The following is a 64,366-nucleotide window of genomic DNA, read 5'->3' as shown; positions in this document are numbered from 1 at the left end:
GATGACTATCATATGGTGGCTTTATGAGTAGTGAGCCTCTAACTAATCACAACACTATAATGCTAACAAGTACAGCCTGTCTTGGTGGCCACGCCGGACTGTTTACTTTGGTAGCAAAATTCTCACACTACTCCCACCCAGTAAAGCTAAACTAATTGATCAACTACCAGTAGATCGAGCATAGCATCCCATGAAGCAACACTAAACACAAGAAAGTTATCTACTCATTAGTTAATTGTCATGTGTCAGCTATGCATGTCGATGGACTATACGCCGGGCTTAGTTCATTAGCTTCATCCAACACAACTGTCTGCTTGTGCAAAGCATCCCCATGGAGCAAAAGTACTTGGCTTCAGATCTCGAGCTGGTGCCGCCGTGGTCTCTAAAGTAAACTAGCCACGCCCAATGGAGCAACACCATAATAGTAGTACTACTTGGCTTCAGAACTCATGGTGGTGGCAGACAAGTGCTGTCGTGGTCGCATTCCCGGGCAACGCTGTCCCGATCCACTGATGCGACACAGGCAGAATCTAGCCAGCAATCTTGCGCAGATCTAGTGAAAGTTTACTTGTGCTTGCGAAATAACTAATCGCTGCCAAAAGGGCAAAAAACGATACTCTCTCCCACAAAAGCTTCAGATCTCAGGCTGGTGGTATCGTGGTCTTCATTGTGCGACAAGAGTTTCGAGTCTCCCCTGGCTACTTTACTGTTTCTTCCTCTCTGCTTTTCATGGTTGGTTGGTGTAGTAGGCATTAGGCAGGACTTATCTCCAGGGAAAGAAGGAACAGACGACGAGCCCTTCTAAAGGAAAACAAACATTAACCCAGAGCTGAACCAATGGTTCAAATTTTTTGTTTGTGGGAAGCTGCTCTTCCTCTGAAATGGCTTACTACCCAAGAAACAAAACTTATTCTCACAACTAAATAAGCATCTCTTGTTACTAATATACTAATCTCTGTAACTCTTTTCTACTGGGATAAAAGAGATAAGCCAAAGAAAGCAGGCACCTTTGCCATTTGGAGTTCTTTTCTCAAGAAAAAAAGGTCATTTGATCTTGTATCATCTGTTAATTTCAGCAGATCAGCCTCTCCTTTTGCATACTGCGGTAATTCAAACTTTCAAAATATAAATCCAGGCGGTTTTTTATTTTAGTTTATATCTCGAAAAGATAAGAGCGGGAGAAGAAAAACAATGGTGGGTGTAGAGTAGACTATTTCCTCTGTTCTACAGTAGGTTCAAACAAAATGTGTTAGCAAAGTACTACTCCCTCCGTACACAAACATAAGATGTTCTAACTTTTTTTCTGAATCGGATGTTTATAGACACGTTTTGTGTGTTTGTGCATTAATTTCAGTCCGTATATAGTCCATATTGAAATATCCAAAACATCTTATATTTGTTAATCGAGGGGTACTATTTAACTGCAATAATGGTAGCTATTTGTAATAGGATTGTCTGAAACAGTGGGCTGTAAACGATGTAGCTTATCCACTGTGCTGATGTATCGCTGTATTTCAGTGGGTAATTCCACATGGCTCTAATCCTAGAATACCCATATATGCAATCGATTTTAGTTTATTCAAACAGCAAAAGTAATCCATTGATATTGTTTTGAGAAATGAAACAATTCTTCGATAAATAATTCCATCATGATGAATAATTGATATGACAAACAAAACAAAACAAAACAAAACGGGCGGCGTTAATAGATGGTGTACCCCGTACCCCCTCGCGTCGCCTCCCCTCGGGCGACGCTAGGGGCCCCCGAAGCCCTAGCCGCCAGAGCGGTTCCCTCCTTCCTCGGCCGCCACTGCCGCCGGCAAGGGCCGCAGTGGCGGCGGGCCCTGCGCCTTAGAGCCAGGGCGGGCGGTGCCGCGGAGCCCCAGCGAGGCGGAGGGGCCGTCGCGCGCGGGGAAGACGGGGGTGGCGGTCAGGGCGGCGGACCTGATGTGCACTAGTAGAAAACGGGCCTTTGGCCTGGATCATTTAGTCCCGGCCTGCCTCTGGGCCGGGACTAAAGGCCCGGCCACGTCGCCCCAATTCTCACATCCTCCCTCGAGGCTTTAGTCCCGGCCCGTAAGGAGCTTTTAGTCCCGGTTCGTGTCCCAAACCGGGACTAAAGGGCTACGCGGTGGGCAGCCCGCATGTGCGCCACCTTTAGTCCCGGTTTGTGTCTCAAACCGGGACTAAAGTCCTCTGCCTATATATAGCACAGCCCCCCTCTCCCCTCTTCGTTGCATTTTTCTTGGATGGAGGATTGTGGGTGGGTGCTTGCTCTCCACTTTTTTTGATGCACTAGAGGTGTTTGTTGAAATGTGTGTTAGAGCGATGCCGCTTCAGTTCACCGAAAACAACTACGATATGAGATGCCCGAGCCACGCTTAAACCTCTTCCTCTTTATTTCTACTTATTCTAAAAGGTTAGCAACTATATTTCCTCGTTTAGACCGTGCGGTACTAATTTTTAGGATCGTGATTGTATTTGATATACTGTCGTATAACGCAGATGAGCCATCCATGGATGTACGGTGATCGACGCACAGCCGCTTACAGAGAAGGCGTGCATTCTTTTCGAAATGCAGCCGATGCGAACAAGCATGGTGGTGGCTATATGTTTTGTCCATGTGTTGAATGTCGGAATGAGAAGGATTACACTTCCTCAAGAGTCATTCAGAGCCACCTGCTTCGGTCCGGTTTTATGTCGGGCTATAATGTTTGGACCAAGCACGGAGAAAGAGGGGTTATGATGGAAGACGACGATGAAGAAGAAGAGAACGATGATGACAACTACCGATCTATGTTCCCTGAGTATGCTGATACCGCAATGGAAGACAATGAAGAAGAAGATCAGGATGAAGAACGGGAACCAGATGAGCCCGCTGATGATCTTGGCCGGGTCATTTCTGATGCACGGCGAGGTTGCGACACAGAAAAGGAGAGGTTGCAGTTCGAGCAGATGTTACAGGACCACAACAAATTGTTGTACCCAACTTGTGAAGATGGCCAGAAGAAGCTGGGTAGCACACTGGAATTGCTGAAGTGGAAGGCAGAGACCGGTGTGACTGACTCGTCATTCGAAAAGTTGCTGGTACTGATGAAGAAGATGCTTCCAAGAAAGAACGAATTGCCCGCCAGCACGTACGAAGCAAAAAAGCTTGTCTGCCCTCTAGGATTAGACGTGCAGAAGATACGTGCATGCCCTAATGACTGCATCCTCTACTGCAGTGAGAAGTACGAGAATATGGATAAATGCCCGGTATGCACTGCATTGCGGTATAAGATCAGAAAAGATGACCCTGGTGATATTGAGGGCGAGCCACCCAGGAAGAGGGTTCCTGCCAAGGTGATGTGGTATGCTCCTATAATACCACGGTTGAAACGTCTGTTCAAAAATAAAGATCATGCGAAGTTGTTGCGATGGCACATGGAAGATCGTATGAAAGACGATAAGTTGAGGCACACCGCTGATGGTCGGCAGTGGAGAAAAATCGAGAGAGAGTTCCCGAGATTTGCAGCTGACGCAAGAAACTTATGGTCAGGTCTGAGTACAGATGGCATGAATCCTTTTGGGGAGCAGAGTTGCAGTCACAGCACCTAGCCCGTTACTCTATGTATCTACAACCTTCCTCCTTGGTTGTGCATGAAGCGGAAGTTCATTATGATGCCAGTGCTTATACAAGGTCCAAAGCAACCCGGCAACGATATTGATGTGTACCTAAGGCCATTAGTTGATGAACTTTTACAACTGTGGGCCGAACCAGGTGTACGTGTGTGGGACGAGCACAAACAAGAGGAATTTGACCTTCGAGCGTTGCTTTTTGTAACCATCAATGATTGGCCTGCTCTTAGTAACATTTCAGGACAGTCAAACAAGGGATACAATGCATGCACGCATTGTTTGGATCAGACAGAAAGTATATATCTCGACAACTGTAGGAAGAATGTGTATCTGTACAATCGTCGTTTTCTTCCGCCCAAGCATCCCTTAAAGAAAAAAAGGCAAGCATTTCAATGGCAAGGCAGAACCCCGGGGGAAGCCTGTCATCCGTACTGGTGTTGAAGTATTTAATATGGTCAAAGATTTAAAAGTAATCTTTGGAAAGGGTCCTGGCAGCCAACCTGTTCCTAACGGCCCTGATAAGCGCGTACCCATGTGGAAGAAGAAATCTATATTTTGGGAGCTACCCTACTGGGAAGTCCATGAGGTCCGCTCGGCAATCGACGTGATGCACCTGACGAAGAATCTCTGCGTGAATATTCTATGCTTCCTGGGCTTGTATGGGAAGTCAAAAGATACACCAGAAGCACGGGAGGACCAGGAACGTCATAAAGGAAGAAATGGCATGCATCCAGGACAGTTTCAAGGGCGTGCTAGCTACGCTCTTACTAAGGAAGAGAAGGAAATCTTCTTTGAAGTCCTGTTCAGTATCAAGGTCCCGACTGGCTTCTCGTCGAATATAAAGGGAATCGTAAATATGAAAGACAAAAAATTCCAAAACCTAAAGTCTCATGACTGCCACGTGCTTATGACGCAATTGCTTCCGGTTGCATTGAGGGGAATTCTACCGGAAAATGTTCAATGGTACTTAAGTGAATCAAAGATGATCTCCCAACAAATATGCGTTACTTGCATCAATGGTACTTAAGTGAATCAAAGAATGGGAGAACGATGATCGTGCTGAGTGTCCAACAGGAGTACTATGGCCGCCCTGAACAAATCCATATCGACTTTGATGAACTCTTCTAGATGTACAATGGCGACGCCCTCGACAAATCGCTTATGAGTTGCTATTGTCTGTAAGTTTTTCAATTCATTGTCTACATATAACTTGTTTAGTTATTTCAATTCATTGTCTATATATAACTTGTACTCTATTATGCAGAATGAAGATTCTGTATTTTAAAAGTAAGAGCATCCTAAATATTGGGTTTATTGACCCAAATAAAATACATATAGCGACACTAACTAATTATCCCAAGGAGACGGAGGAAAACCTTCTAAGGTTTCTAATAGATCAAAATTTCTGTGACCACATACTGTTTTCATACAACTTCAGGTGAGGATCTTTACTCTGTTGTGTCCATTCACTTATAAGTGTAATTGATAAGTTACTGACACTTATATATATACATGTGCAGCTTCCATTGGATTTCGTTGGACATTCAAATTGATAAGGGAAGAGTTGATGCCTTCGACCCATTATCGAGACCCTTGAAACAGTTCCAAAGCCTGCAGGACATGCTCCAAGGGTAATTTTAATCATTCTTGCGCTCTATCGGACTCTTTAGATGATTTTCTGATATATCAATTAATGAAAAACTTAGCAAATCATTATCCTTGTCGGGCAGGGTTTGGAAGCGGTTCAAGTGCGTGACTCCCGGTAACTTTCATGAGAAGCTGACCTTTAGAGCGGCTCAGGTAAGTAGTAGTATGATATACTTCTATTAATTTTCAATACATTTATGATGCTAGATTATTATTTTGATTATATATATTCTATTCTCCTAAAGTGCGACCAGCAGCCACGGGGAACGCATCTATGCGGATACTATGTTTGCGAGACCATTCGCACGTTTACCTCTGAGCACAAGGATCACAGATTCGACGTAAGCAATGAACATTCACACCTCTATTTTTACCCGTCATTCTTTGTTATCATGATTGATATTCATATTCATCTCCTCTTCTTATATAGCACACGGCCATGACGACGAAGGTCCTATCAGAGCAACGCGCGATTGCTGTTGCAGAGGAGCTTGCGACCTTTCTGAGGACGGAAGCTATAGATGACAAAGGACGATTTAGTGTAGCTAGGGGCCATTACTGATGTTCGTCCATGTAATCGAATAGACGGGCTCTAGTCCCGATAATTCAGATCTCCATATAATTGTATATATATATGCTCGCTTGTAAGATAAGTTAATCTTATATATATATGCATAATTATTTCTATTTAAATTATATGAAAACTAATTCCCGAACACCAAACGAGGCATCACGTTAATCTCCCGAACACCTAACCCTAAAACCCTAAAACCCAAAAATAATTTCATTCAAAAAAAAACCAAAAATAAGCAAAATCTGAAAATCTTTAGTCCCGGTCCGTGTAACGAACCGGGACTAAAGGGCCTGTCCCTGGGGCGCTACGAGGCGCCCACGTGGAGCACCTTTAGTCCCGGCGTGTAAGAGGGCCGGGACGAAAAGGTTAGGCCTTTAGTCCCACCCCTTTAGTCCCGGTTGGTGAACCGGGACTAAAGCCCCTTACGGGCCGGGGCTATAGGCCCTGTCCCCACTAGTGGTGCGGCGGCGTTCGTGGCCCCATGGCCGGCCGTGGTCAGGTTGGATGGCGGCGGAGGCGCTCCATCCGGCGAGGGCAGCGGCTGCACGCAAGGGCGGTCATCGAGGACTGTGGATCTGGCGTTTCCTGCCCAGATCCGTCACGGCTTGGACTTCTTCGGCCGGTGGCGCGAGGAGGATCGGTGTGGGGCGGCGAGGCCCCTGCCGGCATGCCGACAGCGGTCTTCGTCTAATGACGTGCCTCCCTTGGTTCCATCCAGCCACGAGATCGGGGGGTCGCGACTTCCGGTGAAAACCGCGCCGACCTCGGTCATGGCGGACGATGGCGGCGTCTAGGACGTCGTTACCAGCACATGGCATCGTTGTTGCAGGTCGTGGCACCACACTCGTGATTCTCCGAGGGAAACCTTAGATCTGGATCTACCGGTCAGACGATGATGGCATCTTCGATGTCATTTCCCTCCCGAGGGCATCGTTTTGAAGTACGTGCTGGGTGGACGGGACAAGAGGAGGAGCGGTGTTTGGTCTACCGTGAGCCATACGGTGTAGCCCGGCGGCATGGCGCTGCGGTGGTTCGTCGACAGGCACGTGTAGGCGGACACGTGCAGGATGGTGGCGCTGTCTGGCACCGTGGTGGCGTCGACGGCAGACCTCGCAAGGAGGATGCGTTTGTTCTAGCTCTGGAGAGGGTACGGTGGTAGATGGTGGAGGCAGCCTTTGCGCCGGACCAGTTTGGGATCCAGTCTCAGTGGTGGCTGGGCTGGAGCATCAAACTATAGATGTTAGGATTTGGTGCGATATCTGTTTGGTATTTGGTCCGGATATTCAGCACACCTTCATCAGGGAATAGGAGTAGCAACATGTGTTGTCTAGATGGTGGCTTCAGGCTGACTGATGTATTACTTTGTATGGTCTCTGTGAATAATTAATAAAATGGCTGTATGCATCGTCTAGATGCAGAGGCCGGGGGTATATCCTCCTTTTCTAAAAAAATAGATGGTGTACCTTCCACTGCTCTACTAATGGGGTCGGAGATGTTGAAGATGGTATTCCACTCCTTTGTCTCTGCAATTCATAATCGAACAACACAAAACTGCACTACTTTGTGATAGAACTAGAACATGTTGATACTTGAGTAATATGTGAGTAACTTTTTCGTAGCGATGACAGTGAAGGAAGTTTGACCATCCACAATGACCACACATCGAATATTTCATGATGGCGGTACTAGACCTTGTAAATCTATTTAAAGGAACAACTGTTAGAATATAAACTGTATAGGGATAGGAAACTACTTTAAACTGGTTTCCTCTTATCTCTCTACCTCTCTCTCTTATCTCTTGTAACCTCCTAGAGAATCAACTTGTATGTCAAGATATCTATCCTATAAATATAATGCGGCCCAAGACAAAGGGTTCTACGCTTCCTCATATGGTCATCAGAGCCACTTTCTCTCGTACGTCTAGCCTTCGAGAGTAAAACCGATCTATTGATCGCGAGAGAGAGGGGAACAAGATCGAGCCGAGAGATACACCATGACAGTCACCACGCCATCCACCGCCTCATCTTCATCCTCCACCTTTGCTCCATCTTCCATGTCCAGCAGCTCGATCTCCCTCGGTCCACCTCCAACAGAGAAGCTCACGAGGACAAATTTCCTCCTCTGGAAGGCGGTCGTGCTACCCCAGATTAAGGGAGCACAGATGGACCACTTCCTCGACGCCGCAAGTCCGGCGCCTCCTGCCACCATCACCATCACCAACAATGGGAAGAACGAGCAGGTTGTCAACCATGCCAGACCAATCTGGTATGCTCAGCAGCAACAGGTACAAGGATACCTTATGGGATCTCTATCTCGAGAGGTCCTCGCCCAAGTCGCCATGCTCCAGACGCTGGCCGAAGTATGGGCTGCTATTCATGCCATGTTTGCCGCACAAACGCAAGCCCAGAAGATCAATACGAGGATGGCGCTCACAAATCAGCAGAAAGGTAATCTAACCATGGCAGAGTATCTTGGAAAAATTAAAACCCTCAAAGATGAAGTTCCCTGCGCTGGTGCCCCTCTCGGAGACGCCGAGATCATCTCCCACGTCATCGTCATCGCGGGTCTCGACATCGACTACAACCCTGTGATCTCGGCGTTGGCTGCAAGGATTGAACCTCTTACTATCCAGGAATTGTACAGCCAGCTCCTAAGCTTCGACGCCCGCCTCATCATGCTTCAAGGCGGCAATCTGCGCCAATCTTCTGTCAACGCCGCTTCTCGCGGACGTGGCCGTGGGCGTGGACACCAGGGGCGCGGACGTGGCGGCGGAGGACGCAACAGCAACCAGGGCCAGGCTCGCCCTGGTGGTGGTGACCGCGGCAGCACCGATCGCGGCGGCGGCGGCAGCTACAACAATGACGGCTACAACGGCGGTGGCTACAACAACAACAACCGTCGGCCGCGCTGTCAGCTGTGCAAGAAACCGGGCCACGAAGTCATTGACTGTTGGCACCGGTACGATGAAGACTACGTGCCTGATGCACGACAGGCTACTGCGGCCATGCGGGAGCACGGCGGACCCGATGGTGACACGGTCTGGTATGCCGATTCTGGCGCCACATATCATGTCACCAACGAGCTAGAGAAGCTTGCCCTCCGAGAGAGGTACCACGGCAGTGATCAAATTCACACCGCGAGCGGTGGAGGTATGGACATTCTTCACATTGGTCAATCATCTATTAATTCCCCTAGTCTTAAACGTGATCTTGTCCTTAAGGATGTCCTTCATGTTCCACAAGCCGATAAAAACCTTGCTTCCATGTCTCGTTTAACCTCCGACAACAATGTTTTCTTTGAAACTCACCCTACCTATTTTTTCATAAAGGACCGGGCAACGAGGGAGCTCATCCATCGCGTTAGATGCATTAGAGGACTATACCCCATCACATCTAGAGTCTTTGATCGCAAGAGTCATCGCCGAGTCTATTCTGCCATCAAGCCCTCCTTAGCCAAATGGCACCAAAGACTAGGACATCCCTCTTCAAATATAGTCAAGCAAGTAGTCAATAAAGGCAATTTATCATTGTCAAATAGTTCCGAAAGTGAGTCAGTTTGTGAGGCTTGCCAATGTGCAAAAAGCCATCAACTTCCTTATCCTGTGTCAAATAGTGTGTCTCATGCTCCTTTAGAGCTCATTTTTAATGATGTATGGGGTCATGCAAGAGATTCCTTTGGTAGAAAGAAATACTATGTCAGCTTTATTGATGATTACAGCAAATTTACATGGATATATTTGCTTAAGTTCAAATCTGAAGTTTTTTCAGTTTTTCAAGAATTCCAAAACTTGTTGAAAGACAGTTTGATAGAAAAATCCTTGCAGTCCAAAGTGACTGGGGAGGGGAGTATGAGAAACTCAACTCCTTCTTTCGTAGCATTAGCATCATTCATCATGTCTCTTGCCCTCATGCTCATCAACAAAATGGCTCAACAGAACGAAAACATCGTCATATTGTGGAAGTAGGGTTGTCTCTCTTAGCCCATGCATCAATGCCCCTCAAATATTGGGATGAGACTTTTATCACAGCTACATACCTTATCAATCGATTACCCAGTCAAGTCATTGGCAACACCACTCCTTTGGAACGATTGTTTCATCAAAAACCAGATTATACCTCTCTAATTTTTTTGGGTGTGCTTGTTACCCTAATTTGCGTCCCTACAATCGCCATAAACTTGAGTTTCGGTCCACACAATGTGTGTTTCTTGGCTATAGTAATCTTCATAAAGGGTACAAATGCCTAGAGATATCATCTGGCAGAATCTATATTTCTCGGGATGTCATTTTTTATGAAACATTATTTCCTTTCTCCAAACTTCATCCCCATGCGGGAGCCCTATTGCGTGACGAAATATCTCTTCTCTTCGATCCTATGACATCTTCTGGTCACGGGGGTGAACTAATTAATGATGATCATGTGCAAAATTCCATCGAACAGATTGATTTTGGTGTTGATTGTGCAGCTACAGGACGTAATTTTATGTGTGAAGAAACAGCCAAAAACGGATCTGGCGCGCGATCCCAGGACGATTCCCCTGGCGCTGGCCTCGACGCGTGATCCCAGGCTGATCTCCCTGGCGCTGGTCTCCCTGTCGCCCCTGCTACGCGTTTCGAGGCTGATTCGAGCGCCAGCCTGCCGGACACGCGATCCCAGGAGGATTGCACTGCTGCTCCCGCGACATCCCACAACACGCCTACAACTGTCGCGCCATCTGCGCCAGGTGAAGGCGTGGTCGGATCTCCTGTGCATGACAGCGACAGTGCCACTACAGGATTGGGATCCTCTGTGGTCAGACCTGCTGCAACGCCTGTTCCTTCTCGCCATACACGATCTCAGTCCGGTATTGTTCGAGAAAAGAAGTACACGGATGGCACGGTCAGGTATGATAAACTTAGACATGCTTTCCTTGCAAATACTGGTGAACCAACGAATTTGCATGATGCTCTTGCACATAAGGATTGTAAGAAGGCTATGGATGTTGAATATGATGCACTCATTCAAAATAAAACTTGGCGATTAGTTCCACCAAAGAAGGATGCAAATGTGATTGACTGCAAATGGGTATATAAAATTAAGAAAAGAGTTGATGGTAGTATTGACAGATAAAAGGCCAGACTAGTGGCAAAAGGTTTTAAACAGAGATTTGGTATGGACTATGAGGATACCTTTAGTCCTGTTATTAAATCAGCTACTATTCGACTTGTGTTGTCTATTGCTATTTCCAGAGGTTGGAGCCTAAGACAGCTAGACGTCTAGAACGCGTTTCTTCATGGTGTTCTTGAGGAAGAAGTGTTCATGCGGCAACCACCAGGTTATGAAAATAAAAACACACCATAGTATATCTGTAAGTTGGATAAAGCTTCGTATGGGTTAAAACAGGCCCCAAGAGCCTGGTACTCAAGGCTAAGTACACAGTTGCAAAAGCTTGGGTTTTCATCATCAAAGACAGATACTTCATTATTCTTTTATAACAAGAACAATGTTACTATATTTGTCCTTGTCTATGTTGATGACATAATTGTTGCCAGTTCAAGTTCAGATGCCACAACTTGCTTGCTCAAGGACCTAAAACTGGAATTTGCTCTTAAGGATTTAGGGGATCTACATTACTTTCTTGGAATTGAGGTCAAGAAGGTAAAGGATGATATAATTCTTACACAAGGAAAATATACAACTGCTATCCTCAGAAGGTAGGTATGGAAAAGTGTAAGCCAGTCAGTACACCTATCTCTACTTCAGAAAAAACTTACTGTTGAAAGTGGAGAGGCACTTGGGCCAAATGATGTAACAAAATATAGAAGCATTGTAGGTGCATTACAGTACTTGACTCTCACACGTCCTGACATTTCATACTCTGTTAACAAGGTATGCCAATATTTGCATGCTCCTACTACTTCTCATTGGACATCAGTAAAGAGGATTTTGAGGTATCTCAAGTTTACAGAAGGGCTTGGTCTTCGGATTGTTAAGTCTTCATCTATGCTTGTATCAGCATACTCTGATGCAGATTGGGCAGGATGTGCAGATGATAGAAGGTCAACTGGTGGTTTTGTTGTGTTTCTGGGAACAAATCTTGTGTCATGGAGTGCAAGAAAACAGGCAACAGTCTCAAGTTCAAGCACTGAGGCTGAGTATAAAGCTTTGGCTAATGCAACAGCTGAAGTAATGTGGATTCAAACACTATTACATGAACTTGGAATAAAGGTTCCACAAGCTGCTAGGTTATGGTGTGATAATCTTGGTGCAACCTATCTTTCAGCAAATCATGTTTTTCATGCACGAACAAAACATATTGAAGTTAATTTTCATTTTGTCAGAGAAAGAGTAACTAGGAGATTACTTGATATAAGGTTCATTCCAACAGGTGATCAACTTGCTGACGGATTTGCAAAGCCTCTCACAATGACAAGGTTATTAGATGACTTCAAGTACAATCTTAACCTTAGCAGATAGAAGTTTAGATTGAGGGGGAGTGTTAGAATATAAACTGTATAGGAATAGGAAACTATTTTAAACTGGTTTCCTCTTATCTCTCTACCTCTCTCTCTTATCTCTTGTAACCTCCTAGAGAATCAACTTGTATGTCAAGATATCTATCCTATAAATATAATGCGGCCCGAGACAAAGGGTTCTACGCTTCCTCATTACAACAACATTAAACATTGTCATGAGAAACAACATGATGGCGTTCCATACGCAAACCCTATCATCAGTGGATAAAAATATCAGTGCCAATCATTGTATCGTTACTAAATTGCTCCTTTAGAACAGGTAGTGTAGGTGCTAACCTGACAATAGATTGCATTGAACATGGTAATAGAAAAAGCTGAAAAATTAGGGGAGATGTACAATTTCATAAGCATTGGCATCCTAAGGCAAAGCAAACCTCAACCCAAAACTGAACAAATGGTGCAAATTTTGTTTGTAGGAGCTGCTCTTCCTCTGAGATGGCTTACTAGCAAAGAAACAAAGCTTATTCTCACTACCAAACAGACATAGTATATTAACGAATGTAAATCTTCTTGCCTAGTGGGTAACAAAGATAAGCCAAAGAAAGCGGTCACCTTGCAATGATGTGGATTTTTTTCAATAGTAAAACACAAAGGATCCTGTATCATCTTAGGACTAAGGACTAGTTACATATTCTAATCATGGTACGTGCTTGTCTACCTGCTTGATTCGAATCATTATTACTTTATGTTACATTACAATTTTACTTTACATTGGCAATCAGGAGATGCCAGCCATGTTTTTATTTCACATCACATTACTTTACCGGAAATGCTACACCCACGTAAAGCTACGTGAGTTTACGTGCTGATTAGGATCGACGCTGACCTGGCCGCGCATACCGCTCCGAGCGAGAAACAGAAATAATTGCGGACATAAAAATTACTTGCGGTGAAAAAACAACCGCAACCCCCAGGCGATAGATGCCAGGCACAGATCAACCCGACGGCCGCGCGACGCGGCGAGTTTCCCATCGATCCGCAGCGCGACGCGGCGAGTTTCCCATCGATCGGCAGCGCGACGCGGCAAGTTCCTCTGTTACGGCCGGACGCGAAGATATCTTCCGCGGCGCGACAACGGGCTACTCTGAGGCTGAGAGGCAGCCTCCTGCTAGTTGGATGGCTCCTCCGATGTGGGGAGGTGATCTCCTCATCGTTGACAGCGTCACTGCCGGCTCCTTGGCGACGATGCGCCTCCTCGTATGGACGCTGGCGGCGCCTTGGTGAAGTCCCATGGAGCCAAGCCCGATGTACTGACTCGTCGTGTGGTGGCCGACAACGCTGGTCAACTTGCTGCCGAACGTCCAGTCGGTCAACCTCTTTGGTCTCAGGCCATGGCTGGGCCAGATCGACGAGCTACATAAGTTTGTTGCTTAAAAATTGTACCGTGCTGCTTTGGTCTGAATTTTGTTCTGCTTTGCATCCTGTTGGTAGCTTGGCTGGGCCACATCAAAGCTCTGGACTTTGTTCAGCTTTACACAGAGATGATTAGAGACCCAAAGTGCAGTTTCAGAGATCAAAATATTCAGAGATATGAAAAGAAGGGCTGACGTGAATCTCCAGTGTGCTTATACTTGATAAACTACCAGCAATGTGCACACACACATATCTATGAAAATTTGCAATCGTATAAATAATTTTGTACTCCCTCCGTTTCTAAATATAAGACCTTTTAGAGATTATACTATGAACTACATACGGATGTACATAGACATATTTTAGAGTATAGATTCACTCATTTTGCTTTTTATGTAGCCTCCTAGTGGAATCTCTAAAATGTCTTATATTTTGGAACGGAGGGAGTAGTACATTAGGGAAAACAAGATGACAAAACATATACTCCATCAAATATTACATTAAAGTTGCCAAGTGCATAGAAAAATACTGCATCAAACATCTTCAAATTACATAAATCATGTCTAAATCTGATCCGTCGTATTGTTGAGCCCTCCAATTCCATTGAAGCGTAATTCTGCAGGACTAGACAGTACAGTCGATCCTTGCTGAACCTGAAACATCATACTTGTATATTCTCCTAGAATTGGAGGCATAACCATTGATGATGAACCTTCATATGGTATTGCAGCTGCTGGGGTTGGATTTATGTTGCCAGTGGCTATGCCAAAGTCAAATGATCCCTGTGCCAAATAAAGCCATTATATTAATGGATTACAAAGTTTTTAATGCAAATCAAAATTTGACAAAATAAAATACCTGAACTGTGCTACTACAAGCTATGCCATCCAAATAAACTGCTTCCTGACTCTGTTTCAGATTGCAAATCTGTTAGCTATACAAAAATAGTATTATTGTAGAACGGAGAACAAGAATCAAATACCGCATGTTCCATAAGATCTTGTTCTAGAATATTAGCGTCTGATTGTTTCCTTTTATTATTGGACCTTTTCTTGTTTAAATTCATGGAGTGAGCCTGAAATAAATGCAACATTAGTGAGTTTTTACAAGAAGAAAAAAGTAGTTTGTGATCACACGTAATATAGGCTACAATACCTTTTGTTCAGCTTTCTTCTTCTCCTGTTCTTCTTTTTTCATTTTCTTTTGTTCAGCTTTCTTCTTCTCTTGTTCTGCTTTTTTCTTGTCTCTTTGTTCAGCTTTCTTCTTCTTTTCGTTTGCTTGACGAATAAGCTTATCAACCTTTGATTCTTTCCTCAATGAAGGAGGACGTCCAGCACATCTAACAGCTATTGGACTTAGTATAGTTTTACTTGTCTTCGCACTAGAAGGTGCATCTTCCTGTGTACCAACCTGTTCCTTATCATTTTCAGAAATTGAGCTGCTAGAGTACTCAACTTTGAGGGTGCGAAGTTTTTCAATCAAAGAATTGCATGAATTATCTGACATGGCCCCTAGCTGTTAGATGTTGGAGTATCTTCATTTGATAATAAAGCACACCCTAGCAACACTGATTGGCCATGATGATTCACTCCGACAAAACAAGCAAAAGGCATATCATATTTGTTCACCAAGTATGTTGTGTCAAAAGTAATGACATCATGAAAAGATCCATACACTGCTCTGCTTCTTGCATCAGCCCAAAAAACATTCCGAAGTCGGGATTCATCATCAACATCCATGACACTAAAAAAGTTTGGATTGTCGGATTGCATTTTGATAAAATAGTCACGAACCGCTTCAGCATCACCACTACCAAGTTTTAACCTTCTTGTTTTCTCTAGAAAATTGCGACAAGTTTTCTCACCAAAAGTTAGGTTCTCATGACCATCTGCTGCCACAACAAAAGAATTGAAATTCTTATTTACTCTTATTCCAGCGCGGTCATTCAGCTCAAGCTTGCGCTTGACATGGAAATTTAACTTCTTATTGCATCTAAATAACCGAGATTTATGTGGACTCAATGCATGATTGTGATCCAAAATCGCCTTTGAAAGATGAAGCTTCCCATCAGGACCACGTGTAACATAAATTTTAGCTTCACATCCTATCCCGGCTGTTGGGTTTGGCTTCAACATATTTCTTGAGTTCGACTGAGTCTTACCATACCGAGAGCAACAAAGTGTAAGGTACTTTACTTGTCCATTATCATCACTATGTGAGCTTCTTCTCGTCACACCAAAGCCTTTTGCTTTAGCATATTTGATATAGTACTCTCGCACCTCATTCTCAGTATCGAAGGTCATCCCCAATTCAGGGTCTCCAAGTAACGAATCTGGTTGATCTTCAATATGGTCATGTTCAATTTCCATGCTGCTTTGATTTTGTTGCTTAATGCCGTCGTCATCACTTGAAATAGACATGTCACTTGATTCTTGAACACCAACTATTCCATCATCCATTCCTATGATCATGAAAAAAGTCAATCTTCTACGAAATCAAAACTAAATTTGTAACAGAGTGACCTAAATGATGGCATCTTAACCATGAACTTGTGACCTTCATGTTGAACATAACAAGATGATTAAATCGATAACAGTACACATATTTGACCAAAGCAGTGTATCGGATTCGGATCAAGTGACCTCGCAGGGATTTTTAACTCCTGCACGAACTGCCCACCGGCGTGCAACCGGAGTACTAGATTACCACCACGACCGTAGCATTACCAGCATCTGCATACGCGAATGGTCAAACTAATCACAAAATTAGCAGATCTCCTCACCAGTCCTGGAAATAATCTCTCACAGGTTGCATTACAGATCTCCTTCTGGGTGTGAAGTGAAAACAGGTTCATCATACTACACAAGCAAAATGAGGTAAACTCCATCAATCCTGGGAGGAATCTCCATTAAAGATTGGATTCGAGAAGCAGAAGCACCCATCACCAGCTCAGCAAGCATCAGGAATTCAGGATACATACACATGAGTAGCTATGAAAATCAGCAAGGGTACTAGATTACCACCACAACCTTAGCATTACTAGTAGTGTCTATCTAACACCAATGGTCAAACAATAACAGCACATATATTTAACCATGAACAATACTCCTGACTTAAACGCGGAATAGAGAATACAGCGAACAACAGCAGTAGCAGCAGTTACAGACTGAACCTTGTATCCTCCCCGTCGTCAGCTAGGCCAGGCACACCACGCAGGCCACCAACGATGCAAGCATTGTGATCGGCAACGCGTGGAAATTTCGTTCAGCAGTACAGATGATTAAAAGTTGGAGGCGGCGATCTTACAATCTGGAAAAACGGATCTGTCTGTGCCTTTCTGTTTTTCCCTTGCGTAAGTAGCGGCAGGTTACTCGCCACGTCGCGCAGCCGTCAGGCCGATCTGTGCCTGGCATGCAATTATTTCTGTTTCTCGCTCGGAGCACGGCCAGGTCTAGCGTCGATCCTAATCAGCACGTAAACTCACGTAGCTCTACGTGGGTGTAGCATTATTCTTACTTTACCTACTGACCTTATTAAACTAATCGCAGACAACAAGGCATCACGTCTGGTGGCAAATTCAAAGGACGCGTGCTTACTTTACTTTACTGTTTCCCCATCTCTCTCTACTAAATAATCATTAGATCAATTCTCCCTAGTAAACTAATCGCTGCCATTAAAGCACCCCACAAAAAAGCAATACTCTCCTTCAGATGGCATTGAACAAAACAACCTAAGATCTTGCGTGTTGTGTGACTGATCTTGATAAGCACTAGTGGTAGTGGTAGCAAGTACAAATAACGAATATAAAAGGATGCCCAGAGTTTCGAGTCTCCACCGGCTGCTTACTTTACTGTTCTCCCTCTCTTTTTGGTGGCTGGCTGCAGGAAAAGAAAGAAGGAAAAAACAAGGGGTGTTGGTGAAGATGGGGAAGACAGCATGAAACTTAACTTAACAATGGAAACAAGGAATAAGCAGGGAAGATAATGGGATTGTGACCTTCTTACTATATTGTACAGTGGCTTAGATGTTGATCATGTAACTGCGGTTGGGTCATGCACTGAAGCCTCGTGCTTCTGCTGGTGTACAGATGAAGAAAGCCCAGGACTGCCTGGCTCTGTACTGTGACATGTAGGTGTACCCGATTGTGTGCATAGACCGTACTACAGTGAGACTTTCATTTGGAGATTTATTTGCATCTTGTAAGTTGCAACCATGGCACCACTTTGAATCCATTCTACATCCTACAGCAAGGAATTAAAGGAACATACAGGCTAACATCCTGTAGCTCCACAACAAACATTGCAGCATCTAACACCTTTGTTCGCGTATGTTCTGCCCTCCCATGGTTTCTGCTTAATAAGTATGTACTATAGTAGTAAGTAGTATAATGTTGTGACTCTGTCTCTAGCTAGAACTTGGAAACGGAAACAATCTATGCTGAATCGCAGCCACGGTGTGCAGAGAATGCTCATAGAATAGAACCAGTCCAGGTACTGTACCGTACTGCTGGGCTGAGCTTATTGCCGGATGACAGGAAAATGTTACAGGTCAGCCTGGACGAGACGGAGCGGTCTTTCGGACAAGCTCGTGGCTCGTTCGGTCCGGACCGGCTCGGTCCTCGCTCGGTACAAAATTCGGCCGGTCCGGGCCGTGAAAACAGGACTGAAAATTCCTCGGTCCAGTCCGGTTAAAGGTCAGCCCGACCGTACGGACCGAGCGAAGCTCGAGTGGCATGGCGAAAGCATGACGGGGGCGTGGCTGGGGCAGGGCGGGGACGTGGCCGGAGTGTGGCTGGGGCTTGCCGGGGCCGCGGTGATGGTGTGTGAGGTTTGTGTGGCGAGGGCGTGGTGGCCTAGGCATGGTAGGGGTGGTCACCGTCGCGTTGGCAGCCGCCGTAGTGGCAGCTGTCCGTGGTTTTCCGCGCGGCCAACGGACTCTTTGGACCTAGAAATCATGTCCAGTGGACCTGCTTCACTTAAATCTATTATCTTCATAAAAAAATCGACAAGGAAGGTCCTACATCGCCGCCTCAGGCATCGCCTTTTTCATCTCCGTCCACCAGCCGTCGTGCTAGATTCGTCGTCGATGAGCCCCCTCTGGTGTTCTTCAAGGTCATGTAGCTTTCCCTGATTCTTCTCAACCTCCCAGACATCTTTTCGATAAGCCGCGCTTCCTCTAGCTTCGATGACCCGTCGCCGGAGCTCTAGAGCGCGCTCTGTCCATGTCTTGGCCGGTCCTCACGGTCCTCTCGGTCCGGCCCGAGCTCGGCCATTGCCGGTCCGGTCCTTGAAGACAGGACCACGACGCTGCTCGGTCCGGTCCGGACCGGACCGCCGACGGCCGGTCCAAACGCCGGCTCGGACTGGGACCGGACCGGCTCGGACCGTGTCCAAGCCGAGTTACAGGGCATGAACGGACCTTGCCTTTACGACGGACTGGAGAGGAGCCAGAGGCAGGTCGGCGCCAATCTAACCGCGGAGATGCCGTCGGGCGGCCACTGGACAGCCTCCGCCTTTCTCCAGTTGGAATCGCCCTCCCATCCTCCTCTTCCTCCTTGCCCTTTCCACGCAAACGGGCCGCTCATTGTCGCTAGGTGATGACGAGATGATGTATATACTTCTCGCTCCTCGTTGGTTATCCCAAATGGAAGGTTGAGATGTAGTCAACAGCAAGTTTTCGCTTACACGGAGACATATTAAATTAGTGACCTGAGTAGTGATGATATCAAGGAGCAATTATGGGCTGAGTTTTGTATGTACATACCTAATTTATATTATCCTGGCTAGGTCTTGTTTTTTTAGGATGGGATTTAAATCTCTACTTGGCTCGGTTTTAGTGTGAGGATTGATGATACCTCATTTGTAACCGCACGTATGTGTTTTTTAGATGTTACACGTTGGAGTTTAGGACACTATTATGGACATGATACTTTTTTTTGGATGGTAGGAATGGGAGTTTAATCCTTGGTGTTTTTTCAGATGCAAAAAAATTATGGCCTGGTTAGAACGTGGGAGTTGGGGACAATCATGGACCGGTGGGAGTTTTTTTTTTTAAAAATTAATCTTGTTTTTCATACATTTTTCTTTTTCTTTTTTGTACGTGAGGGTTTCCCTTTTTCATACGTAAGGCTCTCCTTCTATTTAACATAGGACTTGGATGTGTCACATGTAGGGGGTGTTTGGTTACAGGGACTTATAATAAGTCCCTTTAAGTCTCATCTAAACCAAACAAGAAGGACTTATAGGGACTTAAAGTGGTCATTTGAGACTTATGAAATAAGACTTTCAAGGAGAAACTTATATGGACTTGTAGTTGTAATATGATCATTTAGTTCATGTTAAATTCTAGGAATCAAACAGGTAGGAACTTTTTAGGGACTTAGCACTTATAAGTTGGGACTAATAAAAGACCTAGGACTTATGAACCAAACAAGGCCATAGTTTTTTGTAGGACGACATTATATTTGTTATGTAAATTTTTCTTTTATCCTGATCGTAAATTATACAATCTAATGATTGGACTAATTTTGATGATGTGAATTAATGAGAGATCAGGAAAGGTGCCCCAATTAGTAAATATAAATATAAGAGATTAATCGATCTCAGGTCTGAAATTACTGACTGCATCCGCAACGACGGATTCTTTTCTCCCCCATGTCTGGCGGCTCGGCGGCGCACAACGGCAGCCATTGCTAGGTAGGTGTTTGATTCTTTGCCTTTCTTTCTGAAATTACTGACGCGGAACCATTGTGAGGTCAGATGGATTCGATCCCGGACCAAAAAAGGAATAACCATTGTGTGGCTTTGCCGGCGAGTCAAGCAAGGCACCGTCTTTCTTACACGGCTTCTTCCGGTGCCCAAAGCTAAGCATCAGCCTGGCTTGTCTAGCCCGCAAAGCATCACCCACCAGCAAGACAGAGCACCATATTTCAGCCTAATTGCCACCTCTTTCACATATCCTAGCTACACAGGAAGTGGAAGCCAAACACACACACACACTCTCTGTTGGATCACCCATTAATTTCTTCGCCGGTCTGAGGACAAAGCAACCATGGCCATGGTGCTGGACGCCTTCGCGTCCTACATCGCCAACACGATCGAGCAGATGGCGAAGGACGAGGTGGGGATGCTGCTCGGCGTCAGGGGCGAGATCGACAGCCTGCATGACAAGCTGGAGAGCCTCAGGGACTACCTCGCCGATGCTGAGAGGAAGCGCATCACCGACCGGAGGGTGCAGGGGTGGGTCACAAAGCTCAAGGGCGTCATGTGCGAGGCGACCAACATCCTCGACCTCTGCGAGCTCAAGGCCATGGGTTGGCGGGACGCATCCTGCTGCAACCCGTTGCTCTTCTGCTTGCGGCATCCCAGGTTCGCCCATGATATTGGTAGCCGCATCAGGAAGCTCAACAAGAGGCTGGATGACATCTGCAAGCTGGGTGCTGCCTTCAGCTTCATCAAGCTGGAGACGTACCAGGACTACAGGACCGGCCGACCTTCTGCGGCTGACCGGAAGACGGATCCGGTGTTGGAACGCTCGGCGGTGGTAGGGGAGAAGATTGAAGAGGATACACGAGCACTGGTGGAGAAGCTCACAAAGGACAATGATGGCATCATGGTGCTCGCCATCGTGGGTGTCGGCGGGATCGGGAAGACCACCCTTGCCAAGAAGGTCTTCAACGATGAGGAAATTCAACACAAGTTTGAAAAGAAGATGTGGCTGAGCGTCACACAGGACTTCAGCGAGGTTGAGCTCCTAAGGTCGGCCATCGATGCCGCAAATGGAAAACTCCCTGCGACTCAAGACAAATCCATGCTTGTGCCGGCCCTTCTCAACGCCGTCAGAAATCAGAAATTTCTTCTGGTTTTGGATGACATGTGGAGTGATAGAGCATGGACCTCATTACTCAATGCTCCCTTGAGCCACGGTGCCCCTGGTAGCCGGATTGTCATCACCACAAGAAATGAGACGGTTGCCCGAAGCATGAGAGCTAGAGAGCCCCACCACCGCATTGATAAATTAGGGCCCGAGGATGCCTGGACATTGCTCAGGAAACAGGTGCGTAACTAATTAAGTGGTAGTGACTTCTAAATCAAAGTTTTAATTATATGCTTCTTTCAACAATATTGTATACCTCTTTTGAATATATGTTCTGTATTTTTGTTGATCTTAGAAGTGGATGACAAAACTAGAATCAGAGATGTCACCTCAATGTCATTGGCTGTTTTGTCTCACGAACCATTATGATTAGTAATTAAAACAACGGGTCTATTGATTGTTTTACCTGATATTAGTGTAATACATGGAGTTATGTAGACCGTCAGTTGTATGCACTGGATAAATTTTGGATTGTTGGTCAATTTGCAGCTGATATAGACCGGTACATGCATTCATATGTACTTCCTCTATACCTAAATAATTGTAGTTGGAGACAACTAGCCTAGTTCTCCTCAACTACAATTATTTAGGTGCAGAAGGAGTACATTGTTGTATCTGTAGTTAAGAAAATCTACTGGCTGATCTCTTTAATAATAAGATAAATGTCTGTGAGATACATGGCCAGATGTTTCTTAAACTGAAGAAGTTCACTAATTATAAAGGGTCACCAGATCAATAACCGTATGATGTTTAGGGACAGTTGCAAAGATCAAGTTTGTCCTATAAAAAATGTAGGTTTTTAGGACATTGACATAGTCTTCAGGATGTACTGGCAATATTTTTATTTACTAACATGTTGCCTCACATAATAATTATACATTATAAATGTATATTTCATCATAAATCTTGTGATATTGATTTGTTGTTTCGGATTCTAGTCATTTTCCATGTTTGACTCGTAAAAATAAAGATGCTAAAATGACTTACATTTTAGACTGGTTGTAGTAAAAATGTGCGGTAATAAATTGCGTCCATTGAATCAACGGGTCAACATAGAAACAAAGTATATTACTCCCTTCGATCCATATTACTTTTCGCAGGCTCACAGCTTTAGTATAACTTTTGGGATAATTAATATGGATTGGAGGGGAGCTGGCACAAGTAATATGGATCGTAGGGAAGCTGCAACAAGTAATGTAGATCAGAGGGAGTAGCTGCTCTTCTACATGCAAGCGAATAATCTCAGAAATTAGTGGAATTTCTGGAGACTGAAATAGAGATATGCAGAGGAGAGACAAATTGTCTGATCCGTCTCACTCGCTAGGCTGAAAGGTGTTTTGCTGTTGGAGAGACTTCGCCCTCCACATCTCTTGGTGACGGACACACCACTTCCTCCACCATCCACGATCATGGAGGCGTGACCCGTATTGATTGGTGACGGACACACCACTTCCTCCACCATCTCCATTTGTCCAAGCCCATAGTGTCCCACCTCCTCATTGTCCAACAGCCGCTGATTTATCGAAAAAGGATTTCGCCCGGTTCTATATATAAAAGCAACTACCATCATCAATCCAGTACAAAGGCACGCCACCACACTCAAGGCAGGATACAAAGGCACTAAGCGCAACAATATCACCCTAGCACTAGGAGAGTAACCGGGAACTTCAACCGTGAACACGCCACCGTGAAGAGATGAAGCCGTCTACGGCGAACCGTGGGTTCCAAGGCAGCGCCTTTAGAAAGGTTACGATGCCGTAACGCCGCCGCCGCCCGATTCAAGAATCAGAGTTTCCCCTAGAACCACACGATGGGCAATGATAGCTGCGACGACGCCTTCCAGAAGGGAACGATCTTCGCTGCCGCCGGTCCATCGAAGATAGAACATGTTTTCACCTCGGCCAACACTCACCGCCACCGAACGCCACACCCCGGCTACCACATCGCCCACACGACCATGGCCACCTGGCAGCACCAAGCCACGGCCTCCGTCCAAGAGCACCGCGCTACCGCCACCAGAGCCGTAGCCCCGGCATCCAAGACCTAGGCACCACCTCACCCGAGACCCGCCGCAACTCCCAACCAAAGAGACGGACGAAAAGGTCCCACCTTTCGCACCCTTGGAAGACCCAAGCGCCGAGACCAAATAGGTCAGCCAACGCTGGCCTCCATCGACCCGTCTTGCAGCCCGGAGGACGAGACGAGCTCGGTCCTGCAGCAACGTGAGGGAGACGAGGTCAGTTCTGCTGCATCATGCACGAGACGAGCTCGGTCCAGCCACACGGTGCGCGAGACGAGCTAGGTCCTGCTGCACAAGACGTGAGACGAGCGATGGACCGCAGCTAGGAGACGGCCAGTCCTTTGACGGAAGTAACAGTCGGACGCCAAGGGAAGGGGTCGAAGGCCGACACAGACCGCCTACAGACGAGCCGACGCTGGGATATGCCAGCCGCCGCCGCAGCCGATCTGCTACCACCACAGCACCAGCGCCTTCACGTCCTGGCTAGATCCGCCCGAAGCTCCGCCATCCTGCACCGGAGTAGCGAAGACACCAGCAGCACCACCATCGCCTTATCAGGGCCGCCGGCCACCCCAACCACCACCAACCAACACCATCCAGCGGATCTGAGCAAGGGATCCCAGACCCGCAGCCCCGCCACCCACCTCCAACTAGAGCAGGGCAGGAGGCCAGATCGGCAGCCAGCCCGCCTCAGGACACCGGAGCCCCGAGCCGCGCCAGATGAAGGGGAGGGGGCAGCGCCGGCGGCCACCGGACGCCGGGAGGAGGGAGGGAGGCGGGGCAGGGCTGGCCCGACGCCTGAGACCATCGAGCAGAGGGGAGGCGCCCCGCGAAGCTCCCAATCTGCGCACGCGAGAAAGCCTCCCCGCCGCCGCCAACGCCACGCGGCATTCGGCCGGCGACGTCCCCATGGAGTAGAATAATAACTCACAATATATTGATTTTTCTAAGATAATATAGTGACAAAAACTAAGCATGGAGCTTCTTGTGTATGCGTGGGCATCTGCTAGGTAGTCTGACGGTTCTAGTCGGGTTGGCATCGACTCAAGGTCACTCGGGGGTGATGCCACAAAACATTGTCGGTATCAATCTTATACGCATACTTGTGCCATTGGCTCATTATTACGTACTAGCAAAAGGACCTGTGCGTTGCAACGGGAGAAAAACAATTATAATCTCCAATGATGCTGATCATATTATGTCTTTAAAATTTTAGGACATTTCGCATGAACATTTTTTAAATTAGCAAACATTTTTTTCAATTGCACTCAAAAAATAACACACAAACTTTTTTACAAAATCATGGACTTTTATTGTTTTCACCAACATTGTTCTCAAAATTATGAACATTTTTTTAAATATGCGAATATTTTTACAAAAATCCTGAGCATTTTTTGAATTCACAAACATTTTATATTTTCTTCAAACTTTTATTTCAAAATTCCCAGTTTTATAAATTGCAAAAGTTTCTCAAAGTTCTAAATTATTTAAACTAAAAAATGGAACAAAAAAATGAAAATAAAAAATGAGACTAAAAACAGAGGAACGAACTGTTTTTAAGATTTTTACACGGACTTTTGTTTAAAATCGTTGACATTTTTATTCTATGGACATTTTCTCAAAGTTTAGACATTTTTTATATGCAAACATTTTTTAAAACTCCTGAGTAGTTTTTGAATTCTAAAAAAAATGTTTTTTTAATATTTTATTTCGAAATTCTCAGTTTCTTAAAATTGAGAAAAGTTGTTTGAAGTTCTAAATTATTTAAATTAGAAAAAAAATGGAACTGAAAATAAAAATAAAAACTAAACTAAAAAATCAGGCGCCCACGCATGAGTCGGTCCAAACAGGTGTGCTGCATCTTTTTTCAACGCCCAGGGCATAATATAGGAGGTGCCTACATGGGCCGGTCCAGACCGGAGATTTTCCTGTTTGAAACGTTTTTTATGACTTATAGGTGGCATTGGTAGATAATTTTAGTCAACTTTAAGGACAATTTGGATGACGTACGGAAGAAGCATTATTTGCTTTATTAGTAGGTAAGATAAGATTTTTAAGGGTATTTGACACGACATACTACATGCTAGCTCTGTCCCTACGGTCATGAGAGCAAGAAAAGAGGATGGATTAACTAGTTTGCACGATTGCACCTTTAATTTAATAATTAATTGGCAATTCAAAAATTCACTTGTCAATTCATTTTAATATGCAGTACGCTGACTGGCTGACGTTTATTGCTTCCCATTCTTTTTCTTTTTCCAGTCACTTGCCAATTCATTAAATCTGGTCTAAAGCCTAAATTGACTGCAGGTAGTCTCAGGTGAGGCAGATGGACCTGATATCGACATGCTTAAGGATATTGGATTGCAAGTACTAGCAAAATGTGATGGTTTGCCTCTTGCTGTCAAGGTAATGGGAGGACTTCTGCGTCAGAAAGGCAAGCAACGCCGTGACTGGGAGATGGTTCTGAATGATTCTTTATGGTCAGTATCTATGCGCGAAGAACTGAACTATGTTGTATACTTAAGCTATGAAGATTTGCCTCCTCCCGTCAAGCAGTGTTTTCTATACTACTCCCTCCTCCCTAAAGGTAGTTTGTTTTTTGATGATGCCATTATTAGCATGTGGATTAGTGAAGGATTTATTCACGGAACCTCAGAAGACAACTTGGAAGAATTAGGAAGAGAGTACTACATGGAGCTTATGCTGAGGAACCTTATAGAGCCAGGGACAGAATATATTGATGATCAAGCTTCCAATATGCATGATGTTGTTCGGTCATTTGCTCAGTTTGTGGCTGGAGACCAGGCAGCAACAATTCAGAGTGGAGAAACTGGTAGCGCTAGTAAACTCACTGCACAACAGTTTCTTCACTTGTCTATAGACAGAAAAAATTCGGAATCAGATGTGTTAGACTGGAGTTCTTTACAAGCACAAAAGGCATTGAGAACACTAATATGTGTCGGCCTTGTAAATATAAAGCCTGGTGATTCTTTGGTTTATTTTTCAGGCCTACGGACTCTGATTCTACATACACATTCTGCAAATGTCGCTCTACTGGTTGAATCTTTACATGAACTCAAGCTCTTGAGGTATTTGTCCATACAGAATTGTGATATATCTTGTCTGCCAGAAAACATTGGGAAGATGAAATTCTTGCAGTACATCAACCTTTGCATTTGCGTACAACTTGTTAAACTTCCACATAGCATTGTAAAGTTAGGAAAGCTATGGTCTCTTGACTTGCGTGGAACTAGTATAAATGGTATACCTAGAGGGTTCCATGCTTTAAAAAATCTGAGGAGACTACGTGGGTTTCCAGTCCAGGTGGATGGTGATTGGTGTAGTTTGGAAGAGTTGGGCCCTCTTTCCGAGCTCAGGGTTCTTGGACTGATAGGCCTGCAGAATGGATCTGCTACTTTTTCTGCTGCAAAGGCAAGGCTTAGTAAGAAGGAGTACCTTACCAACTTGTACTTACAGTGCAGTAGTATACTTTGGGTTGATGGGCTGATTAAAGATGAAGAAGGCGTCTCTGAGCAGCAACAAATCAAAGAGGTGTTTGATGGGTTGCGCCCTCCGCCCAGCTTAGATTTTTTTTACATGGAAGGATATTTTGGCCGACAACTCCCAACGTGGATGGCGTCAACATTATTAGCATCCTCCCTTGGGTGCTTGAGGACTCTATTTATGGAAGGCCTGCCTTGCTGCACACAACTCCCAGATGGCCTGTGCCAACTCCCCTATCTGGAGGTTCTTCAAATCCACCACGCTCCATCCATCAAGCGTGTTGGACCAGAATTCCTCCAGCCCTACAATCACCATGCCTTTCCGAGATTACGCACGATGTCCTTAGACGGAATGCTTCAGTGGGAGGAGTGGGTGTGGGAGGAGCAAGTGCAAGCCTTTCCTGTATTGGAGGAGCTTTTCCTACAGAAGTGTAAGCTGAGGCTTGTTCCTCCTGGCCTTGCCTCCAATGCACGGGCTTTGAAAATGTTAGATATATCTTCGGTACAGCAAGTTAAATTACTGGAGAATTTTGCTTCTGTTACTGAGCTTCAATTAAATCACAACCCTGACCTGGAGCGGATCACCAATCTACCCAATCTTGAGAAGCTTACCATCGTGAACTGCACGAAGCTGAATGTGTTAGAGGGTGTGCCTGCACTGCAGATTCTGGTGCTAGAGGATTATGCCATGGAGGAACTTCCGGAATACATTCGAGGTATAATGCCAAGACAATTACAGGTAGACTGTAAGCTATGGTTGCTCGCCTCAGTAGCTGCAGGGCAATCTGGCACTGAGTGGGACAAATTCAGCCATGTCAAACATGTAAAGGCATATGCAGACGATGGAAAAAATGTCAGAGGATTGTACGTGTGGTACACAAGGGATCCCTGCAGCTTGGAGACAAACATCAACCACCCATTTGTATCTGCAGGTAATTATACAACATACGAGCTTCGTCTTTATGTTACCCGAGCGTTCGACATTACTTCGTTTCATTTTGTGTGCTTCCGTATATGCTCATATCTGAATATATTTCGTACCTTTTCGTAACAGTTGAGTATGTCGTTTGTACATATGCAACTTTAGTAATAGCAAGTATTAGCTGTGCATGCGGGCTGTGTAATGCCTGCCTTCTGATTTGGCTTCTGTCCTGCATGTTGGTAAATTTCAGAGTATTTCTGCCACTTGCTTTCCTAGGTTTCTCGGAGTTCAACAAAACCAGGGCGCTATCCTTTTTATAGTTAAAAAATCCATATCATGACTGTTGGAGTCTATTCAAAGTTAATGTATAGCTCTTGGCTCTTGCCTTGCAAATCATGGACAGTTGTGTATTTTCTTGCCTTGCAGGAATATTATCCTCTATAGACGGACAAGTATTTCAGTCTGTATTCAAGATGAAAATAAGTACCTTCCACTATGTCTGCGGCTTGGTGTATGCTCCATCTTTAGAAGATATGAGCAGCTGCACCTTTGCCGATGGCAGGGTGCTGTCTCTACAAGATCGAGTAGCCCTTGCTCTGTTTGTCCTGAACTCTAGTGAGCCTCTGGAGATCATAGGATCCTATGTTGGTGTGAACGAATCAACCATCTCACTGTTAACTGATAGCTTTGTTGATGCTATGGTGGAGAAAGCAACAGACCACTTGCACTGGCCATACCCCTATGAAATTGAGAAGATCAAGTCCAAGTTTCATAAGATCCATGGTCTACCAAACTGCTGCGGTGTTTTACATACAGTTTGCATCACACCGCAAGATCATGAGAGAGGTTACATCTTTGTACTGCAAGCCATCATTGATCCAGATTTGAGGTTCATCCATGTTGATTGGGAATGGTCAGTTGGCGGGACCCGGTCTGGTATTATTTTGCATGACTCTAACCTCTTCCAGAGCTGCGAGAAGGGTGAGTGGTTGAACGGCAACAGGCTGAAGGTGTCTTTAGATGGATCGGAAGTTGGGGAATATTTAATTGGTGATGCAGAATACCCTCTTCTCCCCTGGCTGCTGACACCTTATAACCAGCTGGAAAATGAGGACCACCCAAACTTTCATTATCAAGCCGAGTTCAACAGGAGACACTCTGCAGCCCGAACCGTCACACTGAAGGCGTTGGCAAGGCTCAAAGAAACATATAAGTGGTTGCAGCAAGGGACGTGGTCTCCGGAAGATCGAAATACTGCAATCAACGCGTGCTTGATGTTGCATAACATAGTGATAGACATGGAGGAAGGTGAAGGCGTACCGTATAGTGAGGATGCGGATTACAGCGAGCAAGTGCGTAGGTTGGCAGATGAGGACGCTGCCAGAGCGAGGGATGTACTGGCCCGGTACTGCTTGACCAGCAGCATGTCATCGCAATCTTGAGGTAAATTAACACAAATAATGCCCCTAGCTAGCTACATCTTAATTCATGAGGTTGTTCTGTCCACATAGTTTGTTATGTTTATTCCGTCCTGCTGATTCCAGCCTTCTTCATTTGTAGATGCAGACAAGGAGCAGGAAGTAGCTTCAGGCTCAAGGGGGTAACTAGTAACTAAAGTGGGACAAGGAGCGCACACACGCACGCACGCGAGGGCAGTAGAGGAAGAAGCACATACCGCCGTCCTCGTCGCTTCACTTGGTACTGTTTTCTCTGCCACATCTTTCAGCCTAACTTGTATGGTCGCCTGCATCCTGCTTATGCATAACAGTTCTTCTCTTGCCGCTCGTTCATCTGATGTTGTTGCGATATGCTAATTTATTACTTCCTATGTACCTAAATAATTGTAGTTGGCTAGTCTAGTTTTGTCCAACTACAATTATTTAGGTACAGATGGAGTAGAAAAGAATTAATTAAGCTGACACACCCAATCAATCAGCAATTAAGTTAGCAGCTATACTACATAAGGAAAAGCGAAATGTCTTTGACATGTTAAACCTTGATGTGAGCAGGAAGCGTGCGGGTCTCCACGCCTCATCCTTGTGTGCTTGGTTACATGCATGGACCGGCCGGATTCAGATGGATGAGATTGTATGCAAGCCAGCAAAGCCAAAGGCTGATTCAGTTGATGCTGGCACGACATGGATTATAGGTCCAGCGCCTGTTGTTTTATCCTGGTCATCTCTTTGGCAAAGACAAGTCCTATGTATTACAACATGTTGTATATATCGTCGGTGATAAGCTGTTATGCATTGGAGAAAACGACGGCGTCGTTGCATGCATGGACGCTATTATGTGGTTTGTATTGTATCTTTCCGGTTGATAGTTGATGCAACTGCAGAACTTGCACATACAAAATGGGTGTCCTGCATGCTTATGGTTGTGACAGGTGCATTGTTGGGCACTACTGTTCAGTTCAGGTGCTTGCTGTTAAGCGTGTTGTCGCCACACCCTTTTATAACAGCCTAGAAGGGAATGTCGTTTTGCATGTTTAACCCTAATAATAAAAAAGGTCATTGGCCAGATCAGGTAAACGTCAGCGGAGTTACTTTATATAAGGGCCCGGTAGTGTTTATTTGTTTGCGGGGTTACTTTATATATACTGCAACCTTTATAATGACATGGTGTACATGTACTCCCTCCGTCTAAAATTATTTGTCGCAAAATGGATAAAAATAGATATATCTAAAACTAAAGTACATCTAGATATATCTATTTATCCGACAAGTATTTTCAGGTGGAGGGAGTATATATGTAACAAGTTATATATAACATGTTTGTCTCTCAATCTTGAACCATCTAATCTAATAATAACTTAATAAGTCTTGCATTACTACAACCTAAATAGTTTAATCGCTTCCCCACGCCCGCGGCGCGGCGGCTCGGGCGGAACCCTAGCCGCAGCCGCCACCGCCCCCTTCCCTGCTTCCTCCTCCCTCGCAGTCGCAGGAGGAAGCCGCCGACGGCGAGGCGTTTCCTCACCCTGCAGTGCGCTCTCGAGGCAAAGGAGTTCGGCCCTTCCGCGGCCTCTCGTGGCGTGGCGTCGCTCGGCAGCTCTCCTCCAACAGGTCTCGGCGGGGTGGCGGCCCCCTTTTCCTCTTGCGCAAGCTCGTTCGGGTGCTCGCCGTTGGATGCGGCGGCTTCCCACTGGCCAATTCAGACCGGTTCTGCCCCTGGTAGGGGGCTGCCCTGGTCTTTAGTGTGGTGTGCGCCGACCGCATTATGGAGGTCCGCGGTTGCCGGGGCGGCGGCCCTGGATTTGGTGGTGGCGGCTTCCGCCAGGGGTCAGTGTGTCTGGTCATTGTGGATCGTCGTGGGATCCCGTGGTCAAAATGAGGTAGGCCTCGACAACTTGTGGTTCGTGGGCGGCGGTGGGTGGCGGCGGGTGTTCGGCACAGCTCTGGAAGAAATCTTTGCTCCGGCCGTCATCGGAGCCGGCGACGGCTGTGCCTGCAGGTGCCGTTATCTTTCTTGGAAGCGTCGTCGTGGATGTGTGCTACTCCTTCCCACGACCTGAATTCCTGAGGGAAACCTCAGATCCCCTAGATCGGGCGATGGAGGCGTCATTGCATCTTTTATCTCCTTGGGGGCATCGTCCTGAAGCCGGCTACGACTCGGAGACTAGTGTATTGCGGCATCTTCGCCGTAGATGGTGGCATCTTTACTGCCATATAGTTTGCTGAGGTAGGGCGTTGGTTACTGTTTGGCAACGATGATGGCGTTGAGAGGATCTCGGGTCATGGCCTGGACTTTGGTAGTCGGTTCTTTCCGGCATGTCCGAGATGGTCTTCCATGGGTTGCTTGGTTGCTTTAATGTCGGAGTTGTGGTGGAGCGGGTCCAGGCGGTGATGAAGGCGGTGGTCGTTTGCGAAGGGCACAGTCGGCGCAAGTTCTGTATATTTGCCTTGTGATTCTCGTCGTCAAGGTCGGAGCTCTCGTCTGCTTGCGTGTGTGGTCATTCGGTGGCATGTGTCGTCGTGGCTTCTTTGCAACTGTTTGCGAGTTGGCTTCGATGTTGGAGCTCGGTGATGAAGTCGTAGACACTGGTTCGAGGCAACGGGTGATGATGATGATGCTTGTGCGGCGGACCTCTTTCTTTTTTACGGCTTTGGGTCCCATGTTGATGGTCAGGTTGACCGGTGGTGTCCTTGTCATATGGGTTGTGTCTTGTATATGTTTTATCTCAGTTTTCCGTCAATTAACCGGCAATTCTCTTCTTCTTAAATAGTAAAAGTGACAAGTCTTTTACCTCGTTTTAAAAAAAATATCTTGCCGTCCTCATTAAGGTAGTTACGCGATCACTTTTTTCAGGAGTTGTTGTAATTTCCGAGGCAATGTTAATACCATCACAGCATAAGCTTGCAGCATCAGATCAGGAAGGAACACAGCACTTGAACACACAGTGCGGAAACAACAACGCAGTTAGTTAATTTACTGCCTGGTGGGAAATTTCACCAAGGAACAGAGTTCAACAAGAGACGAGAGGGCGAGCGGTAAAGCCACCCAAAGTTGCTCACGGCAGCAAAACATTAGAGTATACCCTGACTCTCAAGTCCCTTTTATTTATTATTAGGAACTTGATAACCCTAGCTAGAAAAGAAACTTTGGGTCCCATGGTGGGAGCAAGACGAGCCGCGCGCCGCCCATTCATGGGTCCTTGACGATGAAGTTCTGGCGACTGATGGGGTTCATGATGACCGGCGGCCCAGCGGTGCGAGGCCAGGCTTGGAACTTGGCGTCGGTGGCCTGAAACCACTCCTTGTCGGTGGCGGTCTTGCAAACAGTGCCTATACATTTCCAAAAGTAAGAAGCAGCCATTAGATGGATTCTTACAAAAGGTTAGGCACAGGCGTCCTTCATAATTATTATAAGCATGTATGTAACAGCGTCAGCATGGTGCTACTAGTCACCTCCAAAGATCTTCTTGTCAGAAACGATGGTGTCGCACACGTAGGCAACGCCAAGGGATCCGACCAGCGCGCCGATTATGCACTTTGTCGCCATTGCTACTGCACAATGGAGATACGGGGTATATATATATATTGTCAAATATAATGCATTGCTGTAAAGAAACTATTCACATGCGTGTAAACTAATGGTCAGAAAGCATGGCAGGCCAGAAAACAAACAAGCAACCCCACTGGCGCATGTGTAGGCATCTAGTGCAAGGGTACAGATGAAGTACCGGTTGTTTGTTGCATGCCAACAGAAAGAAATTAAGAGAGATTATGTGCTCTTTTCAACATGAATATCTGATGCGCATCGCCCAAATTAAGCTTGTTGGCCGGGCGGAAATTAGCCAGATTTTGTGCCCATTTCAACATGTATCCTATACACGGCAAAAACATGTACTTCCTTCGTTCCTAAATATAAGTCTTTTTAAAGATTTCATTATAAACTACCTACAAATGTATATAGGCATATTTTAAAGCGTAGATTCAGTCATTTTGTTCCATATGTACTAGGTATCTAAAAAGATTTATATATTTAGAAACGGAGGGAGTATCATATATGACCAACTATGTATCCACGGCCAGCTAGCTTGAAAGAGATGTGGGGAAATCGTACATGCAAAAGTGCGTGCAACGATGATCAAGATGCATGGGACATTCAGATCCACCGACAGGCAACAAATCGGGATCGATCCACCCGTCGATCCAACCATCCGTACGTGTGTGTCAATAACGACCCAAATGATATGAATAATGGATTCGTTGGTACTAACATAACAAATCACGATCCATCAAGAAACCGCCCAAAATCAGATTCTCCTCCGACGCAACGACGTGCGATCATCGAGGAGACGCCACCGACCACGAGCCCAAGGGGACGGACACGCGGGTGGATCTGATCATCGACGCGCGCTCAAGCACCCTACGGGATCCGGCCGCCATCTCTGATCCTCGCCGACGATCGATCGCCGCTGTTGCCCTACCAGGCAATCAACCCACGGAGAAGAAACCGTGTTCCGGCCTAGATGGAGAGAGAGAGAGAGAAGAGGGCGGAGATGGTGAGGGTACCTCGCGATCGATCGCCGCCGCCGCCGCCGCCGGGGAGGGGGAGAGGGAGAGAAGAGGAGAGGAGATGCAGGCGCGTGGGAAGAGGCAGAGAAGGCGAGCGAGCGAGTGGGCGCAGAAATTCTTCTCCATGCATAAAGGGCCCCCACACACCCTTTGCTTGACCGCTTCTCCTCTGGGCCTCCGGGCCGGGCTGGGCCTCCTTTCGCATTCCCCGGCAGTTAAGCACCACACACTCTCTCGTTTCCTCTGCATTTTCAGGTACCTTCTCTTCTCTTACCCTAAAAAAAAAAAGGTAACTTCTTTTCTTCCTTGCTGAAGAAAAAATGTGACTCCTCTCCCCAAATATTTTCGCAGGAAAGAAATTTACTTCCCAGCCAAGGAGTTGTTTGCCCTTTGCTGACTCGGACCAGCCAACGGCGATATATATACAAGGAGTGCTCTTTTATTTTTATCTATACTATTAAAGGGGATCTGCCGTCGTCGTGATGGTTCGACCTGCAGCGATCCCCCTTCCATCGCTAGAGAGGGAAGTCCCCCACCCACGTCATCCCACAGATTTTTTTTCATCCTTCAAAAAACCAAACGGTTCAATGCAGAAAACCACACCCTGCACTCATAAATCAAGCCTGCTACGATTCCCACCTTCCCCGCACGATGTATTTTTTGTTTTTAAGGTATTCCACCACGTACGATGTAAAAGGAAAAAAAGAAACCCTCGTAAACAAACCACCCACGACGAGGCACCCACGCCCACCATCTCTCACAACCCCTTCCTCCTCCTCATCCCATCTGAGAAAACTCCTCGGTCGTCCAGCCCGGACTACCATGCCCGCACAGGATCTCGTAGCCCCTCGATCCAATCTTCGCCCTCGCCGGCGCGGGCGGCCTTGCCACTCTCCCGAGAAAAATCCATCTGAGACCGAGCCTGCGACCAGCGCCCTCACGAGAAGATGATGGCGTACGCAGCGTTATCGAGGTCGACGAGTCCCTCGATCCAATCCTCGCCCTCGCCATCACCGGCGTCGGCGTCCCCTCCCGTCTCCGTGCGGTCATCCGGCTCATCTCCGATGACTATGTCATCGGTGCGGTCGCCGAGAAGATGATGGCGTACGCAGCGTTATCGAGGTCGAGGAGTCCCTCGATCCAATCCTCGCCCTCGCCATCACCGGCGTCGGCGTCCCCGCCCGTCTCCGTGGGGTCATCCGGCTCATCTCCGATGACTATGTCATCGGTGCGGTCGCCGCGCCGGACAATAACAACGCTCGCTCATCGCTCGCTCCCTGAGTCTTTGGTTGACGCCCTCCTGCGGTCCTGCCGCCGCTCTATGTGTCGACACCGACAGCACACTCCGCATGTTCTTCGACAAAGGAAATGACGAACAACGGCGTGTCATCCCATCGCTCTTTCTTCCTTATTTTATTTTTACATCCTTGTCACAATACTGCCCCGTGTTGCTGTTGTTCTATAAATTGACCTGCTGTTGTTGTAACAGTAGAAGCGAGCTGCAGATTTTTTCAATAGAGTTGATTTGTTTGCAGATTCTTGTATGGGTAGAAGAAAGATAGAATTGACTTTGCGTACAGACTATCATATGGATGTGGATGGCTATCACCGGCCAAAGGAGGGTGATGCCAGATGTTGTAGACCGTCAGCGAGGAGCTCCCGGACGAAGATGACAGTGGCTAACGAGCACAATCTACTCGTTGAGGAGGCCATACACATTCATGTGCATTCTTGGTTTTAGAAGAAACTGGATTGGTTTGATTTGAATTAGTTCGATTTGATTCAGTAGTTGTGGTACTGTTAAATCCTCGGATGCAACATTTGTTTGGTAGGTCTTACTAAAATGGAGTCACTAAAGTTGGAGAGGAAGAAAAAAGACATCATTGCATATTCAGGTTCAATGGTAAATGCTTCCTTATATTCTTGATCTCCAGATATGACTTGCTTCTATATGTACTTTCCTTGCTGGTGGAACATAACTAGAGCTAATATTTTCTATGGTTTTAACACAATCTGGTTGTTGAAAAAAAAAGAATTTGATGTCCCTCTTTTCCTCATGATTTACTATTTGTCTTTCGTATGATGCTCATGCTGCATGGTTCAGAGCTGCATCGGGATTATAGGAAGAACTTGGAGTAAATACTTGTGTACAATTTGAGGCATCAATGGAACAACAACTGAGAGGATCTTTTAATTTTTGTTCAGTATAGTCTTCTTCAATTTTTGTCAGGGCATGTGATGACGTCACCGCATGAGATGGGCAGTGCCTCAGCCGTTGTGGACACAAACGAGGTCGCCGCCAAGATCACCTCGTCCTGGGCTACTCATCATCCACCGCACGAGGTGCTCCGACAATTCACCCTAAACCCTTACTTCTTCATAAGTACTGAGTTACCTATGCCATAGGATTTAAATAGTTACATAATTGAAAATTGACGTGTGATTTCAAGGCTCGTACTGGCTTTTCCTTACCCTATTTTCTCTCTCATACGCTAGCGATGTCCAATATATTGTAGCTAATGATTATTTATCCCTGTTTGTATGATGTTATGTAAGTGATTCTCTCTCTTTTTCTTTCTTTTCCATGTCTAAAATCTACATATATTGAGAGATAAAATTGTCTTGTTCTTTCAATGTTTGACACAAGCCCGGAGGCAACAATGCTTGCTTCTTGCTTGGCAACATACTTTAGGAAAAAACACGGTGCGTCTCCTGTTAATGTTGCTTCACGGGTTGCCATGTCGAAGTTGCCCCTTTTAGACCGAGGTGGACGCGTCAAAGATGTAAATGGCAGAGGGTCTTCGCTATGTTAGGCATGTTAGGCCTCTCATGTGTCTACCTTGTGAATGCAGGCCGCCAATACATCGAGTTTCAACTGGTTATCCTTCTTTACCGATGTAAAATAGTTAACTAATGGTTTTGTTGTACACTCCCTCTGTTCCTTGATATAAGGTGTATAGATTTTTGCCATTACCGTTCGCTGTTTTCTCTATTTCTGACAAGTATTAACTTCTCTTCACTTCCTTGCTTATGTATACATGCTATGATATGTTGTAATATGGATTGGATTTGTATACACTTACTATACTTATTTAAGTGTTAGACACATGGCTCTTGTTCTTGTTCTTTTAATATAACGGATCTTCTTCTAATTCATACGATCACAGTTTCTTGTTCATGCTTTAGGTATGTATGCATTTTTGTTTCTGATGTGAACGCACTCCTGATATATGTGGCTTTGTGTTAAAGTGTTCCAGTATTATTTATGTACTTCTATCCAGTAGGTTGTTCTGTGTATTTTTGTATTTGCTGATTGCAATTTCTTTGCCCTGGTGGATGATTCAAATCCATATAGTTTGCGAGTTGATGGCAGTCTTAGCGGAATTTTTATTTATATATGTTTAAATGTCTTTCCTATGGATAAAATAAACTGCAGTCGATTTAATTTTCAGAACTACAATTTTTGAATTGTATACAATATCCTTTGCCATTTTTGAATAGTTAACACGAGACATTTGTTCATATCCATAATTGTTCCATTGTGATGGTGTTTGCTTTACTGTCTGTCTGCAGGAATATTCTTTTATGATTTGTTCATTACAATTTCTTGAGGACAACACTTTATGTGGAAGCTATGCTAGAGACTAGGTGGTAATAATGGCCATTATTTACAATCGCGAAAACTCTTAATAAATGACTCGATCATCTCAAATAAAAAACTACTTATTAATTTGCCACACACAAAAAGGCATAGCAAGTTGTACTCCATCCGTCCCTCAATATAAGACATTTTTGCAAGCTAAACTAGCCTATAAAAACGTCTTAAATGCGGGACTGAGGGAGTATGTATCAGTAACAAACCCTTAATTCCCATATTTATCTAGAAATTATTATGTATTTACCCCCAAGCAGTCTAAGCCACGAGGTTTGGCTGCTAAAAGCAAGGGCTCCAACTCAAAAAGAAGAAGGGCTCCAATCAACGGTATGGATCTCCAACCCATGAAAGAACATTAAGGATTTCCACATATGTTCTTGACTTCATTTTGAAGGAAATGGAAATATAAACTGACATATTAACTTGTTTCTTTTCTCACCATATTTTTTGGGAGTTTTTAACTTATGTAAGAATCATGCCATCTACAATGGTATGTGGAACTATGAGTCCTCTCATAAAGATAATGTATGTATTGCTTTTAGCCTTTGAATAAAGGAAAATAAGATTCATATAGAAAAGTATACTCTCCGTCAGGAATGAGTTAACGCTATGTCATATAACTAATATATTGCTGGTAAATTTGGTGATTACATTTTAGTCATTAAAAACTAGCGTGTCGGGTAAATTGGGATGGATAGTAGCATGATTTTACCTTGTTAAAGGACGAATCTTCATCCCCAATAGTATTATTCTCTTCACTGTATTAGATGCCGACCCTTGTCCAAGGCCATGGAAAGGAAGCTTAAAGGATTCAACAATAGGATCAATTGTGATAGCAGAAGGGTCAAGTGAGGGTGTGTTTTGTTAACATTTATATCTGGTTTTGATTGATTGGTAATTAAATAGGGAAGGGCGTAACATGATTTTGTAGGAGGAGCCGCAGCCCGCGGTGCATCTTCTCCCCTGCAGCCCGAGCTCCGATGGCCCCAGAGCCGAGTGAAGGTGCGGTAGTGTCATGCATGGGTATGCCGATCCTGATTGTGTCCTCGCCATGACGCTGACGGCACGCCCTCGGGAGGGTCCTGCACGAGAGTGATAGGAGAGGGTGGCACCAACTGTGGCTGCATCGCTGAGCTGGAAACCGTCGTGCACATCGACATTGCGTGTGGCATCGATGAGCCCTGCAGCATCAGTGAGATCGACATGGGTTGCCGCACCGGCGAGCGGTGTGGTACATAGATGCTACCGGCGCCGATCCGTAAGATTGGATGCGTGGACTTGTAAGGCCCTTTGTAACTCCCATCTTCTGCTTTCTCTCTATTCTATCGCAATCTGCACATGCACATCTCGTTGATTGGTGCACCGTTGTGTATCTCGGTTGCAGGCTGGTGATGGTTGCCATCTTGGATGCCTTCTTCGAGGACCCCAGCTCGCTTAAGGTGACAATTGCTCGTCTGGCTTACTCTTGTTGTTGGATAGGATGCACACCAAGTGTTTGCTCATTTGTCTATGTTGCCTTATAGGTTTCCTGCCTGTCAATTTTTTTCCTGTTGAGAAGTGCATATTGTTGATTGGTGCAGCTTACAAAGAGAAGTACCAGCTGGTAGACTGGCTGGGGGATTTGGAGAATGCACTCCTGCAAGGAATTGCACCGAGGAGCTCATGTGCTGCCTCCCTCGCACAACCATCCCCAAGTACGTCCTGCTGCGAGACAAAGACGAGGTGCGTACTATGCTTCTTTTATTGGCTACAAGGACAAATTTAAGATCTAGAACTAAAGGATTATAAGGTTGAATAGAATGAGGAATAGAAACAATGGGTAGCAATTTGTTTGGGGATTGTGCCAACCTCTAGGATCCCCTTCTCTGCCATGGATTTGGATGCTTGTAGATTTGTATCGGGGCACAACAGAGATGAGGAAGGACGAAGCCCGAACAGCTCAAGTGAAAGTGAACGGATATGAACACCACAACCCTCTCAGGTGGGACTGCCACATTCTATCCTCATATTGAAAGTATGATCTAATGTTTTGCCAAAGGCTCCATATGTAATTTGATCTTTGATTTCTAGATCGCTAACCACATGAGCCATTTGATTTGAGAGTATATATTAATTTTCCTGTTCTTTGGATCTTTGAGAGGTAGTTTGATTTGCCGTGGTTTTTGCAGGGGATGTTGGCTGATCAGGATACCCAATTCTCAAACAAGAATGCTGAGATACCCAAGATATGGAACTTCACCCCTAAGCTAGACCACCAGGTTTTTTTGGTTCATGTTCAATGTGAGGTGAAGAGCGTCGAGAGGGCATGTGATGCATGTCCAAGCTAAACTCTAATTTGTTTCTTTTATTGTGTTTAGGTGAACATGTCAAAGGTGCAGTTGGACAAGATGAAGCCATGAATTGTCACACAGGTCACTGAGCTTCTTGGGTTTGACAAACTACCTAACTGCTATTGACCTGAATTTAGTTTTATCTGAACTAAGAACACCTGATGTGCTGCTTTAACAAAGAATTACTCATTTGGTGTTCTTTTGCACTGTTGATTTTTGTTCAAAATGGTGTGAGTGCGACCTCTTTGTCATGTTAGATAAGCCTTTCTGTATCACATGGATGTGATATGTAGTATGGTGTACAAAAGTGATGAAAGGTATTCGTTGGAATTCATTTGGCAGCAACAGTTTATCAAGTTTTTGCCTAGCCAGCTATTTGTAGAATTTCTGCAGCTATACTTTTGTGCCATCTCCCTCATGTAGAAAATACTAGCAGACTAGCACGTAAATTATTTACATCCAAACTGAGACGTATCTATATATGATCAATGCATTTTTTACTTTATATTCAGCATTACCTCTTGCTGCTATAAATAAAGTAGAAACATGGTAGATAAATAATGAGATTGTTCTGCCCATTTTTCATTGCACAATCCATTACATTTGTTATGTCCTTGCAATCATACAACTACACATGATGCTTCCTAGATCTGGAACCCAACCAAAGAACAATCAAGTTTGATTCGGTGCGGTCATTGGGCCTCGCAGCGGTGCTGATGTTTTTGGGCCAAGTTGTGCATAATCTACTCATGCTTATAAAACAAGTTTGTTAACAAATTAAATAGTCCCATGTTGCTTAAAAATAAATAATTATATCAATTTATATATGCCTGTAAGAATGAGAATTAACAAGCAACCTGAGAATAAACTAAAGGAGGGTGAGCTGTGCTTAATACATAAAAGGAATTGGGGATTGTTTACTGCAAAACGAAAAATCTTGGGAGGCCAAAATAAAATGGATCGTGGGATATGAATCAAAAAATCCCGTCTTACTTTTGTGGGTGACACAAATAAAGGGGATTGTGGGCTAGAAACAAAAAATTTCAACTGAGCAGGATGATGTATGCTAAACGAAAAATAAAAGCATTTGTGGTCTGCGAAACGAAAAAAATTAAGCAAATGCCTCCCGATTGGCATAAATAAAATGCTATGAAACGAATAAAATAAATAAACTGACACTTGGTTGAACAATTTCAGTATTTTATACTATTTTTATTTTTATTTAAAGACTGAATTTTGTCATCCCGTTGACGTGATTGTCGACAAGTCGAGAATTGTACCTTTTTCAAGCTTGACCTTCTATATGGAGTATCTTATACAACATAGCAAGGTAGCCTATATGAAATAACATCTGGGACAATAACAACAAGTGCTACTCAAGCGGAGTGATCGGAAACGAATTGAAACTTGCATTTCAGAATCCCCTCCATTCGCAAAAAATGGAAAAGCAAAACATGGACTTTCTAATACTCTAGCATGCGATTAATTGACTTCCCAAAGAACTACATGGCAGAGAAATGTGTGTGATTTATTTTGAACTGATTGCAACAAATATATGTATGGCACCTACAACTCTGTTCTCAAAATATATATGTATGAAATTATACTTGATTTTTTTAGCAATGCCTCATGTCTAAGTCTATTATCCCGTGACAACGTACGGGCATTCGGCTAGCATTCTATAAAGAAAAAAAGGAGCACTCTTTTTTTTATGCCGCGGTCAGTTAGCGATGCTCCTTGTTTTACCGTGCATTTCGCAAAAAACATGTCCATGTAATTCCAGATGATTTGTCTCAAAAAAATGTAATTCCAGATGATGTATCCCCGTTTCCATAATTTCGATATGATCCGCCATGATGGCATGGCATCACGAAGGGGGAAAAAAGAGAGAGAAAGAATCTCCATCATAATATCACATGATTGTTCCTGGTCCTGCCATCGGTTTTTCATTCTTGTCCTGCGCATAAAAAAGCTTGTCGCCGATTATTACATATATAATGAAATATGTACATAGCACTAGTCTCTTTCCAAATATATGACCACGAATGAAATAAAACCGCCGGGACTCATGACCGTGTCGTGTGGCGGCGTGGCGGGCATCGAATCACCCTTTTGGGACTAGTGCGAGGGCTTGCAGAACATTTCGGGCACATTCATCTGAATCTGACCCGTGAGATGATGAGGCGCAGACCCACACGGCCGGCCGTAGAGCTTTTGCTTCCTGCTCACATCAAGGTTTTAAGGTATCAGGGTATACTAGCAAAGGAGCTCGTGCGTTGCAACGGAAGCAAATCATCCAACACGTTTTAACCTAATAATCATGACTTGAGATCTCTATTTGAACTTACTGCATAAATAGAATTTTAAAAAATGTTAAATAAGTAAAATAACATCATATTTAGATTGTACACATCACTATAGATTCAAATTACATTATAAATAGAAATTATAAAATTAAATAGGTAAGATACATTAGATTTCGATTCAACACATTTTTTGAATGAAAGTTCATATGTAATAATTTAAAATTAGAGTTACAGTTTAAAAGATATAACTGTTTATAATTGGACCGCGGATTAATTAACAACATGGATCGGCCTCGTTATGAAAAATGGATTGTACGCTATTGATTAAAATTACAGCATAAATATTATTTAAAAATTATTAAATAAATAAAATAATATTATATTTAGATTGTGCGCATCACTATTGATTTAAATTACATTATAAACAGAATTTTAAAAAATTAAATAGATAAACTAACATTATATTCAGATTTTACATATTTTTCTAATAAATTTTCATATATAATAATGTAAAATTGGAGTTACTGTTTAAAAAATATAATTTTTTAAAGTATTTTGCACTTATAATTGAACTACAGATTAATTAATTAAAAATTGTAGGAGTGTTTTCGAAAACGTACGAAAAGTGATTGTTTTTTTTACTCAAGTATGTACTGCGGGTTTATTTTATGAAAACTGAAGGAGGTTTCTACAAAAAGTCCAGAAAACGATTCGTTCTCTTACTGTGTTATGTACCGCGGGTTGATTTCCGAAAAGCACAAGGGGTTTCCTGTAAAAACGAAAAAACAATTCGTCCCTCAATTAAATCTGGACTGCGGGTTGATTTTGGAAAACTTCAGGGGGTTTTCCGCAAAACGACCACAACGGACGGAAGAAGCACTGCGTGCTTTATTATTATAGCAAAAGAACCCGTGCGTTGCAACGTGAGAAAAACAATTATAATCTTCAATGGTGCTGATCATATTATGTCTTTAAAATTTTAACAAATTTCTTGAAATGCATGAACATTTTTTGAATTACTAAACATTTTTTCAATTGCACTAAAAAAATAACACACAAACTTGTTTTCAAAATCATGGACTTTTATTGTATTCACCAACATTGTTCTCAAAATTATGAATATTTTTCTGAATATACGAATATTTTTACAAAAATCCTGAGCATTTTTTGAATTCACAAACATTTTATATTTTCTTCAATCGTTTATTTCAAAATTCCCAGTTTTATAAATTGCAAAAGTTTTTTTATTATAAATAAAAAATGGAACAGAAAAATGTAAATAAAAAATGAGACTAAAAACAGAGGCACGAACTATTTTTAAGATTTTTACACGAACTTTTGTTTAAAATCGTTGACTTTTTTATTTTATGGACATTTTCTCAAAGTTTAAACATTTTTTTATATACAAACATTTTGCAAAACTTCTGAGTAGTTTTTGAATTCTCCAAAAAATATGTTTTTTGAATATGTTATTTCGAAATTCTCAGTTTCTTAAAATTGAAAAAAGTTGCTTGAAGTTCAAAATTATTTAAAGTAGAAAAACAAAAAGGAACTGAAAAGAAAAAAAAACTAAACTAAAAAAACAGGCGGCCACGCATGGGCCGGCTCAAACAGGTGTGCTGCATTTTTTTCCAACGTCCAGAGCGTAATATAGGAGGTGCCTACATGGGCCGGCCCAGTTCGGAGATTTTCCTGTTTGAAACGTTTTTTATGACTTATAGGTGGCATTGGTGGATAATTTTAGTCAACTTTAAGGGCAATTTGGATGACGTACGGAAGAAGCACTATTTGCTTTATTAGTAGGTAAGATTTCACTTCCCGTACAGTACGGTACTGTTCTGCTGTTCTGCTGCTAATTGACTTGATTGCAGATACGTGCATTGGCTAGATTTAATTTCCAAAAAAAAAATTCATCATATCACCAGGGGAATTCAAGCTTCTCCAATGTACCATACTACTCCCTCCGTTCATACGTTCATACGTAGTCTATAATAAAATCTTTAAAAAAACTTACATTTAAAAACGAAGGAAGAGTATAAAAGATGTACTTCTTCTGTATCTAAAAAAATTATAGTTGGGAACTACAATTATTTAGGTACAGAAGGAGTAGGAGCAAAAAAGATGAAGGGAAACGGTTATTATGTGTAAATCCCGATGCAGCCAACATGGGCGTTAAGGCTAGGGAATGTGGCAGGAAAAACAGTAGTACCGAGTTAAGCGGTGACGACGATGGTGTGCTCCCCTTCCTGGCTAGCCAGCTAGCTAGCATTGTCTCTCTTCGTCTGCTGCTCGTGCACTTTAGTTGCCCCTGAGCCGGAAGCTACTTCATGATTATCCTATGCATGTACACATGAACAAGGCTGGAATCAACAAAGAGAACAAACTATGTCGTGTATGTGGGCAGAGCAACCTCATAAATTAAGATGTACTGTAGCTAGCTAGGAGCATCTGTGCTAATTTACCTCCAGATCGCGATGACATGCTGGTCAAGCAGTACCGGGCCAGTATATCCCTCGCTCTGGCAGCGTCCTCGTCTGCTAACTTGCGCACTCTCTGTATATCCACTGTTGGCACTGTCTCGACAGGAGCCTCTGGCAATCAACTCGCGTCAAGTATGTTTTAGCCTTGTGTGTTCTGGCGACTCCATCGAAGCTAGCTAGCCAGGATAAAATCCATCCAGCTACTAGGCTGCTTGTTTGCTCTTTGTGCCGCAGCGTACGTACAAGTGTTAGTACTACCTGAAGTATCCATCCATCAGGTAGCCTGCTTGCTTGCTCTTTGTGTGCTGCAGCGTATCAGATGAGCGGATCGCTGCATTGACGACGGATCAGTGCCAACATCCACATCCATACGGTATGGTTCAACTTCACCTTCACCTTCCTCCAAGTCTATCACTATGTTATGCAACATCAAGCACGCGTGGAATGCAGTATTTCGATCTTTCGGGCGCCACGTCCCTCTCAGCAACCACTTATATGTTTCCTTGAGCCTTGCCAACGCTGTCAGTGCGACGGTTCTGGCTGCAGCGTGTCTCCTGTTGAACTCGGCTTGATAATGAAAGTTTGGGTGGTCCTCATTTTCCAGCTGGTTATAAGGTGTCAGCAGCCCAACCCTAATCGCCTCCCCCTCCCCCTCCCCCTCCCTTCCTCGCCGCCGCCTGAGGCAGCCGCCGGGCAAGCCCGGGGCGCCAAGGATGGTGGTGGCGGGGCCTAGGCTGCCCTGCCTCTGGATGCGGAGTCCCGGATCTGGAGCGGCGGCTCCATTGGCGAGGCACGGCAGGCTAGCAGCCGTGCGGGAGGTGGATCCGGCGTCTCGGCCGCGCGGGCGGCGGGATCCGGTGGTCGCTGGCGTCCGAAGACGGCTTTTGCAGTGGCCGGTGCGCGCGATCTTGCGCCTCCCCTCCTTCCCTGTTCGGCCGCGCTTCCTTGGATTGCCGGTTTTGTACAGGAGGTGTTGCTAGTGGTGGGGATCTAGTTCGGGCGAAATCCCTGGTCGGCCATGGTCGGCCGCGTCGACGGCGACGCCTGAGGGCGCCGTTCCCCTCCTTGGAGGCGTCGGTATGGACCGATCCCCTCACTTCCCCTTTCCCTAGGTCTTCCGGGCGAAAGCCTTAACTTTGTTGGGCGGCGGCGGCGCTCACGGCGCCGTTCCCTTCTTGAAGGCGCCGCTTTGGAACCTTGGGGCTGGGTGGCGCTTGTGGGTGGTGGGCGACGGCGGTGGTGCGATCCTATCTTAGCATGGATCTCCGTCCTGCTTGGAGATGGACTCGCGTAGGTGGAGGTCGTCGTTTGGCGTCATGGTGGCGTCGATGGCGGAGGCACCTGCCAAGGCTGGTACCTCAATCTGATCTGAAGATGGACCAGTGAAAGATGGCGGCGACGACACATGTGAGTGCGTCGGACCGGTTTGTACCCCGGAGCCGGTATGTGGCTCGATCAGGGTCTCCGGCTTTAGATGTTAGGCTTAGGTGAGAGGTCTGGGTATTTGGTCCAGCTTGCACCCCTTCATCATATGGATAGGAGTGGCAGCAGATGTTGCCAAGATGGTGAATTCAGGCATATTGTTGTACTGCTTTGTAAGGTCCTCGAGAATAATCAATAAAATGGCCGCATGCATCTTCCAGATGTAGAGGCCGGGGGCCATCCTCTTTTTCTAAAAAAAAAATAAGGTGTCAGCAGCCAGGGGAGAAGAGGGTATTCTGCATCACCAATTAAATATTCCCCAACTTCCGATCCATCTAAAGATACCTTGAGGTTGTTGCCGTTCAAGCACTTGCCCTTCTCGCAGCTCTGGAAGAGCTCAGAGTCGTGCAAAATAATACCAGACTGGGTCCTGCTGTCTGACCATCGCCATGCACCACGGATGAACCTCAAATCTGGATCAACGACGGCTTGCAGTACAAGACTATAACCTGTCTCATGATCAGCAGTTTGGCAGACCATGGATCTTATGAAACTTGGATTTGGTCTTCTCCATTTCATCGGGGTATGGCCAGCCCAAGTGCTTTCCTGCTTTCGCCACCATAGCATCAACAAAGCTATCAGTTACCAGTGAGACGGTTGATTCGTTCACACCAACAGAGGATCCAATGGTCTCCACAGGCTCACTAGAGTTCAGCACTAACAGAGCAAGGGCTACTCGATCTTGTAGAGACAGCACCCTGCCATCGGCAAAGGTGCAGCTGCTCATATCTTCTAAAGATGGCACATACACCAAGCCGCAGACATAGTTGAAGGTACTTCTTCTCATCTTGAATACAGACTCAAATCCTTGTGTGTCCACCATAGAAGAGGATAACGTTCCTGCAAGGCAAGAAAATACACAACTGTCCATGACTTACAAGGCAAGAGCCAAGAGCTATACATTAACTTTGAATGGACTCCAACAGTCATGATACGAACTTTTTAACTATAAAAAGGATAGCGCCTTAGTTTTGTTGAACTCCAAGAAACCTAGGAAAACAAGCGACAGAAATACCGAGATATTTAGCAACATACGGGAGAGAAGCCAAATCACAAAGTAGGCATTACACAGCCCGCATGCACAGCTAATACTTGCTAAAACTGAATTCACATATCTACTAATGATGTACTCAAGTGGAGCGAAAATGTACTAAATATATTTAGAAAATGAGCATGTGGAAGGACACAGAATGAGACTAATGGCAGGGCACTTGAATAAATAAAGACACAGCTCAAATGCCAATTTACCTGCAGATACAAATGGCCATCACACAGCCCGCATTCACAGCTAATACTTGCTATAACTGAAGTTGCATATCTACAAACGACGTACTCAAGTGGAACGAAAAGGTACGAAATATATTCCGATATAAGCATATATGGAAGGACATAAAATGAAACGAACTATTGTCAGAACGCTCGAGTAAAATAAAGATGAAGCTCGTATGTTAATTACCTGCAGATACAAATGGGTGGTTGGTATTTGTCTCCAAGCTGTAGGGATCTCTTGTGTACAACACGTACAATGTTCTGAGATTGTTTCCATCGTCTGCATATGTCTTCACATGTTCGACATGGCTGAACTTGACCCACTCAGTGCAAGATCGCCCTGCAGCTACTGAGGCAAGCAACCATAGCTTACAGTCTACCTGCAAATGTCTTGGCTTTATACCACGAATGTATTACGGAAGTTCCTCCATGGCATAATCTTCTAGCTCCAGAATCTGGAGTGCAGGCACACCCTCTAACACATTCAGCTTCGGGCAGTTCATGATGGTAAGCTTATGATGATTGGGGAGATTGGTGATCCGCTCCAGGTCAGGGTTGTGATTTAATTGAAGCTCGGTAACAGAAGCAAATTTCTCCAGTAATTTAATTTGCTGTACCGAAGATATATCTAACATTTTCAAAGCCCGTGCATTGGAGGCAAGGCCAGGAGGAACCAATGTAAGACTCAGCTTGCACTTCTGTAGGAAAAGCTCCTCCAAAACAGGAAAGGCTTCCACTTGCTCCTCCCACACCCACTCTTCCCACTGAAGCATTCCGACTAAGGTCATCCTGCGTAATCTCGGAAAGGCATGTACCACCAGGAAAGGACGAGCACCATGGCGATTGTAGTTGTAGGGCTGGAGGAATTCTGGTCCAACACGCTTGATGGATGGAGCATGCCGGATTTGAAGTTCCTCCAAATAAGGGAGTTGGCACAAGCCAGCAGGAAGTTGTGAGCAGCAAACCAGGCCTTCCATCCATAGAGTCCCCAGGCAACCCAGGGATGATGATGATAATAATGTTGACGTCATCCACCTTGGGAGTTGTCGGCCAAAATATCCTTCCAAACACCTACATTTTCTAAAATTTGATAGCTGCATAAAAAGGATGTAGACGTCATCTGCATTCCAAAAACAAACTAGAACCGCATGACCTATGTAAGAAACATCTTCTAAGGTTGGCTAAATTTGGCAGCTACAATACTTCTTTACATACCTCTTTGGATATGACATGGCGGGCGACGTCGGCGGGGCGGCGTCAGGCGGCGTCGGGTGGGGCGTCAGGCGCGCAGCGTCCTTGGTTTGTCGATGAAGCATTTTCCTCGCCGGTGTTTCTCGTCCCGACATGGTTACCATGGTCGTTGCTCATCCTAGAGATGCATAGCAAATGTTTGACGAAATGTATGAGTCAAATGTAAGTTTTAAGAAATTAAATTTAGGGGTTTGCATAACAACCGCGCGTTTTCAAAGGAGTAAGTAAATATACTCCTCTAAAGGATGCTTGGTTGTTTATAGGTGGTGTTTGTTTTCAGGGACTTTTTGGTGTAGGGATTAAAAAAAGTCTCAAAAAGTCCCATGTGAAACAAACAGGAGGGACTTTTAGGGACTAAAGTGGGGTGTTTGGGACTATTTGAAGAAGTACCTATGTGAGGGACTTTTTGGCACTTTTTCCAACAATGCCCCTACTTTTAGCATGTAATTTAATAACTACTACTACATTACTAAGGATAACATGGTCTTTTTACATGTCATTTAATGACCTCTAGTCTCTATTTAGTCCCTGAAAACAAACGGATAGGGACTAGGGACTTTTAAGTTGGGACTAAAAAAAAGTCCCATTACTTCTCAAACAAACAGGGCCATACTCATCTAAATTGCAGGAGATTTGTTCGCGATGCTCTTACCGCCCCCTATGGCAGACTAGTACAACTCAGTGCTAAACTACGTTCCGTAGTCCATTCTCCAAGGCCATCCAATTCTTTGTCTTCAGAAGTCCTACTTATCTGGTACTATTCCCTAGATAATTTGTATATTTTATATGCTTGTCGTCTAAGACTCAAAGTCCTTGAGTTGCTTTGGATGTTTCGGGCTAATCGTTATGCAAGTCGTATTTAATAAACTAGATGATGCGCCATACATGGTTGAGGGACTTTTGTGATATTATAATAAAGTTTTTTTATATGAAACATTAGTAGTATCTGGAATAGTACTTTTTGAAAGTATATAAGAATTAAATGTAAATAGCATAATCGAATGGAATTTTACATGCATGCATTTGTTGCATGTTGAAGTGATTTTTTAATATTCATAGTTGCATGTTGAGATGTTTTTTTATGCGGTTGAATGATGGGGTGACATGTTTACATGCTGAGAGAAATATGTCTGGCCTAGCTATTTAAATATAGAATATTATGAGTAATCTCGTAAAGTTTTCTTAATAAAAACTAAGTGGTGACTAAATCGCACATACAGTAGTACTTGTCCTAAGGAATTTCTTGTAGGAAGGACAAAGGGTTGTGCTGGCTAACCCCCCTAGGTCCTTCAATTTTTGTCCAATCAAACATTCATGCCTCATGAAGGACACAAGATGGCACTATAATCTTTGGATCGGTCCACCACCTCCTTCGATATAGGTATTGTGTTAGTCTTATACAACTTTATTTGTGTCAACATGTCAGCTTTTTTTGTATGTTAGTTGTGTGCATTCTAGCTATGCAGAGACCATGCACTACTCATTATGCTTTGTATTTGTTTGATACTATATTTTGAGTTAGTAAAGTAGCCATTTATTGAAAAATTCAGTGAGACCATGTGCAAAGATACATGAACGATTCCACTCCACGGACAACGATGGACTTGCTCACACTTGACAGTTATACATTAACCAATAACTAGATAGAGTTTAAATTTTATTGAATCCTCTTCATCAATCACGTCAAATAGTCTTATTTGACATTCACAGGGGATGGTGTGTATGTTATCCATCATGTCGATGGCGGCGTTCCCTTCGCAAAGCAGCAACATTGGTTTTTTGTGAAAGATATGCAGTCGCTTTCACCCTTATCATATCCACGTGCTAAACATTGTTTGTGACAAAGATCGAGTGTGCAATGTTTCATAACAAAACAGGACGTGTCCACCATCGCGCCCTTCGTATCTGCACACATGGGATCATAATAGTAACTTCCCAGTTACTAACATCCAAATGTGTATGAAAATATTAAGATAAAAGAAGACGAAAGAAATGTACCCATGATTCTTCCTTCTACAAGAGAGGGTAGGGAAGTGGTAGACATGACAACAAGAGCCAGCAGGCACATAGCCTGCCCATTGTTCTTGATAAGCGCCATTAGGAGTACCTGAGTAGCTAGCTTTCTTATTGTTCTGCTACTGTTCTTGTCAATATGTCGTAGCAGCTATGTCCCTGTACTAGGGTTTATATAACTCCATGGGCATTGATTATTCTTTCTTTCTTTGGATGTTATTAACTCTATTCTTAAATACGGAGTACTAGCACACATATCCATTCAATAAATGTGATCTTTTAACTCTATCCTTAAATAGCACACATATCCATCCAATAAATGTGATCTTTTATACTCCACGGGCATTGATTTTTTAGACATTATTAACTCTATCCTTAAATAGCACAGATATACATCCAACAAATGGTGAGATGAGCATCTCACCATTTATGTGTTCCCATTAATTTCTCATTTATCACATCCCCTTTTCTATCCTTTGATTGCTTTTTTGCGATGGAATGCATTGTGTTTTATTCCTGTATGGCTAGTGGTGGTGGCAGCATCTGGACGTTGTGATGTCACGTGGATCTGGGAAGTCATTTTTCCTAACTTGTTTGGTCAACGGTGTTGTACGCATACATGAGGTTCTCCTGTTTGCTAAATTCATGTGTAGTCTACAGAGCTACTCCCTCCGTTTCATAATATAAGTCTTTTCAGAGATTCCACTAAATGACTACATACTGATGTATATAGGCATATTTTAAAGGGTAGATTCATTCATTTTGCTCTGTATGTAGCCCTTAGTGAAATCGCTTAAAAGACTTATATTTAGGAACGGAGGGAGTACAAGATGGCTTCGCCACTGTGTATGGCAGTAACATGGTAACAATCGACTAGCAATAGCCTTGAGATAAATTCAGGTAAGTAATGTAACAAACACATGGTTCGTCCCTCAGGTCTACGACAATTCTCTAAGAAGACAACAACCCTAATTTGCTCGATCTAATTTCTGGATGATAGACTAACAGTCTTGCAAAGTAACTTTATTTTCATTCATAAGATGTCCACAACAGGAATCAAGATTGTGATCAACCATATCATTTTCAGTGCAACCGAGCAATTAGGTTGGATAATCAATGGTGCCTTAATATGCTAAACTGCCAAAGCAATACATTCCTTTAGAGCACTAATCTCAACTACGAGTGGATTCATTTCGGTTGAACAAATTCGAAGAGATGCATATATAAAATCTTTAGATCAGTTCCGTAGAATAATACCAGACCCTCACTGTCGTCTGCAACAGTGAACAATCCATCCATAGGTATCCCAATCCACTATCAAGCGATCGTACGTCGCCACAATTATCGGATCTAGCCGCGGCTCCTCGTCTGAATCCAACCCCATGGATTGGCACATCGCGAGGATCTGGCCATCCACATCACCTTCCATCGATCGCGCGTGAATAGGGGTGGAAGCTCGTTGAAGTCTGTGCCCTCCTCGATGGCCCAACGGAGAAGCGCTAGCTCCGTTGCTCGACCAAGCCAGCTTATGGTGGTCTGCGCACTCCCTAGTGAGAAGGTCGACGTCTAGTAGCGCCCGCCACCTTTGGCCCCTGCGGGCGATCGCCAGTCCTCGTCACCTATGAGCCTGCCACGATTCCCCGAGTCAATGGCTCTCACAGCTAATCCCGCGTGGCAAGAGGTCAGGGGAAAATGTAGTTGATCCGTCTGCGGTCTTGTAGATCCGCATCAGTGCCCCAACCATCCGACTCCAACGAGGACGAGGTGTTTGTGGTGTCCAACACGGGTCCTTGACCTCGGACAATATGGACACCCGCCACCGCAAAAATGCTAACGCATTGCGGCCCGGGCTTGAGGATTTTGAGTGTTTCAACAAGGAGAAGGTGGTCACGGTTAGCCGCCTCGGAAAGGTCCAACTCCCGCTTAAGATCAATCACACTAGTCAAGGAGACTTGCGATATGTTGATGGCTAGAAAACAAGAACTAGGGGTATATAAAAAATAGTTTGTTAGGATATGGATAGTGGAATGTATGTGCCTGTATTGTGGTTTAGTAGTTACTGGTGGGAATCAGACATATTTTTTGTATAATTTGGCATAGATGGATTACTCGATTTTCTAACATGCATCTTTTAGTTCAATTGAATCCATAATTATAAACACATGAATTATTTGGTTTCATATCCACTTATATGGACTACACACAATTAATTGAAGGGTGCATACTCCCTCCGTTCCTAAATATAAGTCTTTCTAAAGATTCTACTAAAAGATTACATACGGATGTATATAGACATATTCTAGAGTGTACATTCATTTATTTTATTTCATATGTAGTCACCTAGTGAAATCTCTTGAAAGACTTATATTTAGGAACGGAGGGAGTACCAAAAACCTGCTCTCCGTATGATAATTAATGTTCCGCTTTCAAACTAAGTTTCTATGAGTGACACACTTATCCACATTTGTTCTCTCAACAAATTATCAATGACATTTCTTTTCAAAATGACATTTTTAAGTAATTGAAAAAAGCATAATTTTATTTTAAACACGTTGTTTTATTGATTTCCAAGCTTATATTTTCTTTTTATTAGATTTAGCAACTATTTATGGATTTTTAACAAAGTTATCGCAACAAAGCGTGGGGAGAGAGTCATCCTCACCCGCGTGGACAACTTCAAGGAATATTAAAATCACTATGATACTTGTGTTTCACAACTATTTCACAACAATAAACTAATCAAATGTAATAAATTTTATACATTTGTACTTTTATGATCATATTTCTAATTGTAATGCTCATGTTTCACACAAACAAGTATCATGTAAACATATTGCCAACAATTCCCGCTGCAACGAGCCGGAAATTGTCTAGTGTTCATGTATTACCAATCATGCATCTCTAAAGGAGAAGCTCTTGCGCGCACCCTTGATCTGTCACTAACGGATGTACCGATCGCCTCGGATTGCCAAGGTGTGGGCAAGTATATTCCCAACAACACACAGGTGACTTATATGCAAGCACAATCAACTTGTCGCTCCTTCATCTTTGAAGAAAGAGAAACCAATTACGAGGCACATAGTCTTGCTAAACATGCTTGAGGTCTTTCTTTAGATAGCACGCTATGTGTGGCTCCTTAATACTCTTGGCCTAAGCTGTATCACTATGAACTTGTCTCTTGATCAATAAATAGAGTGTGTTTCGACTAAAAAAGATATTAAAATCTCAAGGCAAATAACACATGGATTTTACCGCACTATCCTTGACATTGGATCCATAACACACACTCACTTGCCGTAGCATAAAAATGGATCATCAAGAGATTTCAAATTTAGTTGATTGTTCATCTTTGTGTGAGTGTGCATGCATTCGAGAGAGGTGATGCTCGTTTGCTACGGTAGATCTAGGTGTCGCAGGGTCCACCCATGCAACCAATTGGGGCTCCAATTGCATGTACTCTCTCCGTCCCTGTACATAGGGCATCTAAGGCTGGCCATAGTGGGGGTATCATAGCTAGTAACATAGTCTTGGGACTAGCAAACATGGTGATGTGGCAAGTAATTAAAGAAGAGAGAGAGGATTAGAGTAACGTAGGTAGATACCGTAACATGTTAAATGCTATGCTACTATGTGTCATGCATGTCAATAAATGAGATTACCTATGATACTAGTTTATGTTACTATGCACTATGAAGGTAGTACCATACAATAGTAACATATGCATGATACTACTACTCCCTCCGTCTCGGTGCATTAGGCATCTTATGAAAATCAAATAATCTCAAAACGCTAAGGCACATTACAGTAGTACTAGTTGCATGCATATTAATTAGACATCATCTATTAACTGAAGGACCAATGCATGTAATTTATGAGGCATGTTTTTTGGATTTGAAGAGATCTTCTAATTAATAGCATGTTTTTAGTTGAGAAAGAAAGAGTGTGATTGGCTTCCTCTATAGTTTAATTTCTTCTTTATCCAATCTCTACGTGCCTAGGTTGCAGTGCACCTTCTAATATGCCTAATGCACCGAGACGGAGGGAGTATATATTACTCTCCACTATGAGCAGCCTAAAAAAGGGCAACACGATCTAGGTGGGTAGAGATTGGACAAGAGAGAAATTAAATGGTGTTGTTTATGGACAATTAGCACGCTATCCAAACGACCTCAGCCAACCAATTTGTTTGAGAATATGAGGACTGCAGTGGCGGAGCCAGTGGGCGGGGGGGGGGGGGGGGGGGGGCGAGCGGGGGCCAGGCCCCCCCAACGATCGGCCACCCTCATTAAATTTCAACAGGGGCTATGCTAATTAAATGTACTAGATTATGTACTAGATTAGGCAGGCTATCAGCTAAAAAGAGATTAGGCAGGCTATGGTAATTTAGTTACGGCCATTAGAGTAGTGACCTTAATGTCACGTGGCCCAAGCCTAACAGGCGTAATAATTTAAGGCCTAATTGTCCAGATTATCCTGATGGAATACATCCTCGAGTAGGCGAACCCTAGATGACTTCGATACCAATATTTCCATCGCTACGCCGCCGGCTGCTTATACCGTAGCCTGTTGGTCAGCCAACACTTGGGAGCTGTCCTTGGTGGCTTGGTGCTCGTTGTGTCTCCTCCGTATCTGAATTTGGATATTCATCGGCATCGCGGATCATCGTTGCCAGGTTCGTCAGTGCAAATCATGGACCATTAATCTGGAGTATATAAAGGTCCGCTGATGTCCGCTGATCTTGGACGAATCTCATCACTGGATTATTTCTCAAGGTATATACATACCATTAATCTGCTCTCATGCAATGTGTTGTCATCTTGTGGTAAACTAATTATTGTAATGTCATTTTGTGCAAACCAAGATTATCGCAAGTACAGTCATTACATAGGATATACTCCCTTCGTTTCTAAAATTTATCTTTTTAGATATTTCACTACAGACTACATACGGATGTATATAGACATAATTTAAAGTATAAGTTCACTTATTTTGTTGTCCGTAGTTTAATATTTGAAAAGATAAATATTTAGAAACGGAGGGAGTATATGTTAGGACACCATTTTATGTGAGACTTGTTTTATAGTATGATCCCATATATATCTTTTTTCTATGATAAGTATCTCTTACGCCCTCTCTATATTCAAATCCTGGCTCCGCCCCTGAAGGACTGCATGCAAACGTAATTTAGTTCTCTTTGCAGGCACTCGCGGCCAGTTCACGTACGTCCTAATTAGGATTGGCTCACGAATTTAATTACCATGTCATGCTAGCTGATAAATACTACTTCCTCTGTAAATTAATATAAGAGTGCTTGGATCACTACTTTAATGGTCCAAACACTCTTATATTTATTTATGGAAGGGGTAGTAGTACATAATGCTTAGAGCAAGTACAATAGTATAGCTAACTGCTGGCTATAAGCCATTGTCATATCATCTATACCCCATCTTATAGCTAACATGTACAATACTTCCTCCGTCACGATTTAGAAGACACGGTTAAATTTACATGCATTTTCATAATAGACAAGGTTTAGGACACATTGCATTTACTCATAGCAGCTAATTAGTACTCTGTTGTGCTACTTTTATATGCATGTGCTACTACAACAAAAGACCTTCCAACGACGCCAGAAATAGGTGTGTTGACGGCACCAGGAATCCTTCTGCTACGGCTACGCCTTAAGGGACTTCCTAGGCAAATATGCAAAGGATTTCCCCCGTGGCCTTGGAGCCTTGCGTTGGTGTTCCCTCGAAGCGGAAAGGGTGATGTAGAGCAGCGGTGGTAAGTATTTCCCTCAGTTTGAGAACCAAGGTATCGATCCAGTGAAGGAGTATCTCAAGTGCCTGCACAAACACAAAAAGCTTGCTCCCAACGCTATGAAGGGGTTGTCAATCCCTTATAGATTGTTCGCCAAGTGAGAACTGAAAGCAACAAAGTAACAAAGCAAAGTAAAAGCGAAAGTGGAAACGATAGGTGTGAATAGACCCGGGGGCTGTAGTGTTTACTAGTGGCTTCTCTCATGAAATAAGTAGACGGTAGGTGAAAAAATTACTGTCGTGCAATTGGTAGAACCGCGTAAAGTCGTGACGTCATCTATGTCAATGATTATATCTATAGGCATCACCTCCAAAACAAGTAGACCGATACTTTCTGCATCTACTACTATTACTCCACACATCGACCGCTATCCGGCATGCATCTATGTGACGCCCTCGGCTTAATCGTACGCTAACCATACACGCAAATGCGTACGATCAAACCCAAGGACTCACGGGAAGATATCACAACACAACACTAGACACAAAAAAATAACATCAGCTTCATATTACAAGCCAGGGGCCTCGAGGGCTAGAATACGAAAGCTCGATAAACACACGAGTCAGCGGAAGCAACAAATATCTGAGTACAGACATAAAACATGGGGTGCCTTAGAGAAGGCTAGCACAAAAGATACAACGATCGAACGAGGCGAGGCCTCCTGCCTGGGAACCTCCTAACTACTCCTGATCATCAGCGGCCTCCACGTAGTAGTAGGCACCGTCGGGGTAGCAGTCGTCGGTGGCGGGGACCTCCATCTCCTGGGCTCCATCATCTGGTCGCAGCAAACGGATCAAGGGGACAAGGGGGAGCAAAGCAGCGGTGAGTATTCATCCAAAGTACTCGCAAGTCTTACATCAGAACTATTCTAAATATGCATCAGTATCAAAGAAGGGGGTTATATGTGGACTGACTGCAGCAATGCGAGAATAGAGAGAGAAGGCCTAGTCCTATCGAAGACTAGCATCTTCAGGGTCTTGCAGCAACAGACGAGAATAGAACAGGGGTAAAGCATTAATAGTCATATTGTTGCAGCAATATTAAAGTGAGGTCACGCCTAAAGATCCTCCCTCGACTCCCTGCGAGGAAGCAATCCCGAGGCAAACTAATTCCAGTTAAGTAACAATTGTAGTTGTATAAGATCGGGGCACAACTCCAAGTCGTCCTGTAACCGTGGACACGGCTATCCGAATAGTTAATTTTCATCCCTGCAGGGGTGCACCACATGTCCCGTCACGCTCGATAACACTCTGGCCGGACATACTTTTCTGGGTCCTGCCCGGCCTCGGAATATCGACACGTCGCAGCCCCACCTAAGACTAATCAGAGAGGCCAGCCCGCCGGTCTAAATCCTAAGCACAAAGGGTTCGTGGGCCCAGTTCCCCTTCACGCTCCTGCACGTGGCGTGGGCGGCCGACGTCAGTCCTAGCATCCCTTAATCACAAGCGCGATGCATCTCGGGACCACTCGGGCGCGCGCCGCTACATTGCTGGCATCTGAAAAGCTTCGGCTGATACCGCGACGCCGAGTACCCATAATTCTTCCCGCGTAGCCGGTTAGTGCGAAAAGGTCTCCGACCAACCCAGATCAAATACCCATATCCATTAGCATTTTAATTAGGCCATCAACACAGTCTCACGGGAATCCACCCGTCTTACAACTAATCACCAAAGATCCCAGTAACATGGTCGAGTAACTGTGTGGTCGTAACATCGGGGGGAATCCGAGGTATCACCCTCGTTGGATCCCGAACGATGTACCCGTCAAGGTGGGCTTAGAGGAATCACCCTCGGGGGTCCCACACTCGCGGGGTTGCACGACAGAGGCGTCATCGGGAATGGTGAAAGAGGAATCACCCTCGATAACCACGACCGACTAGCTATACTATAGAGATATCATCAGGAGTACTTAGCGAGGTGTCACCCTCAGTACCCGATAGTATCTCTGTAGCGTCGTACAACAAAGGGGGGTGAATGTGCTGTGTCGGGTCTGGCTCGTCGATCAAAGATCGAGATTTGAAAACAAGCGGGGCAACTGAGCTACGGGGTCAGAGGGGATGACTGCTCCACCTATACTAAGCATATTAAAAGTACAGGACTGAAAGTAGCAGTTCATCAGAAACAGGCTATGCATCAGATATAGGAGCTAACTACAACAGTAGCAAAATACTAATGCAAGCAGTAGGAAGAAAGACATAGGCGATATAGGAATGATCAAGGGGGGTTTGCTTGCCTTGCTGCTCTGCGGCAAAGGACTGATCGACAGGGTCGTAGATGGACCCGGCAGCAGCGTCAGTCTCGGGGTCTACCGGTAAGAAGAGGGGGAAGAAACAATAAATAATAGCACCGATGCAACACAAAGCATGACATGGAAAGATGCAGGCTAGACATGAGCTAACGCAGCAACATCCGTCATAGATGGGTCGGAAGAATATCTGACGATATTTTCCGGGTCTCGGGCTACTACCGGTTATACTGGGAACGATGGAAAAGTTCCATGTTTGCTATGCTAGGGACGCGTGACAGACGAACGGGCCGTGTATCCGGGTTCGTCTCGCTTTGCTGATCAACTTTCATGTTGAAATTATTTTGATCTGACTTACAGATTATTTAATATTAATTTTCAAAGTTTTATTAATTATTTAGGAATTAAAAACAGATTTAAATGATTTAATAAAATCCCATTATGACATCATCGCGATGTCAGGCTGACATCAACATTTGACCGGTCAACTGACTAGCGGGTCCCGAACGTCATAGGCACAAGTTTTATTTAAGATTAGATATTATTTAATCAGATTAAATTAATGGGGACCCGCGTGTCATACTCTAATTATTCTAATTAATTAATTTAACTAATATATCTATTTATTTATTTAATAAAACATTATTATTTTTTATTTTTAGTTTAACTATCGTGTGGGGCCTCCCTGTCATAGACAGCGGGTGCGTTGGCCCCATCGGTAAGTGGCCTAAGGCTATTTACTCATTTTATTACTCACAAATACATAGCCATACAAATGTCGTATTTCTCCACATGTCTATATACGCAAATACATACATAATACGGGTATCAAATACATACATGAATACAGAATACAACATTTGTTTTTATTTCTTTTCTCTCCAAAACTCTCATCTCCCTCTCTGCTAACAGAGAGACAGAGAACAACTCTGTGCTAACTAACATAGAAGAACCTAAACTTCAATCCTCCCTACCGGAGTCTACCGTCGACGGATCGAGGCCCCGTTTGCCGGAACGGAACCGGGGCGGTGAGGAGAACGCGACGGTGGGAGGAGCCCGAGGAGGGGCTCACCGACGGTGACAAGACGGCCCGATGAAGCCGGAGTTCGCACGAAGGTGAAGGTGACGACGGTGACGCGGTTCCGGTGAAGACGGGCGTGCCGGCGAGGAGGAGCCGGCCGGAGGTTCGCCGAGAGGGGCCCCGGTGAGGAGGGGCCCCCGAAGATGGAGCCGCCGACGAGGAGGGGAGGCCACCGTAGAGAGGGTCGCCGGAGATGGACCTCCCGGAAGGGGCCGGCCGACGAGATGGGGAGGGCCGAGGCCCCTGCCGACGGGGTGGAGGCCGAGGGGGGGGACTCGCCGGCGGAGAGAGGGGAGGGGCCGCCGGGGGAGGAGGAGGCCGTGAGAGGGGGGCGCCGGGGGAGGAGGAGGCCGTGAGGGGGGGCGCCGGGGGAGGAGGAGGCCATGAGGGGGGCACCGGGGGAGGAGGAGAGGAGGGCCGGCGGGGGAATTCGCCGACGAGAGAGGCCGGAGAGGGGCGCCGGCCGAGGTGGGGCGAGGTGGAGGAGGGGAGGGCTCGCGAGAGGGGAGGGAAGAGATCTGGCGTGGGGGGAGAGGGGTCACGGGAGAGATAGGGCTCTCTCGTGGGGAGGGGAGGGAGTTACGGGACGTGGGAGGGATCGTGGGGAGGTGGGGGTCTCGGTGGGGTGGGGGGCGAGAGGTGGGGAGTGGCGGCGCCCAGGGGGGGCTGACGAGGGAGGGAGGGTCTTGCGAGGGGGGGGGCTAGGGTTCCCAGCGGGACTGGTGGGTGGCCTGGCCGGCTGGGCCACTAGGCCCAGTTGGGCCAGGTGGGGGGGTTCGGTTGTTTGCCTTTTTTTTCATTTGTTTTTCTTTCTTTTACTTTCTGACATTCTATCATTATTATTTTCTTATATATTTATATCTTTCTGTTCTAACTATATAGGACTTTTAATACAATTAAAAATGTCTGATTCATTTTTATAACATATTAGGGAATTTCAACAACTCTCCCGACATTTTTACTTAACATCACGAAACGTTTCTCGTTCGACTTTATTCGAAAATTTCGAACTCGACTGGTTTTTCGACTAACACGAGATCCACGATAGAATTTATGATGACGTGGCTTCACTAGCGTGGGATTACTGTCGCTCGACTACAGGAGTTACTGTAGCACCAATCCGAGGATGTCACAACTCTCCCCCACTAACAAGAATTCTCGTCCCGATAATTAAGGGGTAGAAGGCAAGAGTTCGGGGTATTCATCACGAAGATGATTCTCGCGTTCCCAAGTGGCTTCAGCTCTAGAATGATTTGACCACTGCACCTTAAGGAACTTGGTGACCTTGCGACGAGTCTTACGTTCAGCTTGGTCGAGAATGCGGACCGGATGCTATTTATAAGAGAGGTCTTGTTGTAGCTCAAGCATATCGTGATCCACTGCTCGAATAGGGTCCTTGAAGCAGCGACGGAGCTAAGAAAACATGGAAGACATCGTGAACCTGAGAAAGGTTCGCCGGCAGTTCCAATTGATAAGCCACTCTTCCACGCCTTTCGAGAACAGTGAAAGTACCAATATAACGAGGAGCTAACTTGCCCTTGATTTCGAAACGGTGTGCACCTCTCATTGGTGTGACACGAAGATAAGCCTTTTCGCCAGGTTGATAGACCATATCTTGATGATGACGGTCATACTGGCTGTTCTGACGAGACTGAGCAGCCTTCAGATTCTCATCAATAATGTGAACTTGATCTTCAACATGTTGGGTAACATCTGGACCACAGAGTGATCGGTACTTTGAACGGTGGCTCGGGAATTTCATACGAAGCCAAGTATAAGGGATACCTTGGAATCAAAGATGTACAGGAGAGTCAGGTTTCAATCCTGTGGAACTTTGGGTTATGGGTCCACCATGTGGCCCGAGAGTAGGTAGAGGGGTGACATACTATACGGTCTTGGTAACAAGACATGTCAGAGGATAACCTGTCAGTTATGTTGGCAACATCGTCGATACCAAGGGCGGGGAACGAATAGAACCATTTTCCTGCTCGTTGAAACGAGGCGGGCCAATAGGCAAGGTTTTGTCCACCGGCGGCTACCGGAATGATATCCACAATAGTAACACGGTCTTACTGACAGAGTTGTACACCAAGAATTTTACCTAAGCAGGGAATTAACACTGCTTAGATAAGTTATGCCACAATAAAAATCAAACAGACCAATGGGAGGGAAAATGTGTTCACACACACAAGTATTAGAGTATACCATTCCCGAGGAATTCATAGAGTATGGTATACATGATAGGTCATCCAGCACATAACCATCTTGGTAAAGAGACAAGAAGAATCAACATGTTTATCCATACCATGCGGTTTGGATAATTGATCAGGAACAATTTAGCATCGCGCTTCCAATGTTCCTGTTGAAATTTAAATTACCACATCCGTGCTTTGGGGTAGTATCGACATGGTCATCAGATAAAGGTTGGACTTATGGGTATACAAGAGGAACCAGGAGGGACAACTTATAAAGCTAAGTCATACAATTTCCTCATGGTAGAATGGCGAACCTTACATATGGAAGGATTTATAACAATAGGTCCTCCGACCCAGTGTGCCACACAAGACATCACTGTAGCGGTTTTCCTAAAGACCAAAGTTATAATTACTGGGAAATGTTCCAACCATCATATCTGCCAGAGAATTAGATCTGATTGGTGCCGGGACACCTCACACTCAAGATGACTGAGAAGAAAAATGAAGACGCAAGGTTCTCATGATATGAACTACACAAGCAGTTCTTGAATCAAGAGTTTGATTTAATACATATGAACACAATGTCTAGACATTCGTGCCCACATAGAATTTGTACGTCAAAATGTAACTGGGTTCTCATTTGGACACCATCATCGAGGATAACAAGGCTCCATGTGTAAGTATGGATTAGCTCTTATGAAAGAACTTCTTTTCCTCGATCAAATCAGTTAGTAGCTTGACGTGCTAAGAGAAATTATATGGAGTGAGGATAGCAAATCTTCAAAACATATAACACTTCGCACATGCGTGAATGATTTGGTATTTCACGAGAGGAAGCGAAACAAAACTTTCCATATTCACGGCGGAAAGAGTGTACGTGAACTTTGGGAAATACACTCCTACTATCCACATATTCTTCATGAGCTAGGCACAAGGATAATGATTTCAAGAGCTTCATCGTGGTACATAGAGGAGTTGAGGGTGTGGCTGATAGGCTCAACAGCAATCCCTTAAGGTTTTACCAGTGTTAAATTTCCAAAATTTATAATATTAAGGAGATAGCATTTGTCAAATCAAATGGTATAATGTCGTATGCTCGAGGGAACAACAACAATTAAACATTGGTCGAAGGGTGCACTCGGAAATACGGGTTGAGTAGCACAACCAATGCTAAAATGATGAGTCAACACCCAACACACCAAGAAGGAAACAATCAGTTGTTAACCTCAAGGGGATAGGGTTGACAGAAGTATGGGAACCACACATCAGAGTTCATTTGTCGGTATACCGGTTAGAAACAACACGGGACCAAGAAATGAATGGTGATGGCAAGAAGTATTACTATATCAAGAATTCTTAATACGCGTGCAATTTTCACGACATTCTTGACATACCAGATAGTAATACTCCAAGGTAGAATATAACATAAGCTGGATAGTGAGTAACACAAAGGACAACACAAAACATGAACACGTTTGTGTTGGAGGGAAAGCAACACGGGTGTCGATGATAATACAAATCATCGAGGGAAAGGGATGGTATTTCTCAACATGCATTCAATTGTTACCCTCCAAGAGCTCCGAATGCTGATGGTGATCACGACACATTTGTCGAGAAATTTCATGAAGATGTAATCGTTTAGCGACGACATCAAGCAAGGGAATGATGAAGCAAGAGGTTGTCGGAAACACAGATAAGACTGCTCGCTTAGAATTGAGATTGCCTTTCAAGACAACCAACATGAGGTGGAAAGCTCGATGCAAGCTTAACGCACAGTTGGAATTGTGTTCGAGGGATGAAGGTTATAGATAGCATGATCGAGCTCCAGCATGACGATGATGACGTAGCTTAACAGCTTGGAATGACAAGATCGAGTACAAACTCGTAAACAAGGAAGATTACTAAAAATTGTTGAATCGCAATGCGTATTCGATTCAGATATCGATGTACTCGCGTGTCCAACAACTCAAACACGAGGCAACTGGAATTAAGGAAAATATCATAGTTGATGAGGAGCTCACAAGAAGTTCCATAGCTCCGCGATATCCTCGAGCTACAAGGAATTATACTCTGAGGTAGATCAACTTTACGGTTTGGACCGGCGTGTCGATCTGAAGAAGACAAGTACTTTAACTCGTCCGAGAATGAAATCAAGGTACGACAACATGGTCGGAACCACGACTGCAAAGGA

General features: G+C 44.6%; 2 protein-coding genes, 2 long non-coding RNA genes and 1 pseudogene across 4 annotated transcripts; 3 read left to right on the top strand and 2 right to left on the bottom strand.

Moving 5' to 3' along the window:
- Positions 1-20,542: 20,542 nt before the first annotated feature.
- LOC123413198 (putative disease resistance RPP13-like protein 1) lies at positions 20,543-30,553 on the top strand. The gene is made up of 5 exons (XM_045106145.1): positions 20,543-21,761; positions 25,912-28,039; positions 28,456-29,472; positions 29,590-29,727; positions 30,039-30,553. Exons 1-3 carry the CDS (start codon positions 20,757-20,759, stop codon positions 29,469-29,471), a joined length of 4,149 nt encoding a protein of 1,382 aa, XP_044962080.1. The 5' UTR covers positions 20,543-20,756; the 3' UTR covers position 29,472; positions 29,590-29,727; positions 30,039-30,553.
- A 1,880-nt stretch (positions 30,554-32,433) lies between these two features.
- On the bottom strand, positions 32,434-34,130 carry LOC123412141. Its single transcript, XM_045105090.1, has 3 exons — positions 34,047-34,130; positions 32,937-33,035; positions 32,434-32,813 (listed from the first exon to the last, which is right to left on the bottom strand). Exons 2-3 carry the CDS (start codon positions 33,028-33,030, stop codon positions 32,674-32,676), a joined length of 234 nt encoding a protein of 77 aa, XP_044961025.1. The 5' UTR covers positions 33,031-33,035; positions 34,047-34,130; the 3' UTR covers positions 32,434-32,673.
- Positions 34,131-38,964: 4,834 nt separating this feature from the next.
- On the top strand, positions 38,965-39,396 carry LOC123413160. The gene is made up of 3 exons (XR_006613685.1): positions 38,965-38,984; positions 39,089-39,143; positions 39,285-39,396. It is a non-coding gene; the product is annotated as an uncharacterized LOC123413160 (long non-coding RNA).
- A 234-nt stretch (positions 39,397-39,630) lies between these two features.
- Positions 39,631-40,390, top strand: LOC123411602. Its single transcript, XR_006613290.1, has 3 exons — positions 39,631-39,685; positions 39,873-39,962; positions 40,062-40,390. It is a non-coding gene; the product is annotated as an uncharacterized LOC123411602 (long non-coding RNA).
- A 4,704-nt stretch (positions 40,391-45,094) lies between these two features.
- LOC123408009 lies at positions 45,095-47,173 on the bottom strand (annotated as a pseudogene).
- Between the last annotated feature and the right edge of the window lie 17,193 nt (positions 47,174-64,366).

The sequence above is a fragment of the Hordeum vulgare genome, chromosome 7H (assembly GCF_904849725.1).
Source record: "Hordeum vulgare subsp. vulgare chromosome 7H, MorexV3_pseudomolecules_assembly, whole genome shotgun sequence".
In the NCBI taxonomy this organism is placed as follows: domain Eukaryota; kingdom Viridiplantae; phylum Streptophyta; class Magnoliopsida; order Poales; family Poaceae; genus Hordeum; species Hordeum vulgare.
The sequence above is the reverse complement of the archived record's forward strand: the minus strand, read 5'-3'. Positions and strand labels throughout refer to the sequence as shown.

What these genes read in the sequence shown, in the direction of transcription:
- LOC123412141 (XM_045105090.1), bottom strand. Translation starts at nt 33,030, where the DNA reads ATGGCGACAAAGTGCATAATCGGCGCGCTGGTCGGATCCCTTGGCGTT. An exon ending in TGACAAGAAGATCTTTGGAG is followed by an intron (nt 32,814 to 32,936) that starts GTGACTAGTAGC and finishes GGAAATGTATAG; the next exon opens with GCACTGTTTGCAAGACCGCC.
- LOC123413198 (XM_045106145.1), top strand. Translation starts at nt 20,757, where the DNA reads ATGGCCATGGTGCTGGACGCCTTCGCGTCCTACATCGCCAACACGATC. An exon ending in GGACATTGCTCAGGAAACAG is followed by an intron (nt 21,762 to 25,911) that starts GTGCGTAACTAA and finishes AATTGACTGCAG; the next exon opens with GTAGTCTCAGGTGAGGCAGA. An exon ending in CCACCCATTTGTATCTGCAG is followed by an intron (nt 28,040 to 28,455) that starts GTAATTATACAA and finishes CTTGCCTTGCAG; the next exon opens with GAATATTATCCTCTATAGAC.